Source organism: Monodelphis domestica, chromosome 8, assembly GCF_027887165.1.
Source record: "Monodelphis domestica isolate mMonDom1 chromosome 8, mMonDom1.pri, whole genome shotgun sequence".
NCBI classification, from domain to species: domain Eukaryota; kingdom Metazoa; phylum Chordata; class Mammalia; order Didelphimorphia; family Didelphidae; genus Monodelphis; species Monodelphis domestica.
In genome coordinates this window covers 1,117,475-1,187,772 of record NC_077234.1, presented here as the reverse complement: position 1 = coordinate 1,187,772, position 70,298 = coordinate 1,117,475, and the positions used below count along the sequence as shown (strand labels likewise).

Genomic DNA, 70,298 nt, shown 5'->3' with positions numbered 1-70,298 from the left:
TTTAAGAACTACACAATGTGGACTAAGGGATGCATTACAATATGCTCCTGTTGTAAAAATTGAAAACTAATATGTGACTGGAGATAATTACTCTCCTGAGTTATGAGAGTAAGCTCAAAATGAAGAAGTGTGCAAAGGTAGTGCACATCTTGTACATTTGACCATTCCAAAACCATTTTAGAATAAAAGTGATTTTACCAGCAATAGATGGGCTAGATTGGATAAATCATGGCTTAAATGAAAGCAGTTGCAGAAAGGGCTCAAAGGAATTGATAAGCCGCAAAATTAAAAAAACAGTAAGGATACATGTGCAGTCACTTTCTAACTGAATAAGACCCAATAAATCTTTCATTTGGGGTCGAGATTTTCTTTCTATTTTCTCAGATACCAGAAATCCATGGAGGAAAAACAAAGGCACCCAACAGAAAGAAAGTCAGCCCAGAAAGAGGACAATGCAGATGTCTGTCTGGCACCAACCACAGCGCAGCGCAGAGGCCAGACACCAGAAAAACAGCAGAAAAACAAACTAGGCAAAACCACTGCCTTTAGAAACTGGTCTCTTGTACTCTCTACACAAATATACTTTTACAGAGAGAGACAATGTACCTACAGAGGAATATCATTAATTTGCTTACAGATCTTCTATCCTAACAATATATGGGGATGTGTTGTAAAATCAAGGTTTATCACGTACCTAAAAATTTCAAATGGTATTTGTACAATCTGTAACTTGCAATTATTTTATTGGAATGGTTACATTTTACCCAAATTTGATCAAATAACAAATTGCGCAATTAGCAATTCATCACAATACATTGGGTACTGTGCAATTGCTGCAGAAATTGTTTCTATCATCCAAAATGTATGTATGATAATTGTCTTATATGGTCCATTTTATATTGGCAAGAAGAAAGTATGTCTTTATTAGAATCAGATTTATTTAAAAGTCAATTTTGTTGGCAATGGCATTTAAGCTTTTAAAAGAAAAAAGGGATGTAATGGTACTACTAACCACCCATCTCTTCTACATCCCAGAAGGGATATAGGCTAATGCTATGCAATAACACTTTGAATGTAATGATAAAGATTACATTGTATGATATACCTGGATTGGGTTGAATATGACCAGGAAATTAAGACTATGAGGGACCCAACAGGATGATAACTTTGGGTCGAGGATTTGTTTGTATTTTAACAGATAGTGGAAACATCTAGTCACCACAAAGGACATCATGCCATGGGACATGAGACCAGGAACAGAAGCAGATGAACGACACTGAGGACATCAGTTAGCTGCACACCAGCCACACTCCAGACATGCTGGACGAAACCATCACTGGTGACTACACACACACCAAAGACTCACATGACACTGCTCTTAATGACATTTACTATTATTCTACTGATGGACACTTGTCATGCTGACATCTACTGGTCTATTGTACCTAAACCAATATCAACAATGTTAACGTGTATGCACTAAACCCCACTTGTGTATGTTAATGACACCAGATAGATCCCACACTCCAAAGACTTGACCATGGGATCAAAAGGGAATAGCTACATTTGTTCATACACTACTGTATGCCTTTCATTTTATATGTCGATGCTCTGTACTGTCAAAAGGAATTTATTTTGTATTCATTGTAAAATTCCAACTTGTTTTTTAAGAAATGCTGCTGATAACAATTGTATAGACATTGGTATGACTCTCATAAGAGAAGGAGATAGAATTTTTCATCCACAGCATAGACCTAGTAACCCTGACAACAAAAAATGATGTTTAAAGCAGGAGATGATGCATAGGGATTTATAATGGACAGATGGTCCTGATCTAACTCTTAAAAAAGGATGAGATGTCAGGCAGAATGTACTTTGAAATTTTTAATTAGGAACCTAAGTTATTGAAAATGGTCATCTACATCTATGTATAGATGATGTTCCTGATGATACCTAGATAGATAGTATGTGCCAACTGCCATTGGTGTGGTTACATGTTAATACTATTAATGATCATTACTCCTAAAAAACCCCATCTTTTTTGGGTGATATCTTGATGGGAACTCTTTCATACTCTCTCCCACTGGCCCCAGAGGTCAGGCAGGCTGCTGGATTTGGGGTCTATCAGCTTCCCCTTCTAATACTGGAAGATGTTCTGGTCTGTGGGAAGTCTATCCTCAGTGGTAAACTGAGTGCTCAAGGTTGGACAACCTCTGTGGATACACAGTTGTTGACCCACCGCTGTGGAATTATTCTACACCTCCATGGGACAGAGGCAAAGTATACATCAAGTTTCCCCTTTGGAGTATATATTTAAACATTTTTAAAAATTGGCACTAATACGTTTGTCAAAAAAGCACATTGGATGTTTTACATTTACAAGGAATTAAGAAGTTACATCAAATTCTAGGTGAGCAAGAAGCTGTAGCAATTGCTTCTACGTGAAAAGCAACTTAAGCTTCTATTAACCCAAACATTGGTATGGTAAAGTGAAAATTTCAAACATTGGCAATGTCATATTCTTGGTTATTATATTGATTAGTTTATTTATATAAAAATAGAGGTTTAAATGAGGCTTATGTAAGAGATGTGCAGCTAGAAGTCGCCAGGTCACTTCATTATCATCATTCTTGTTATTTGAATAACAAATCAGAATGTAATGTTTATGGGAATATTGGTACTTGTTAGGAATTTGCACTAATTGTTGTATTTATATTTTTGTCAAGCTTTTCATGATGAAAAATTTTGTACATGTACAATGTGGATCTTGGTCAACATAGATTAGAGAAATAGAAATCATTTTTGAATGTAAATTTTGACATTATACATTGGCTCAGCTACAACTATGCCACATGAGATGTGAGCCATGAGTATAAAATTTTGTATTAATTTTATGGTCATTTTCCCCAATCATTTTTTCATATTGTTTTTCCCATATATTTTCTTTTCAGTACTAGAAGTACATCGTAAGCAGTATTGATGCTCTGATCCTGAACTATGAATTAACTACAAAACTGAACTTTTTATTTTTGTATGTACCCCAAAGCCTGAGACTGTAGGAACATGACAGCATTTGTTAAAATTCAGGTGACTATACTGAGAGATTGTGTCTGATTACATAAAAAGGGATTGCAATGGATTCCTCACACTTGACCAGACAGCCTAAGCCACAGACAGATATGTATTCCATGTGAGATGGCATAAGGTTGGAGGAACAAGGACACAGTGTTTTGACACCCTCATTCACAGGTCGGCCTGGTACCAACCTTGCAACCATATAAGGTCTTTTATTGCCTTGATGGCTGAACTGATTTTCAGCTCCCTCTATGACCAGAAAAGATAGTCCACTTATCTGACTGCAAATTCAAATAATATAAAGTTTAATAATCCAGTTGGAATTGGAGTTTTTCTTAGTTTAAGAGTATAGGGCCAGGCCCTAGAGACTGGCGGAGAGTTTTCCCACGTCCGTCTCCACTATGTCAGTCCAGTTTTGTATACTTCAGAATCTTAGCAGTAGATACAAAGCAAACAAGAACAAGTCTAACCTTTAGAAGCGACTGGGCCTGAATCTTCCAGCTGAACCAAGAAGAGCATGCCACTCCAGACTGGGCTGAACAAACTCCTCTCTCCTCCAACACCCGGAAGCCAGTCCCACCCCACAGGAAGGAAGTGCTAGTCACCAGACCCCACTGCCAATCCCGGCAGGAAGGAAGTGCTAGTCACAAGACCCAACTGCCAGTCCCAATTGGCCCCTTTCCCCACAAACTGACAGTCTAATTTCCTTTCCACACCAGGAATTTAATTTCTAAATCCCAAAATGAATTACTAAAGCAAATTGTAATTTACTGGTAGTTTATTTTTAAAACATAGAGAAGATATTAAGGAAGAGAGAAAAGGGAAGAGAGACAGAAAGCTCTGGCTTCCTCTGAGCCAGGTAGAAATTCTAAGCCCAGCCAGGGGAAATAGTCTCAAGACAATGGGCCTTTCTTGGACCACACCTCCAGAAAGGACATGGAAACTAAGTCAGCCTTTCACTCACCAAGGTGACTGTCTAAAAGGAAAGCAGTCTGAGGTCTCCTGCAGGAGCTCCTCCAGGGGTCCAGTTCCACAGCCAAGTGTCTTCTCTCCAAGTCTGTGTGTCTATCTTCCAGTCTCTCCTCACGTGTCAGTCTCCCAGTCAGACTCTGAGTGACTCTCCTTCATTCTTGATTCCGATTCCAATCCTTGTGTGCCTCTGTTTCCTCTATTTAAAAACCATTTTCTCTCGTGTCACCTCCCCTAAATTTTTACATCTACCAATCACAGCAGACACTCCTCTCCAGGACTGCCCACTCAATGTATGAAATGGGTGTTCACACTTTATTTAGTTAGTTATACCTTTTGTGGTTAGTTAACATCTTTTTTTTTGTTACTTCACCTTTTTTATTTAGTTAACACCTTTTTGTAGTTAAAATGGGTAGATCTACTTTAAATACTGAGTTAACACTTTGGGGATTAAAATCTAAAAATAGACCGGGGATTACAATTTTATCTTCACTATTGAGGAAGAGCTAAGTACCTTCATTGTTACAATCAGGAGACAGCCAAATCCATCCCTCACAAGCTGAAGTAGAGCGCAATGGCATTGTTGTATTTTCCCATCTCTGCATTTATTTGAAATGTAATGGATGACATATCGGCAGTGATTTTCACTTTTTAGTCCTCAACTCTGTTATAAATAAAAGAGTGGTTGCCATAAACTGTAACTGTGAAAATATGGTTTCAAGACAGTGTCTTGAGTTAAATAAAAAATAAAGTGGTTGCCAAGGGAAAATTCCCAAATATTAAATATACCCAAGTCAGCTGGGTTTTGTGGAGATTTTAATTAATACAAATAAAGAATTAAGGAAAGGGAAAGAAAGAGTAAGAGGAAATAATGAGAAAAGGGCTAGGCCAGCCTAGGCCTAAGCCTTAAGAGAGAGATCAGTCAGTCTTTTATCAACTCACCACAAGATCCTTTCAAGCAAAACTCTAGTGTTCAGAGAGACCCTCCAGTATAGCTCAGGAAGCTGAACTAAGTTCAGCCACCAGGAGAGAGAGCAGCCTCCAATTCAGCTCCATAGCTGCATTACTTCAGAGGCCTTTCTGACCTCCTTTTAAAGAGAATTTTCTCCTATGTCACCTCCCCTAAATTTTCAACATCTACCAATCACAGTAGACGTTTTCACAGGAATGACCATTCTTAATTCACACCTTGTTATCACCTTCTCTGAGTAGACTAAAATCTCACACCTCTTGCTAAGCTTGCTTGACCTTTTAGTGATTAATTTGACCTTCATAGGTACTTGTGACAAGTGTCCATGAGTTAATAGTTTGTTCCATTTTTACATGTGACACAGCAAATCATGTGAAATATGAAAGTGGGTTTGTTTGCTATTGTAATTAATTGGGCTATTGTAAATTTGGGGGACTTTTGATATTTCTTGAATGTGCATTACCTGCTGTACTACTTTTCTTTATAAAAACTGTTAGTTTGTGAAAATCATTTGCACTCACACCGTGGACCATGGCCAAGTTAAAAAAGGAAACAGATCTCATTGTTTTGGGAGGAACATTTGTAATCTACCTTTCCTTGGTTGACACAGTGTGTCACTGATTGTAAGCTATATATTTGTTTATTTAAAATGTTTCATTATTATCCTTGCATGTGCAATATAGTATTTGAGTTTTATTTTTCTCTTCTTTTGTATTTGAAGCACGTCACCAGTATTGAGAAGATTTTTCTTTAACTTTTTTTGATTTTGCAATAATATAAGTTCAAAATACATTTGCCCAAATACTGATGTGTCCCCCCCAAGCTTTAGATTATAAAAATGATATCATTGATTGTTTAAAAAATTATAGGATTTTGCTTAATGATTCTGTCTGATTCCAGAACAAGGGAATACAAAAAGAGCCACTTCACAGTGCCAAAGAAGCACAAAACTATCTGCATAGTACATTGAGCACAAGTTCAAAGAGACCAAATCACAGCAGGATTGATGACATTTTGAGTCAAGATAAGAAGACTTGAATTTGTTTGGGGTTCAAGGTTGCGACTATTTTGACAAGTCAAAGGCATGTCTTCCTTGTTCCACATTCTACCAAGTATCTAAAATTTGGCTCCTACCTGGCTCCCATAATCTAGTCCCCTTTTATACCTTTCATAGTGTGTGAAACTTTCTGTAGTCTTGGCTACTGATTGGGTAAATGCATAATTACATAAATCACTTTAATTAGGCACTTATTCAAGGATCTGTTATAGATTTATTTTCCTTTACTTAGAATTTTTACACATAAGACTTTAATATTCTATATTTTATCCAAAAGTTATTTTTTCTCTTTTATTTAGATTTTTTTGAAGTTTTTGATTTCTCTTGCTAATTGATTTATATACCTCATAACTTAGCCATGCATCCCTAAGTGATTCCTGTATTTTAGAATATCCTCCTCAGGGGAGAATGTATTATTATTCTAAAATGCAACATTTAAATTCTTTTTTTGTGTGTGTTTAAAGGATTTTAAACATTATGTTATTTGGTCATTTTCAAACATTATTCATTAGAAACAAAGATCACCTTTTTTCCCTCCCCCTACCCCCACCATTGGTGATGCGTGATTCCCCTGGGTATCACATGCGTCCTCAACTCGAGTCCATTTCCATCCTATTGGTTTCCATATTTGGGTGTTCATTCGGAGTCTCTCCTCAATCATATCCCCTCAAACCCTGTAGTCAAGCTGTTGTCCTTCCTCGGTGTTTTTACTCCGTTTGTCCTCTGCTTGTGGATTGTGTTTTTTTCTCCTTGATTTCTGCAGGTTGTTCAGGGACATTGCATTGACACTAATAGAGAAGTCCATTACTTTCTATTGTACCACAGTGTATCAGTCTCTGTGTACAATGTTCTCCTGGCTATGCTCCTCTCATTCTGCATCACTTCCTAGAGGTTGTTCCAGTCTCCATGGAATTCCTCTACTTTATTATCCCTTTGAACACAATAGTATTCCATCACCAACATATACCACAATTTGTTCAGCCATTCCCCAATTGAAGGGCAGACCCTCATTTTTGACTTTTTTGCCACCACAAAGAGTTCCGCTATGAATGTTCTTGTACAAGTCTTTTTCCTTATTATCTCTTTGGGGTACAAACCCAGAAGTGCTTTGGCTGGATCAAAGGGCAGACAGTCTTTTAGCGTGTAACAGTCCACACCTGTGTATGCACGAGGGAAATAATTAATCTGTAAGGATTGTCTTAGGAAAGAGCATGCTCAGTCCTGCGCATGGCAAGAAAGGCAATGACCTTTGATCCCGGCATTCCTAAGGTTTGGGCGCAAACTCAGGTTTCTTTGTGCTCAGCTGGCTGAGAAAATCCATGCCTCTGCCTTGTTGTAATATACACCTGAACCAATTGCAATCCACTGTGTCTTAATTAATATGTATTATGTACCTTTGCATCTCAATGTCAATAAATACAAGCAGCTCAGAGAGAGCAGGCGTTTTCTGCCCTTTTCCCTTTTATCTCTCTCACCTGTCTCTATCCTTCCTGGAACAAGCCAATAGAAGCTTTTCTAATGAAAGACCTTTCCTTCTTAATCTCCTACCCTCAAGCTGGACTGATCTGTGCTTAGGGCGATAGCTCTAAGTGATCATTGGCCACTTTCTCAGCTGTTCCCTATACTCATTCTAACTCCGTGTTGTTGTTTTAAGGTTACCTAACTGTCTCATGTCCTTGTGAAGTTGGGTAGTTGGGGTTCGTTCTGTAGTTTGCTGATTACAAATATAGCATGGGTGTCTGCCTACATTCTTATCCATCCCCTCGGCTTCAGCCCGTCCCCCAAAGGGTCAACTTTCTATCTTTCCTTTCTTATAAGGGCTTTTGGACAGCCCCTTACATAGCTTCTTTGAGCAAAGTTCCAAATTGCCCTCCAGAATCGTTGGATCAATTCACATCTCCACCAGCGATGAATTAATGTCCCAACTTTGCCATATCCTCTCCAGCATTCACTACTTTCCTTCACTGTCATATTAGCCAATCTGCTAGGTGTGAGGTGATACCTCAGAGTTCTTTTGATTTGCATCTCTCTGATTATCAGAGATTTAGAACACTTTTTCATGAGCTTATTAATAGTTTTGATTTCTTTGGCTGAAAAGTGCCTATTCATGTCCTTTGCCCATTTATCAATTGAAAATTGGTTTCATTTTTTTGTACAATTAGTTTAGCTCTTTAAAAATTTGAGTAATTAGACCTTTGTCACAGGTTTTTGTTATGAATATTGTTTCCCAATTTGTTGCTTCCCTTCTAATTTTGGTTACATTGGTTTTGTTTATACAAAAACTTTTTAATTTAATGTAGTTGAAATTATTTATTTTACATTTTGTGACTCTTTCTATGTCTTGCTTGGTTTTAAAGTCTTTCCCTTTCCAAAGGTCTGACATGTATACTATTCTGTGGTCACCTAATTTACTTATACTTTCCTTCATTATATTCAAGTCATTCAACCATTCGGAGTTTATCTTGGTGAGAGGTGTTGATCCAGACCTAATCTCTCCCACACTGGATTCCAGTTTTCCCAGCAGTTTTTGTCAAATACTGGATTTTTGTCCCAAAAGCTGTGGTCTTTGGGCTTGTCAAAAACTGTGTTGCTGAGGTCACTTGCCCCCAGTCTATTCCACTGATCCTCCTTTCTGTCTCTTAGCCAGTACGAAATTGTTTTCATGACTGCTGCTTTATAGTATAGTTTGAGATCTGGGACTAGATCTAGAACTAAGCCCAAAGGGCGCTAAAAGAGTGTCTGCCCTTTGTTCCAGCCATAGCACTGCTGGGTTTGTGCCCCAAAGAGATCATAAGGAAAAAGGCATGTACAAGAACATTCAGAGCTGCGCTCTTTGTGGTGGGAAAAACTGGAAAATGAGGGGCTGCCCTTCCATTGGGGAATGGCTGAGCACATTGTGGTGTCTGTTGGGGACAGACGGGTATAAACCTGAGGCTCCCCCAAGCCCGCTTCACGGGTCATTCTTGGGGCTGTGGCTGCTTTTCGGAGTTTCCTGCCCCCAGAGGCTTCCCTTCCATCTGCCCAATTGGAATTCGAATGGCCGAGGCACGGAGCAGCCTCCTCTCTGCCTCCCCACCCAGTTCTGAGCTGTTCTGGCTGCCCTGTGGGCCCTCTGCGGGCAGCTCCATCTGACGCCTGCGGGGGTGGTTGGGTGGCCTTGCAGTCATCCTCTCCCCGGGTGGCTGCCAGAGGCACGAGGCCATGTTCCATGTCCTGCAGATGTGCCACTGGCCGGGGGAGTCTGCAAGCCTGGCCTCCAGCCTGATTGATGGGTTAGAGCGGAGAGGAAGAGAGAGGAGCCAAGAGGGAGGAAGTGATTGGCACCCGGGGAAGGGAGGGGATCTGGTGGCACAGCAAGGGCCCATCTGAGGCCGGATGTCGGGAGTCTTCCAGCCTGGGCTGGGTCAGAGAGTGAGTGAGCCCGGAGGAAGACATTCCCAGCAGCTTGTCCTCAGGCTCCAGGGCGAAGAAGCATAAGTGCAGACAGCCCCAAAGCCTGGACCAAGCAGGTAGTCCCCTCCCCTCTCCCCCCATTGGAGCCCAGAAATGGGGCCCCGCCCAGCAGGAGCGCCGCCCTCCCCCCACCACTGGGCCAGGGCTGCAGGGGGCGGGCTCCCTCCTCTCTCCCACCTTCCTCAGTGACTTCCTCACCTTTACCTGCCTGAAGGGGTGGCAGGCAGCGCCTAGGGGATGCCGCCACCTTCCCCTCCCCCTGACAGCTGGCTAAGACCTCGGAAGGCTTCTCGGAGGCCGGGATCCATTCAGAGGACCCATTCCCCAGCCTCGGCTACCCGATCACGTGGGCGGGAGAACTATTCTGGAATCGCTGATGACCCCCAGCGGGGGGGAGGGGGGCGCGTGACTTTCTCCTTCTGGTTCTCCCTGTAGATCTTTTCTCGTTCCCGACCGGCTTTGGGGCTCTCAGAGAGCCTGGCCTCGCCCGGATTCTTTGTTTCCCCTCATTTTCCGCGGGAAGGCCGGAGTGGGGGGACAGCACACTGTTTAAGGCCAAAACACAGCTTGGATCTGAGGAGCCAGGAGTCCTCGGCGCCCCTTTTCTTTCCTCTCAACACCGGAGCCCCCCAAGGAGGGGAAGGCAGCGACTGCAGGGTCTGGCATCCAGGTTCCGGGGAAGGAGGGGGCGGGGCTGGAGACGGCGAGGGCGGAGCGTTCAGCCCCACAGAGGGCGGGGCGGCCCACACGCAACGAGGAGGGGCGGGAGCGGCGCAGAGGCCTCTGGGAAATAGGAAGTCAGGAGCTCCTCTTGGCCACACCTCCGGCTCTCCCTGAGAGCTCTGAGCCGCTTCGCTCTCCCGCCCCTGCCCAGAGTCCTGCTGCCAGCCAAGGGGTAATGGGTTTGGGGAATGGTGGGAAGGGGCGGCAGACCCGGAGGCCCGGAGTGGGAGGGGCTCCGAGAGCGGAATGGAATGGGAGCCGGAGAGGAGGGAGAGAGGGAGGTGCTGGAGCGGCCACCCGGTTCCCGTGGGGGCCGGGGCGGGGCCTCCTGTGCTAGCCTTTTGGGGGAGGGACCGACTCCTGCCCCAAAGTCAGTGGCTGGCGGGTCCTGTGATACAGTGTGTGCATTTCACCCCCCCTCCCGCCCCCCGCCCCCGGGAGGCTCCGAGAGTCCTGCCTCCCTGCCCGAGGATGCGCGGCCACCCAGAGCCCGGCTCCTCTGCTCTCCCTGCTTCCCGAGCCCTCAGACTCCTCCGGGCTCTGAGCCTCCGCCAGCCCTCCCCGGCTGGAACACGTTTGCTGCCACAGCCTTGGGGCTCCGCAAATCTTAGACTCTCTCCCAGCTGGGGAAAGGGGGAGCCTGAGTGCACTCCCAGCCCGCAGGGGGACCTCAGTGGCAATCCCTCCGCCGTCTTTAAAGCCCGCCTTGCTCCTTTGGGCTTTGGGTTTGCCGAAGGAAGCTCGGCGCAGGATCAATAGGAAGTCCTGAAGGGAGAGCCGGCACCAGAATTAAGGGGAAGTCGGGAGGGCTTCTTGGAGGAGGCGACCTTTGGGTTTGGCCTTTTTGATTATACAGATATTTTTATTTGACCAGTTACATGGAATACATTTCCCCCAAAGTCCCCCGAAGTTCTGTGGCCCACGTAGTCTCCCTCCCCCTTCCTGGAGCCGGCCAGCCATTGGGTCTGCGCCTTGTCATGCAAAGCATGACTACTGCGTGGTGTTCACTGTTGGAAGAGAAGAATCACGTAAAAGGGAAAACCCGAGTAAACTCAAGGGGAAATCCTGTGCTTGCACCCACATCCCAACCTCCAGCACTTCTGGCTCTGAGCATGCTTTGTCGTTGGCCCTTCAGAACTGTCTAGTCATGGTACTGCTGAAGAGCTTAGTGTCTCTCACTTGATCGTGCAGCAGTTCTGCTGTTCCTGTGTCCAGTGTTCTCCCGGTTCTGCTGATTCCACTCCACATCAGTTCACGGAAGTCTTCCCAGCTCTCAGAGGAATCATTGCTTGTCCTTCCTCATGGAGCACCCTTCGTTCAGCCGTCCCCAACTGATGGATGTCCCCTCCATCTCCCATTCTTTGGCGCCACAAAGCGTCTCCTTTTATTTCCCCTCTCTGGGGTAGACTAGTGGTGATAGGAAGAGGGTCCACCTTCTTTGGTAACCCTTTGGGCATAGTTCCAAGTGGCCAGGTTGTTCCGGTCAGTTCTGGGTCCCCTTCACCATCTGTCACCTTCCCTTACTGTGCTAATGGACCATCTGATAGGTTGGAGTGAGAACTCCGTTGCCTTCCTTTGCACTTCTCTAATCACCAGGGATTTTGAACGTGGTTCTCTGGGATCATCGATGCCTTTCATGTCTTCATCTGAAAATGGCCTCTTCGTGTCCTTTGACCATTTGTCGGTGGGGGGTGGCTTGTCATAGAAATTGGACTTCCTTCTCTGTATGTGTGAGAAATTAAACCTTAATCAGAGAATTGGGCTGTGAGTTTGTTGTTTCCCCTCTAATCTTGTTTGCATTGGCTTTGTGGGCACAAAACCCGTTTTTCTTTAATATCGTCAGAATTCTTCATTGTACGGGGTGTGATGTCCTCGGTCTCTTGTTTGGTCTTCCCTTCTGCATAGATCTGACAGGTAGAGTCTCCTAAATCACTTAGAATATCATCCTTTACCCTTCAATCCTATGCCCATTCTGACCTTGTCTTGGTGCAGGCGGTGAGATCTTGGTCTCACCTCATACCTGGCTGGCTTCTGCCATCCTGTTTTCCAGTCAGATCATGAGTTCTTCCCCCACCAGCTGGGAGGCTGCATTGCTGTGGTCATTTCTCCTAATCGAGTCCATTGATCCACTCTTCTAATGTCTGCTTGGTAGTAAGATCTGCCACTGCGAGGACACCGTCCTTCACGCTTTTGGTTTCCTTAGTTCCCTTCATATTCTCGATCTTTGCTCTTTCAGATGAATTTTGTTATTCTATAAAATCGTTTGGGGCCGTTTTATTGATATGTTGCTAAATAAGGAATTTAATTTAGCAAGGTGAAGCCATTAATATTTTCACAAATGTTTAGATTTCCGTTTATTTGTGTGAAAAGTGTTTTGGAACTGTGTTCATATGTGTTTGTCTTGGCAAACAGATCACCAAGTATTTTATATTGTCTAGAGTACTTTAAAGTGCAAATTCTCTTTCTATCTCTTGTTGCTGGACTTTGTTGATGATACAGAGAAATACGATGATTTATGTGCATCTGTTTTGTGTCCTGCAACTTTGCTAAATTTATTAATTCTTTCAACTGTTTTTTTAGTTGATTCTCTAAGCATACCATCATATCATCTGCAAAGGGTGATAGTTTAGGGGGCAGCTGGGTGGTTCAGTGAATGGAAAGCCAGGCCTGGAGATGGGAGGTCCTAGGTTCAAATCTGGCCTCAGACACTTCCCAGCTGTGTGACCCTGGGCAAGTCACTTGACCCCCATTGCCTCACCACTCTTCTGCCTTGGAGTCAATATTGACTCTAAGACGGAAGGTAAGGGTTTAAAAAAACAATCAGTTTGCTTCCATACTATGTATGTTCTTTCCCCCTTGTTTTCTAGAATTATGTTGTTTAATTTCTATTTATTTTTAATTTGGCTGTCTATGAATCCTTATTGATTACCATTTTTATTATGTTGTGACCTGAAAAGGATCCATTTATTATTTCTGCTTTTCTGCATTTGGTTGTGATGCTTTTATGCCCCAGTACATGGTCAATTTTTGTACCTTTTGCTGATGAAAAGAAGGTGTGTTGCTTTATATCCCCATTCAATTTTCTCCATTGATGTATTAAATCTCACTTTTCTAAAATTTCATTCTCTTCCTTCTTGATTATTTTTTGGTTAGATGTATCTAGTTCTGAAAAGGGAAGGTTGAGGTTCCCCATATTGTGTAATTTCTAACTACAGGAAAGCAATTAAGAGAAACTGAGTCTCCAAGCCATAAAGAAATAGGTTTATTTGGATAGGACCAGTCTCCCAATAAAGCTGGACTTCTGGTTAAGACCAAGAGACCCCAAGCACTGTGAGAGACTTTCCTATATACCACCAAAGAACATCACAACTTAGATACCAAGTTAAAGATAATCCAAGGCCATTGAAAAATAGAGCAGGTTGATAGAAGAAGTCACTTAATGAACATGGGAGGAGCAGGGGAGCCTGGACTAGTGAGGCAAAGATAAGAGTGCGTGGTGTTGGGTGGTACCAGGCTTCCAACCCTGGGTCATGCCTAGTGATGTATAGTAGATCACAAGTTCAAGACCATCATTCTTGCTGAGGGTGCATGATATAGCCACTTTGAAGGTGTAATAGTTAAAATAGTTGTTTGGCTTAAACTGTAATAATTAAAATGGTTGATGTTGTAAACTGTAGTGAGTTAAAATGGTGGAAGATATAAATTGTGATAGATATAAGAGAGGGTGAGTAAATTTGACCACAGAAAATATGTTTCACTACAGTGTCTTGGTTTTTAAATCAAATATAAGGTGGTCGCCAGAGAATATATTCCCAATTATGAATATACCCAAGTCAATTGGGTTTTATAGAGATTTTAATTAACAATACAATGAGTGATCAAAGAAAGAGAGAGAGAGAGAAAAGGTATAAGTATGAAGGGCCTTAAGCCAACATGGCCTAGACCTGAGTCTTAAGAGAGAGAGAGAATCAGTCAGTTTTTTTTTTTTATCACTCACCACAAGATTTGTCTTAAGCAAGGATATCTGAGGAACAGAGTCTCCCCAGAGGGAGTTCCAGCCAGAGTCAGCCTCCCAAGGGACTTCTTCTCAAGAGATCTTCAAAGGGCCTCCTCCAAAAGGATCTATCTCCAAGCATCTCCCAAAAGGAACTATCTTCAAGCTCCTCTCCAAGGATTCTCTCTCCAAGATCTCTTGCTCAAGAGATACCTTTTCATATATAGGGTTTTTTTTCCTATGTCACCTGCCCTAAGTTCTTCCATCTACCAATCACCGTAGATGTTTCCTAAAGGACAGCCCATCTGAATTCCAGCTAAGTCGACTAATCTCCTCAGTAGGTCTGAACCAGAGAAAATGCTGCTGTGTTGACTAATCCCCTCAGTAAGTCTGAACCAGAGAAAACACAGCTGAGTCGACTAATCTCATTAAGAGAAAACCTGCCTGACCTTTTTAGGTACCTAGCATCCCATTGTATCAATTCTAAAAACAGGCATGGCTCAAAGAACTCCTTGCCTTTATAAGTATGGTTTTTTAAGTACTTTCATTGTTTAGCAAGGAGTTTTCTCCCCTAAAGCAGTCTTAAGTGCGGGTGGAGTAGAGGTCCTCCCATTTCTGATCCTGGCGAGTTCTCACATCAAAATGGGGAATGTTTCCAGTAGGGAATTTGTTCCAATGGAGGATTCCTCAATGTGGAAATTTTTAACATTCACAAGTCTGAGAAATTTCAAGATTTACAAAGGGTGGGGCTGACACTCAGGCCTGTGCTAAAGTAGTGATTTACTTAATTCAAAAGCTTAATACTTAAAATAATCACAAAAGATTACTAAAATCATGACTTATGCTGACTATCTCAGAATTACAATTATGATTATCTCCAGACTACTGATAACATTAAAATCTAATCCTCATAGAAGGGGTAGGGGATTTTTAACTCACCCGTTCATGCAGTTTTAGTATTTCCTCCTTAAACTCTCTTAGCTTCTTTCTTTCAAAATTTGGAGTCTATAACATTTGGTGCATATGTGTTAAGTATTGATATTACTTCATTGTCCACAGTGCCTTTTATCAAGATGTCATTTCCTTCCTTATCTCTTTTAATTGCGTTAGTTTTGTCTGAGATCATGATCGCTATTCCTGGCTTTTTTTTTTTTTATCTTAGTTGAAGCCCAATAGATTCTGCTCCATCCCCTTACCTTTACTCTGTATGTGTCTACATGTCCCTCAGGTCTGTTTCTTCTAAATTACATATCATAGGGATTCTGGCTTTTAGTCCACTCTACAATCAGTTTCTGTTTTATGGATGGGTTCATCACTTGCATCACTATGCATTATGATTACCATCTGTGAATTTCCCCTCCATCTTGTTTTCCCCTTTTGATCCTACACTTTCTCCTTTAATTCTGTCCCTTTACACAAGTCTTTTGCTTTTAACCACCCCCTCCAATTTCCCTTCACTTACATTATTCTTCTCCCCACCACCACCCTTCTAATTCACCTCCTACTTCTTTATGCAATAAAATAGGATTCTGTATCCCAGTGAGTCAGATTATTCCCTTTCTGAGCCAGTTTCAATAAGAGTAAAGTGTAAGCATTGCCCATCACCACACTCATTCTCCATTCTACTGTATTAGTTGGGGGCGGGGGGTGGGGGGAAGGCTGTGCCTGTTTAGGTGATAAAATGTGCCTCATTTTGTTTCATTCTTCCCTTTTCTCTCATTGCAATCCTCTTTCTCATCCCTTGATTTTTTTCATGTCATCCTAAACAGTTACTACCATAGCCTCTGTCAATGTATGCTGCTTCCAACTACTATGGTGATTATAAAAAGTTTAAGTTACACATGTCCATGTAGGAATATAAATAATTTAAACTTATTCAGCCCCTTACATCTTCTCTTTCTTATTTGCCTTTATATGGTTCTCTTGAATCTTTTATTTAGACATCAGATTTTCTATTTAGGTCCATTCTTTTCATCAGCACTGCTTGGAAATCTTTCATTTTAGTAAATGGAAAATTTTCCCCTTGAATGAACATAGTTGGTTTTGATGTGCAGTTGATTCTTTATTGTAAACCTACTTCCTTTGTCTTTGGGAATATCATATTCCAAGTCCTTTAATATAGAAGCATCTAAATTCTGTGTAAACCTGACTATAGCTTCATGGTATCTTAATTATTTCTTTCTGGCTGCTTCTATTTTCTCCTTGGCATGGGAATGCTGGAATTCGAACATAATATTCCTGGGAATTGTCATTTGGGGATTTATTACAGGAAGTGATCTATGGATGCTTTCACTTTCTATTTTCTCTTCAAGAATATTAGGGAAGTTTTCTTTGATAATTTCTTTTAATATGCTGTCTAGCCTTTTTCTAATCACAACTTTCAGATATTTCAATAGTTTTTAGATGATCTCTCCTGCATCTATTTTCCAGGTCAATTGTTTTTACTATGAGATACTTCATATATTATTCTGTTTTTTCATTCTTGAATTTTGTTTGATTCTTTATTGGTGCCTTATGAAATCATTAGTTTCTATTTGAAGAAATCTAATTTTTAAAGAATGATTTTGTCCTGTGCCATTTTCAACATCTTTCCCCATTTGGTCAGTTCTACTTTTCATAGAACTCTTTTCTTTTTTTTTAATTGGATTTTTGTGTCTCTCAATTTGAGAAATCCTGCTTTTAAAGCTGTTTTTTGCTTTTTGTATTTCTTTCATTTCTCTTTGCCATTTTCCCCACCTCTCTTATTTGATTTTTAAAATTCCTTTTTGAGTTCTTCCATTGCCTTGGACCAATTCTCATTTTCCTTTGAAGTTTTCCATGTGGCTGTTTGATCTCACTGTCCCCTCCTAAGTCTGTGTCTTGCTCTTCTTTGTCTCAAATGATTTCCCTGGTTAGGTGTTTCTTTTGCTGTTTACTCATTTCCCAGCCTTTTAAAAATGTCTACTTTTACGGGTTTTTCCCCTAAGCTCTTCTTTTGAGTTTCTGAACATTCAGTTCTTCCACAGTACTGTGTTGGCCCGTGGGCTGAGAGCTCTGGAAGCTACTGATTCAATCTCCTCTCAGAACTTCTGGTGGCTGAAGGATTCAGTCCTGCAAGCTACTTTGCCCTAGGAATAGGGGCTTCTCTGTAGGCTTGTGTCAGGGTTTAAAACCTCAAAGGGTAGGCCTGGAATGCTCTGCTGTTGTCTCATGCGGGGTCCAAGGGTCTCAGATTTGGTCTGTGCCCTGGTTTGGAACCTGGCACAGTAGGTGGAGGTTGGGCAACCTTCACTCCTCTGTGATGTTTTACTTCCATTTCCCCTCTTCACTTCATGAAACAGACCCTCTCTGCCTACCTTTCATGTTGTTTTCTGCGGGAAAGTTACTTCAATTTGTCCCATTTTGGTTCTGGGGCTCCAGTACTCTTTCTGGGGCTCTATTTGATGGTTGGTTTGAGGATTCTCAGAGTGGTTCCAGCTTGCTGTGCTACTTGCCACCATCTTGGCTCTGCATCTAGTGGGGCATTTAAAGAAGCCGGAGGGGGCTCTGTCTGCAGCTTGATCTGGGGAGATCCCAGCCCTGGGAGAGAATTCCTTGGAATTCCCACTGATCTCCAGAATACAGGGGTTACAGAGCTTTGGAGGCGGGGAGGGCTACCATCTGAGTGAATTCACTGAAGCTCCAGGCAAGGGTAGATGGGAATGACTGAGATACAATAGCAGGAGCTCACGTGGCCAAAGAGGTGCTTCAGGGTTAAGTGTCTTCCTGGGCTCCATCCTGGGGAAGAAGGGAAACCCAGGGCAGAATTCCTTCCATTCTCTCTGTAGCTGGAGCTGGGATGGCTGGGCAGAGATCTCTGCTCCTTCCCCTTAGATTGTCCTCCTTCCAGTTCAGGCCTCCAGGTTCTGAGAAAAGACAAGACCAGATCCTGCTCACCTCGGGGTGCTCTAAGTCCTTGGTTTGACCTCTGGGAGATGCAGGCAGAGGACCGACTCAGATGGCCCAAGGAAATGGCAAAGACCTCTAGTCTCTGCTCAGAAAACCCCAATGGAGGGAAAGAAGAGTTACCAAAGGGAGAACAGATGGGTTCATTGTGGGTGGGTGTTCCAGGAGGGCAGAGCTCTGCCTCAGGAGCCCTGGAGCCTCTGCCTGGGCCCATCTCGTTTGGGATCCCCAGGCCCTGCTGCCTTTTAGAGGCCTGGGAGGATGGGAGAAGAGAGGGGATTAGAAGAGGAGTAAGAGAGAGAGGGGACTCATGTTCCCCTTCAGACCCTCTTCTTTTCCCAAGCTGCCCCTCCCTCCCTCTCTCCCTCTGTTGGCTCTCCCCTGAAGGCAGGCCTGGCCCTTGGTAACTGCTGTGGCTCCTCACCCTATGTAGATCCCTGTGGGACAGCCTCAGGCCTGGGAAGAGAAGGAAAAACCTCTGCCCCTCTTGGTACCTTCTCCCTCCCCAGCTCAGGGTGCAGACCAATTGGCCCATAGAGTGGGCCAAAAGGCAGTGAGGAAGATGGGCTTTTCTACCCTGGGGAAAGAGGGAAGGGAGTGCCCCTGGGACTCCAGGCCAGCTCCTGTTGTTCAGCAGGGCAGAGAAGTCAGGCATTCCCTGGGCCAAGGGAGGCCTCTTAGGAAGATCTTTGGCTGGAGCTCCATTTAGGGGTTCATAATGTCATAGGAAGGGGGAAGCAGGACTCTGGGTGGGGGAGACAAGGCTGGGAAAAGATGGAGGAACGTTACCAAATGGACTCACTGGGGCTACTTTGCTGCCTCTACAGGGATCCTGGAGTCCCAGGGAATGGCCTTTGAGAGGAACAGACTCCCAGCTCAGGTAAGTATATTCCAGCCCCAGGTCTGAGCCCTATCAGCCAGTGAGGTCCTTCCATGGGTATGACACAAGATGGTGTAGGGAGCTGCTCCCTCCTTCCTGCTGGGTCATTTCTTTTTTTGTTCCTTTTAATTGAGTAATTAATTAAATTAAGTTAGACTATTTTTCTATGATTACATGATTTATGTTCTTTACCTCGCCTCCTCCCTCCCCTCTCCCGTAGCTAAGGAGCAATTCCACTGGGTTTTACATGTATCATTTGTAAGGGTTAAAATGGATTTGACAAATATAAGTATTTTAAAAATTGTGGTCACTGTTTATAAAAATTAATTCTTAAGACACAATGCTTTATTACAGCAAAGTAGAGATTGTAAAAGAAGGAAATGTAGTTAGGAGATAGAAAATATCTTCTAGCTAATACCCTAAGATCCTAGTGCCTCCAGACCACAAATGTATTTTCTTTCTTCTGGGTGTTGGAGAGTTCCTTTTCCTAAAATTTCCCCAATAAATTTTTAACCTTGTATTTTAGAATAATAATACAATGCCCCAACACCAGGATCACCCCAGGATACATGTATGAGTATATGAATCAATTGCATGAAGAAAATAAAAAACATAAAAAACCCAAAAAGAAGAGAAAAAAATTTAAATGGGGGGGGTGGTATCAAAATCTTATGTATATAAAATTATGAATAAACAAGAATAAACCCTTAACCAGTCCTTGAATCATTAGCAAGGCTCAATTTAAAGTGATGTATGTCTCTTCAGCCTATAGGACAATTGCAGCAATTTTGTACTTATCCGACATTAGCCAGGGCTTCAGAAAGTTGTAATACTATAAAAGAGAAAAGGGACTAGATTCTGAAGTAAAAGGGAAGTATGATTCCCTGATCTGATTTTTTCTTCAATTTCAGGGATAGGGGAGCCCAAAAGGCAGCCAAACTAAGGGCCTTGTCAGAACGTGGCCTGAGGGAGGCCAATATCTGACCTTGTCAAACAGCCACTTCCTTGAGTCTCAAAGAATTCCTCTGTCTTTGCACAGATTCTCATCAATCCCAAAGGGATTGATTGTCTCCTTCACCTCGTGCTTCTTGGCACCGTACAGTGGTGCTTGTGTGATCCCTTCTTCTGAAATCAGATTTAATTATTAATAAAAGTTTCATAATATTTAACAATCAATGGCAGGTTTCCATAGTCTAAATCTTTTTGTTATTGATAGGTATTAGGACTAATGGATATTGTAGACTTACCCTTCAAAATCAAAAACAGTAATACTGATTACATGTACTTTAAATACAAAACATAAGAAGAAAATTCAAATATCCTATTGCAAATAAAAAGAAAAACAATAAAAAATTCAAAAATTCAGTGTGTCAGCCAAAATAATGTTCAGCTTGTCTTTGGGCTTTTATAATGCTATTATCTCCAGTCCAGTCGTAGGAGGAGGTTACAGATGAAGACAATTGCATGTGACAGGATATACTTAATCAGTGTCAATAGAAGTTACCCATTTTACATGTCAGTAATGAATCCATGACTCCTTTTCTCCAATTTCGATAGCTGTTAGAGTGGTTAACAGCACTTGAAATGGACCTTGTATTTAAATTGCATTACAGAGACTTCTTCACTATTGGGAGGGGAAGCAACTGAAGCAGTTAACATCAGTAAGGCAATGGAGTCTGAAAAGGCTTAAAATTCACCTCCAGACACTTTGAGGTTCCTTCCCCTCCTGAGTACCATCATTCATCTAGATTTGTCTGAGCTCCCTTATGCTGAGGGGGATGTCCACCGTTAGTATAATGTGGATGAACCCCATTTTGGCATTTTGGTGTGTGAGTCATGATTTGCCTCATAAGAATTATTATTTCTTTAAGAGTTTCTATTATTGTTATTATTTCTAAAATTTATGTTTCTATATATCTAATTCCAGTTCCTACAGTTTATCATTATGTGACCCCTTTTTCAGCAAAAGTAACACATTAGTGGTTGATTTGTGGATTCCTGCAAAAGGGCTGTGGCCACTCTTTGATTTGCTTTACTTTGTCAATTTTTTTCAGTTAATACTTTTATTTCCTTCCTTAATACTTCCACTAAGTCACTGTTGTCTTCACCTTTCTTTTCATATCCATCAAAAATGAGGGCAGCTGGGTGGCTCAGTGGATTGAGAGTCAGGCCTAGGGAAGGGAGGTCCTAGGTTCAAATCTGGCCTCAGACACTTCCCAGCTGAGTGACCCTGGAGAAGTCACTTAACCCCCCTTGTCTAGCCCTTACCTTTAGGCCTCATTAATAAGAGAGAGAACCTTATGTCTTTCTCCTTCCATTAGAAAGGCGTGGAGCAAACATTTCATGTGGGATCATAGGTGTAGTTAATACTTTCCAGCTTTTTTTATGACTACAATGGGCTCATCTTTAAAGGAAGGGGTATTTACCTTGAAAATCTCAATATTTTGTGGAGTGAATGGAAAAAGTTGTTTCATGGTCACTATACTCCCTCGTTTATTATAGGTGGGTAATTCACTCGTGGGGAATAGGCCTTTAATTGAATTATCTTCGATTACTGCTGCTTGGCTTTTTGTTTGGGTTGCAATGGAGTGAGTAAGGGGATGGAGGGAGAGATGGGTCGGGTAGGGGGATAGGTAGTTTCGGTAGAGTGAGAGGTAGTTTCGGTAGAGCGAGATAGTTTGAACAGCATGAGGGATGTATCGAGCAGGCCAAGAGTTCGTTTGAGAGGTGGGTCGAACAAGATGAGAAATAGATCCGGCAGGGCGAAGCAGAGACTGAGTAGGCTTAGATAGTGAGGCCATAAGGGGTGATGAATTTCCCTTCTGAGTCTTAAGATCACTCAAGCTATCTTTCAGTTGTTTTTTCTTGGGGAGGAATGGGTAAACTGCAAGGTATCCCATGAATACAATTATACCCAGAAACAGTAATAAACGAAGAAAATGTAAAATTGTGAGCTGTGCAAGCTTGATAATGCTCTCCGGGAGCTGGAACTGTTTGAATTAGGCAGGAAACTGCTCTCTAACAATATGAGCCATACTTTTCAGTACCATACTCAGTCACCTATTTATTTTTTTAATCTAATTATTAGATTGCCTGCAATTCCACTTCCTGGGCTTAGGAGGCACTGCCCTAGTGTGGACTAGCTGGGGGATAGAGTCTCAGGAGGCTAGAAGGCTAGAGAGAAGAGTGTTTTAAAGACTTTAACTGAAAAAATGGTGTAGATACAGACATGCCCTAATTTGCTTTTGTATGGAGGGCCTAGAAAACTTAGCTTGAGGCTAAATTTGGGAGGGAAAGCAAGAAAAAGAAAAAGCTTTCTATTTTAGGCAAAACAAAACACTTTCTTGTAGGTGGAACCCTCAGGGTAAAGCCTGAATTTAGAGAAGAGGATGTGAGAAGTTTTTTCTCTTCCCCTGCCCCCAGGAGTAAAAACACCGGTTGCCATGTGCTTCCTCAGCCTGGGAGAGCAAAAGGCTTGGGTGGAGAGCACAGGCTGTGGGCTGCTGGGAGATTTCCTTAGTAGGGTCTGCAGGCTTTTCTGGGTTAAGGGAGAAGTTTTAGATATCTTTACTGCTGCTCTCCCTAGTGTTCCACACCCCCCACTCCACTCAGGCTAATGCTAGAGGCACATGGGGGCTCAGGAAGAGCAGCCTCCCAGGAGCAAGATAAAGCTAAACTTGTTAATTTAGTCCAATAATTAACACCTTCTGACAATAAAAAACAAATCTCGACTGAACTTATTAACTTCCTGCAGTACTCTTGAATTCTGGGTTTCCGGGTACTAGCTTGTGGGGGCAGGGTAGCCTCCCCAGGAGGCAAGGAGTGGGGAGGGGGTGGAAGCATACCACCAGGAGAAGCCCTGAGGGAATTGACTATTGCTAAAATAACACCCAGCTTACCAGTGTCAAAATAAAATTAATCTACAATAATTTCAAATATTATATATTTTAAGATTTATTAATGATCACTAGAAGTTACAAAATAAAAAGGTAACAAAATAAAACCTCGTGCCCATGGCTAATCCACTGTTCAAACAGCCTGCTCCACCAATGTCCTGACCCAGCAAGGGAAGAGAGCTAGGCACAGAAGATCACCATATTTATCCCCTATCTATGTAAGCACATAATGATGGGAAGTCAGTGGGATCCTGGGAAATGTAGTTCAGAGGCACAAGATTTGCAAGCATTCCGCCATCCTCAGTTAAAGAAGTGGGGAGGGGGTAGGACTTTCCTATCCACGAAGGAAACAGACCAACACAGCTATAACTTCTGGCTAATCTGCCCTTTTGTGTATCTTGCTCTACCAACTTAGAGCAGAGTAATAATTCTGAACTGTAGAACTTAGCCATTAATGAACTGACTTGAGGATAGTTTTAGAGAGAGTAAAAAGTGAAGAAAATTGAAGAAGATTGAGGGTATTCGTCAAACCTTTGTCGTCTGCCAATAATGCAAAGATTAAAATGTGTTTGACAAATATAAGAATTTTAAAAATTGTTGTGGTTGTCATTTATAAAAATTCACTCTTAAGTCATGAGGCTGTTAGCAGGTTTTAGTAGCTTTAGTCTAGCAAAGTAGAGATAGTAAGAGAGGGAAATGTAGAAAATATTGTCTATCTAAAATACCCTCAGTCCAGATCCTCATACCTCCAGACTGCAAATACAGATCCGAATGCGAATCTCACCAGGCAATGAGAGTGTCTCCAAAGCCAAAGAGTCTGAGCTACAGCACCAAAGACCTCGATGATCTTGAGTGCACAAAAGGCAAAAGACCTTCATGCTCAACAGAGGGTCCCGCCTGCCCCGAGAGAGAGCCCTGAGTGCTCTTGAGGTCCCTCTTATATGCAATTTTCTTCACCCATCAGCTCTCTTTGTCACATCTCAGGAATGAATAAAAACCTCCCAATTTGCCTGACACTGCCTGAGAGGGGCAGTGCTTATGGTCTTTGGGGGTGTGAACTTTTTCTAATAAAAGGTTCTTACTAAGTGTGAAAGGAAAGACACTCCAATTTCTGGGTTAAGTTAAAATAGACAAAGAGTTTAAATTCTCCTTCACACCTTGATCCAGACCTATTTCCACATTATTACTATTTGCAACAGAGTGATCATTTAGAGTCTACATCCCCAATCCTATCCCCATCAAACCATGTGATCAAGCAGTTGTTTTCCTTCCATGTTTCTGCTCCCACAGTTCTTTCAGAATTGTCCTGGGGCATTGCATTACTGCTAGTAGAGAAGTCAGTTACATTCAATTGTGCTACAGTGTATCCGTCTCTGTGTACAATGTTCTTCTGCTCCTCTCACTCTGCATCACTTCCTGGAGGTCGTCCCAGTTCACATGGAATCCCTCCAGTTCATCACTCCTTTGAGCACAATAGTATTCCATCCCCAACAGACACCACAATGTGTTCGGCCATTCCCCAATTAAAAGAAGACCATTGACTCCTTCATCTTTGCTCTCTAGGGATCCTGTCTTTGCTGTCTCTACTTGCCTAAGCAACAGACACATATATGCACCCCCTCTTCCTGTTTCTTTTGGCCAAGCTGTTCCCTCTTGAGACTTGTCTGGAGCAGAGCCTGAGGGTGTCCCCTGGTCTGTGGTCCTCCAAGACTTCCTAGGCCTCTCCGACTCTGTTCTCTTTACCGCTTCCTAAGCTGAGTCAGCGAATCAAACACTCTTGTCCATGCCCACACAAAGAAAGGGAGAAACACTGGCCACGCTCCTGGCCCCCAAGGTCTGGCCAAGGAGACCCATCAACAGTTGTGTCCAAACAAGTATGATGGAGGGAGGCATTCTGGGAGGGGAAGGCTCTCAGGGTTCTGGGGACCACAGAAATCATTGGTTCCCAAGGGGAGGATTTAGCCCAGACATGAAGGAAGCTCAGGGGCCAGAGGGAGGAGGGAGAGCATTCCCTGCAGGGATACAGACAGCCCCGGGAAAGGCCTAAAATCAGACAATAGAAGGTGTCAGCCATTGTCCCTGGGTCAGAGGAAGAGGAAGCTGTGAAGAGATAGAAAGGGGCTTGAAGGTCATTATATGCCATTGGATCCTGCTGTAGGAATGGTCAGGGTCCTTGCTAGTGGCAGCCAGAATCGGGCAGCTGGGGATGCACCCAGAGCACTCCTGTGGCTTTTGTATCCACTCCAGAGTGTGGCCCCATCACTACCCTTTTGCTACTGAGCTCCCTAACCCAAAGTCTGAGGAGTTTGGGGTGAGATCAGGAAGGGCCCTTATATAGAAATGGACAAAAATGGGGCCTTTTTCTCAAAAGAGTAGCTTCAAGTATTCTTCAGCATAGCTATTTGTACCAGACCCAGGAGCTGGGTGCATTGCTTCTCTATTCAGTAGAATTCCTTACTGGTCCAGTCCTTCCCCTGTTGGACAGGCCGAAGAGAAGGGGATGCATTCCGGAAGTTTTCTTTTCAAATACAGTTAGGGAGGTCCTGAAGGAGATTTACTGGACGTGTCAGAATGGAATCCAGCTCAACTTCAAAAGATGGGGATACAGACAAACTGGAGAGCTTAATGTTCTCCTAAAAATCTGCTTTCAACAGTCTACATAATAACCCTCTGAGGTCAATGTTCTTAAATTTATTATTTCACAGTTGCAGAAACTGAGGCAAACAGATTAAGTGACTTTTCAGTCATGTAGCATGTAAGAGTATGAGGCAGGATTAGAAATCAGATTCTCATGAATTTCCACGATTTTATAACTCTACTATTAACAACATTTGTGCGCCTACCTTCCCACAACTCCCTCCAACACCTATGGTTTCCCAGTTGTTGTTTTTTTCCTTTTTTGGCAATTTGTAGAGTATATGAGTTGAAGCCTCAGCCCTCTTTTAGTTCACATTTCTATTCATGAGTGACTTAGACCATTTTCCATATGGTATTTCTTTTGAAAATTCTTTATTCAGATCCTTTGACTGTCTAGTGGAGAATGGCTCTTGGTCCTGGGTTTTCAAATTCTCCTGGATATAAGACCCTTTTCAGAGAAATTGGATCCCAAAGTTTTTCTCATTCACCCAATCGCTTATCTTGGATGCATGGATGCTGTCTGTGCAGGAGTCTTTCTGTTTTAAGTAATCAAACTTCTCCATTTTTTGGATAATTGCCTCTATTTTGAATTCAGCTAAGAGTTTGTGTCCCAGAACTGCAGTTTTTAAATTAAAGAGCTAAAATGTATTTCTTATTATTCGTAACTAAATAACTTCAAAGCAATGCGTTTATAGTATGGTATAATTTTGTGTCCAGCAAAGATTCTTAACTTTTTTTGTGAGATTACAAGATGCCTTTTATAGTCTCATAGTCTTAAGTATCCCTTCTTAGAACAATTTTGTTTTTAAATGCATACAATTCATAGGATTGCAAAGGAAACCAAATATAGTTATCCACAAAAATATTTTAATAAACTCATGATGCCCAGGTTAACAATCCTGGATCTAAATCAGCCTCAAGATATGCTATTTGAGGTTTTTTGAGGGTACATTTGACAACTCCTACATCCCCGTGAGATGAGGTACCTTCTCGTGCCTGTCAAATTGGCCAATGTACCAGAAAAAGAAAATGATCAGTTTGGAGATGTATGAAATCTGGGCCACTCATGCCCTATTGGTGGAGTTGTAAATTGATTGACCATTTGGGGGAGCTATTTGGGACTCTGCCCAAAAGGCTTTCAAACTGTGCTTACACTTTGACCTGGTTATATAACCCCAAGAGGGGAAATGAACTTATTTATACAAAGATATTTATATAGCAGATTGTTTTGTGGTAGCAAAGATTTGGAAATAGAGGGATATTTGTTCATTGTAGAATGGCTGATCAAGTTCTGGTATATGATTATAATGTAACCCTTTTGGGCTATGAGAAATAACAGTCAGGATTATTTCAGAGAAACCTAGGAAGACTTCCATGAACTAATGCAAAGTATGAGCAGAAGCAGGAGAACATTTTCTACATAACTCTGAAGATAGGATTAACTCTCCCCTTGTCTATTTTTAGCTAATCAAACCAAGAACTTAAAGTACCCCTACTTACCATTAAGTGTGAGAATTTACAAGTCACTTACTAGAGTAAGCTCATACCTCCAAAGGTCACTACCCCCCTCCATCCCCTCCCCCAATGATAAGCAAATTGAGAGACTGCCATTGGTTTTTCTGAGGAAAAGGGAAGGACAGCATGTGGGGAGAAAAAAGCATAAAAGAAGCAAGCAACATGATCTAGCATTCATTCCCTTCCTGGCGTTTGGAGAAATTGGTTCTGGAGATTCCTTTCCTGGCTTGAAGGAGACTTTTTCCCTGGATCCTGTGTTGGCCTGCTAGGTGAGTGGCTGAGATTCCTACCTTTGGAGGAGGCTGTGTAGGTGGAACCCTGGCTGAAGACATCACCTTCTGGATGAGGATTACCGGGAAATCTACATGGAGACAGAATCCCCTATTGGGCCTGAGCCAAATTTCACTGGAGAAAGGCTGGTAGACTTGTTAGGAATCTTTCTCTTTATCTCCATTTACACTTTCACTCTTCCCTCCTCCTCTTTGTAAATAAAAGCTACTAAAAGTCATTTAGACTTAAGCTATAATAGTTTAAAATCAGCCACCACAATATTGCTTTATAACTCATATTTAGTATAAAACCTAAATTTAAACCTTAGAACAGCAACACTCTATGGTCAGTACCTCTCAACAACTCGGCTATTCTCAGCAATAATACAGTGTTCTAAGACAATCTCAAAGGACTTATGACGAGGAAAGCATCTGCTTGCACAGAAAGAACTGATGGACTTTGCATTCAGACCAAAATATATTTCCTTTTTTTAAATTTGAGATTTCTTCCACAAAATGATTAATATGGAAAAATATTTTACCTGATTGTATGTATAAAGAAAGTCTAGATCAGATTGCCTGAGATGGGGGAAGAGAGGGAGAGATTGAATTTTGTAAAAATTAAAATCTCAATACTTAAAAAATACTATATTTTAAGAGATTTATTAATGATCATTAGAAATAAAGGAATAAAAAGGTAAGAAAATAAAAACCACATGCCCATGGCTAATCAACCTGTTGAAAACCCTTGCTTACCACCACAGTCTCGACCCAGGAATCAAAGAGAGACCAGGAACCCCACCCAATATATCGCCTGTCTACAGGAAGTGCATTAAGGACAGGAAGTCAGTGGGCTCCTGTGAATGTAGTTTGTAGGGTAACAGGTTTCTAATTATTCAATTTAGAACTCAATTCTTAAAAAAAAGAATTTTTTTTTACATTTCATTGAGGAGAAAATAAAGTATTACACTAAGTACTTATCCCTGTACCTGTGAGATATATATGAGCTGTTTCTCTTCTAATTTCTTATAGTATGATCTTTAATAATGTCCTTATAGAATATGTAGTAGAGTGTGGTGTAGGCTTACGGTCTAAGCCTCATTTCCTTCCAGAGGCCATTCCAGTTTTCTTAGCATTTTTTTCCAAATAAGGAATTTCCCCCCAAATAGCTTGTTTGCCACTTTCTCAGACATGGAATTATTTATTGCTGACTCTCCTTTTTTCTTTTGTTGAGATTTTATTCAGCCCTGTCACATATCCCCTTCATCATGTCATGAGAGAGTGAATTACATTTTTCTTTCTGGATTTAATGCTTGTATTTTCTACTCTTGAGAATTCTGTTCAACCTGAAACCTCTTCTCTGTGGTTTGACTGGAGAAGCTTATGTGGACTAACGTTTGGAACTCCCCCTCTCTGAGGAGAGATGCCGAGGCTGACATTGCCACTGTTTCAAGGAAAACTCTATTCCCAGTATTCTTCTGAAGCATTTCTTGTAGGGTGTGTGAAGAAGCTGGGACAACCTGACCTTGTGCCATCTACTAAACTGATTCCCTCTTGTGAAGGAAGGGATGCGTTTAGGGCAGCAAGGGGGGAATTGTGAAAACACTCTCCATCTTGTGACTCAGTGCTGGAACTGGCTCGGTTCCCTTTCTGTTCAGTTGTGTGCCGCCTCCTCCACATTCTGTCTCAGGAGGAAGGTTTATTCAATCTGGAGTATTGGGAGAAAGCCAAATTACATTATTTGAACCTGCCTGTCTGGGAAACTGCTGTTTAGAGACCCCCACCTTAGGCTTGAGGTTAGGTTGACCAGAAACACAGTCAGATCCTGAAGCTTGATGGAAGGAGTTTTCTCCTCATTCTACGTCTCAGGCATTTGATGTATCTAATCTGCAATATGGGCCCACATTGATCACTCCATTATTGTTTCCATGTTCCTTTGATTGTTTACACATATTGGGAAGGAGTGGGGCCCCTTTTCATGGAACTTCATCTGCTCTTCTCCCCCCTCCCAACTTGGCGAGTCCCTAATCCTTTTTGCAATTGGAAAGCAGATGACCCAGTATTGAATTGTTTCCTCTTCATTCATCTCTTTTAAGGTAGATAGATGGAAAAGGCCCCTCTTCTTCCCTCACTTACCTTTTATTTTGCCCAGCTCCTCCCTCTGTGGCAATGTTGCACTGGCTCGGGCTCTTTGATGCTAGAGACACTCACAGTGAAACCGGCTGCACTGGGACACAGGGACAGGGTGTCAGACACGTGGCTCTGTGACACCTGTGTCCCACCGCTGGGTTCAAAGCTGGAATGGAAGTCCCCTAGATATTTTGTTTCACACAATAGTTAGAGCCTCCACAGAGGCATTCCAGAGAATCCTGGAGCCGCTCTTCTCAACCTTCCATTGGGTTCTTACAGACTCAGCTTCAAGTGCTGACCCTGACACTGACAAAGGGTGACACCTTTGGGCCCCTCCCTTCTCTGTATGTCAGTTTCCTCCTGTAACTGACCATCCTGGGCTCTTAAAGACTCAGCTTCTAGTGCTGACTCTGACACTGACAATGGGTGGGACTATGGGCCCCTGCCTTCTTTGGGTGTCAGTTTCCTCCTGTAACTGACCAGAGGTGGGCTCTTCATTGTGATGTGACTTTCAGCCTTCTGTGCTCTGACTTGGGCTGCTCTAGGAGATGGTGACGTTCCAGGATGTGGCTGTGGACTTCACACGGGAGGAGTGGTGCCTCTTGTCCCCTCCCCAGAAGGAGCTGTACAAGGAGGTGATGCTGGAGAATGCCTGGAACCTGCTCTCTGTGGGTAAGGAGCCTCTCCCTGCTGCTGCCATCCAAGGGAATGTCGCCCTCAGAAGTAGGCAGGGTTGGGAGCAGTTTTCAGGCATAAGGAAAGGACAAGGGCTGGTGTGGCGAGTCCCAGAGCCAGGGCCCTCCTCTGCCTGCTTCTCCTGTAAAAGGGCTTTGCATTATGTAATGGGGCCTTGCGGGCTGCCTTTGGTGCTCCTGAAGTTCAAGATCAAATCCGTGTGGAATAATCTCAGAGGTGGAAGTAATCTCAGCGCTGATTCCATCTTCTCTCTCCCTGGCCCGGAATTGTGTCTCCCAAACCCATCTGGGAAAACTGTTTGGGTGGATTTTCCTCCCAAGCTCTTCCCTAGAGTGGATCCACTATTTTGGGTATTTTTTCTCTAGCTCACAGCTCCTAGGTCCCCAGCAGAGCGGGGTTGTCCTTAGTCTTCCCTCCTGTTGGCCTAAGCCTCCAGCAGAGCCTATGAGAAAGGGAGGGAAGGGAAGAAGCGTTGTTTATAACAACTTGCTCTTGGACAGGGGCCCTGCCGAAGGTTTTCTCTGTAATAGTATGGCACTGCTTCTTCCACAAGTTCATCTTCCAAATTTAGTGACACAATTATCCCCATTGTATAGTTGAGGAAATAGCCGATTAAGTGGCTTGTGCTGAGGCACACATATAGAAGGTGTTTGGGACCAGATTTAAGTGGAGTCATTCCTGCTTCTCAGTTCAGGTCCCTGTCTCCTCCTCTTCTAACTGCCTCTCCTTTCCAGATATTAGAAAAAACTATGGACTGAGTTCACCCTTCTCTGCAGAAAATGCCTCAGAACCAATTGTTCTGGTTCCAGATTGGTTCCCTGCCCTCCCCACCTCCTTTCCTCACACTAAATGCTTTGGAGACTCCTCCAGGAATTCCCATAAGCCTCCCATAGACCCTGCTTGCACTCCTCTGTCATTGTCAGGGTAAATTGACTGGCTGAAAGACAGCCTTGGCCCGATGAGGATTGTTGAGCTCCCCAGGAGAGGACACAGAGACTGCCCAAGAGAACAGTCCACAAGCCTCAGAGAGGTGTCAGGGAGTGAGGAACAGGCAGGGTGTCAGGACAAAAGCAGATCCCTCGAGGTCCCTGGGGGGGGGGGGGTTCAGGCTGATCCAGAACAATGACTCTTAGACCCAGTTTGGAGATTTAGGGGTTTCTGCCAGAATGGACTGTTGGGAGGGGGGCTGTTGCTCATTCCAGGTCCTCCAGCAAGGTAACCGGCACATCTTACCCTGGGTTCCGACATTACAGACACTGAGGGGTGAGGGCAGACTCCATGGAGAGAGTCTCTGAGTGGATTCACTGGACTCCTCAGCCTTTCCCTAAAGAGAACGCAATGACAAGCTTCTCTCCATCCTTCTCCCTGATTCCCTTTGCTCAGGGCTTCCAGCTCTCCCAGAAGATGTGATCTCTTATTTGGAGCAGAGGGAAGCCCCATGGATGCTGGAGCGAGAAGGTCCGAGGAGCTGCTGCCCAGGTGAGTGAGGGGGGAAGAGGTGTGAGAGCTGGAGTGAGCAGATGCTTCTGTGTGTCCTAGTGAAGCCAAGGCTAGATTTGGGCGCAGGAGGACCCAACTTGTAATCCTTTTTCCGATGTTTTAGCAGGGGCTTCCTGGACAAGTCACTGAACCCACGAGCCTCAGTTTACCCATATGTAAGATGAAGCTGTTAGAGTCCATTTCCTGTCAGTTCCCTTCAGAGGATCAGTCTTTGACCCTCTATGAAGTAATTTTGGGGGATTGAAGGGCCTGGAAGTCTCCTGCAGGTGCCCAAATGGGTTGCTTATCCACGCTGAGCTCTTCATCATCCAGAAACATGTGTGAGTGCTTCTTCTGTGCTGGGTCTTGGATTACGTTACAGGAGACATATAGGGACGCAGTGAACATCCCCTGCTCTCGTGGAGCTTGCTAGCTGCTAGAGTAGCCAGTGTGCTGACAATCCTATAGAAGCCCTTTAGATGCTGAATCCAGTGCAGTGAATCCAGAGAGGGAAGGCTCTAAAGAGAAGAAACTGATGGAAGATGGGCCTTAGCTGGGGCTACTAAGCCAAAAGCGTAGCCGAGAAGCCAGGGGAAAGCATTGGCCCAACTAGCTGCAAATGCCACCTCTAGCAGTTCATCTCTGATCCCGAGGACAAATATTGGAGGGCATCTCATGGAGACAAAGACATCAAGGAAGAGTGTTTGAGGGTTAGAGAGAAATGGTTTGATTGGTTCTCAGAAGGAAGGGCTCATTGGTGTTGAAAAGACTGGAAATGAAAGAACAAGGGGGGCATTGGAGGAAGGAATAGACTGGGCTCCGATGAAGGAGTGGAGTAGGATTCTTGGCCCATGGAAAGGGAGTCTCTGTAACTGGGGCAAGAATGACTTTTTCTCTGATCCTGAGGCCAAAAAGGAAAAGCAGGCAGCTGAGTGGGGTGAGATGTGGAGGATAAGAGAGCTCTGCAGAGGTCCAGCTTTGTTCAGGGAAACAGGAGGCCAAGTTCTCAGCTCAGAAGGTGTGGGCAGGGGATGGGAGGAAGCCATAAGGGAGAGCTGGAGACCAGGGAAATATTTGGAAGGCTGCTGTGGGGGGTGGTAAAGGGAATCCCTTAGGGAGATGTCATAGGATTGCCTTGCCATGGTGAGGACCCAGCTGAGATCAGGGAGCCTCAGTGTAGAGTGGAGCCAGGCAGCTGGTTTCCTCATTTTCCTTCTCTCCATTGACCTGCAGCCCATGAATAGGTGCTGCCTTATTTAGAAGCAATCCAAGGCTAAGCTTTCCCAAAATCATCAGCTCAGGCCCTGCTCTCTGGGGCTCAGTCTTTGTCCTGTTCTTGTCCTAGCCCTAACCCTGTTCTTGGACAATCAGGTGACCACCCCACCTCGCTTTAGGGAAATGAGAGCCTAGAAAGAAGCCTCAGATCTTCCTGATTGGGTCTGCTCTGGTTCCAACAGAGTTACTTCTGACTCCTGAGAAATAAGGACCAGAAAGAGACAGAATCCTAGCTGAGGCATGCATTTGCCTTCTAGGAGAAAGATAAGGATGCACAGATCCTGGTAGTGCTTGGGCCTGACATAAGCCCTGGGCCCAGCCATTAAACATGAAAAAATATAAAATACATAAATACATAAGCAGTAAAAAATATAAAATAGGTTCTAGGAAGTATGCTAAGCCCTGAGGATACAAAGGAAGAACAACACCAGTCTGGACTTTCCTATAGTTCACAATGCAGAATTCCAACGTGGAGATGGTTTTAAAAGAAACAAGAGATCCTGAATCTCACTCTGAGATGATCCAGGGCAAAAAGAGTATTGGGGAATAGAAATGTTTTTAATTCAACAGGCAAATAAGGAAATACAGGAAAGAATACCTTCAAGAAGAAAAGCTATCAAAGGAAAAATCAAAATTATAATGAGAAACAAAAGCAATCATTTGCACATGGCTCCTACTGTGTGTCACACGCTTTATTAACATGTTCTCATTTGATCCTCATAGGAACAGATGAGTTATTTGATATTATAATGTCCATCTTTAGACAGAGCTCCTGTGAATTGCCCAGGGTTAAACGTGCTAGCAAGTTTATTAGGTAGGATTAACATGCACCACCACCTGGTTTGTAATTTTTAAGAAGAATGTCATGAAAATGCCAACATCTATATGAGGTAGAAAATAAGAAGAGAGTTATACAAACCTTCTTGCTGAGGGGTGAAAATTCTTTTTTGGTTTTAGCTCTCTAATCAGCCACCAAAAAGAATTGCTATCGACCAAGTGAAAACTCGATTTTTCCATTGACTTATGACAAATAGGGTATTAAATGATAAATGTACGTGGACATTAGTGGAATATATCACTTTTTAACAAAGTTTATCTGCAAAACTACCTTTTTAAATTTCAGAATATTTTTCCGTGGTTACATGCTTTATTTTCTCTCCATCTCCTCTTCCCTCCCCCCTCTCAGAGCTGACAAGCAATTCCACTGGATTATACATGTGTTATCACTTGATATACCTATTTCCATATTATTCATTTCTATAATAATCTTTTAAACCGAAACCCCAAATCATATACCCATAGCAGCAAGTGATAACTCATATCCTTCGTAAGGATGGAATTTCATTTATTCTATCACTGGCAAATTAGTTATAGTCTTACTAAAACTACCACATGACTAACCTGTGTTGTCAACCAATACCTTTACAAAGCTCCCAGCCAGAAGAACAAGGTCTTAAGTGGAGAATAAATTCAAATGAGAAAACAATCATAACGTTGCAATGAGTGACCCTTTAAGGGCTGTTTTTGTCAAAAGGTTTTGGTCAATGAGGGTTTCATAAGGGCCTTTACCCTGCCCATCTAGTGTGAAACTTGAAATTTCTCAGGCTTGTGAATGTTAAAAAATTCCCCATTGGGGAATTCTCCATTGGGACAATTCCCTACTGGGACCAATCTCCATTTGGACAGTGAGAACTCTACTTAGATCAGAAATGGGAAGACCTCTACTCCACCTGTACTTAAGCCTGATTTAGGGGAGAAAACTCCTTGATGAACAATGAAAAGTACTTAAACTCATACTTAAGCCATGCCTATTTTTAGAATTAATACAAAGGGGTGCTAAGTACCTATGAAGGTCAGGCAACTTGTGACCTTACAAGGAGCAAAGAGGAAAGAAACTTACTCAGAGATTCTAGCCTACTCAGGTGTGGATTACTAAAAGGATTAATCTACTCAGGTGTGAATTCAGAATGGGCTGTCCTTTGGAAAACGTCTACTGTGATTGGTAGATGGAAGAACTTAGGGGAGGTGACATAGGAGAAAAACCCCTATATAAGAAAAGGACAGGATGTCTCTAGGAGACGGTCTCTTGAGACACAATCTCTAAGGAGGTTGTTGAGAGAAGGACAGTCTCTAAGGAGGTCTCTCAAGGGAGGCAGACTCTGGCTGGAACTCCCTCTGGGGAGACTTTGTCCCCCTGAATCCTCGCTTGAACAGATGTTATGGTGAGTGATTAAGGACTGAGTGATCTTTTCTCTTTAGGCTTAGGCCTGGGTTGGCCAGGGCTGCCTGGGCCGTCCTATTCTTTTCTCATTTATTTCCTTTTTCTCTCTCTTTCTTTGATTCCTCATTGTATTATTAATTAAAGTCTCTATAAAACCCAGTTCACTTGGGTATATTTATAATTGGGAATATTTCTCTGGTGACCACCTTATATTTGATTTAAAACAAGACACTGTGGTGAAAACATATTTCCTGTGGTCACAATTTACTCACCCACTCTTATATCTACTACAATTTATATCTTCCACTATTTTACTCACTACAGTTTACAACCTCAACCATTTTAACTATTTCAGTTTATAGCTCCCACTCTTTTAAATGCCACAATAGTGAACCAGGTTTTCAAAGGCTCTGCTCTCTCTGCTGCAAGAATGCAAATCCAAGTAGCATCTCAATTGTGTGGTGCAATTACAGGGTAACCCCGGAATGGGACAGCTATTTACATATGGGGCAGCCAAATAGTGTCTGTGAGCATGAATGGCCAACCTTGCTGGAAGCTTGGAAATAATTTCATGTCAAGTTGAGAAATGAAAAGAATATGTTACACTTAGAAGCAGAGTTTGATGTCATCATTGAATGCACCCCAAAAGCATCATATTCCTGGTTATGATCACTTGGAATCACGGTGGGGGAGGGGGGAGGGACATCTTTGAAATACTTGTTATCCAAGGGGAAAAGAAGTTACAACAAAATTGGGCCATTATTTACTGCTTAAGGTGACAGTAACAAATTTTGAGCTCAGGTCCCCTCAAATCTCCAAGGGCTGTCCACTAAATGGGACAAGCTCAAAAAGACTAATAATGAAGCAGGCAGTCGATTTCCTTATAAAAGGATGATGGACTCAAGTTACTGTATGAAACATTTTTGAACATGGGAAATTCCAAGTCTGTTTAAATTGTATTTAGTAAAAGGACTTTATGGTAGTGAAAAGAGGCATTTAAAGAAAAGTAATGGCTATTCTCAAGAAGTATGGAACAAAAAAAAATATTTTATGCCTTAGGCAAACTTGATTTCAGATATTTCAACCAAAAAAAAAGTTGGAAGCAATCATGAAGGAAATTGCATAACACATACAGATAAGCTAGATCATGAAATAATAGGGATATTTAGTACACATACACACAGTGGTATTATACTTCTGAAGATAGGATCGAATGTGTAGACAATGAAAATGAAAGCAAAAAGGGAAGATTGAAAATAAGTTGTCTAGTACTGTGGACAGAGCATGCCCAGTCACAAGATTTGGTTTCAGGTGCCAGGATTTGGGTCATCATTCTACCATAATTCTGAGGTCATGATCTGAGATAGGAATGTAATGATGGTAACATGGCCAAAATTACAGGTTTGTTATGAAGACACAATGAGATCATGTGGAATATTCATTATTAATTAAATTGTTCTTTCACTTTAAGGTACTGGTATTTTCAAAGGATGGATTGTGTCTATTTATGTTGGAAGCCTTTTCTTACCTCAGGAAATAGAATATAAAGCAGTTTATGTTCTGATAGTGCAGGAAAGGAGATATGGTTATTTGTGTGTATACATGACTATACATGTATGTTTTACTATGTTTCTTTTTGAAGGAGAGATCCTACTGGAAATGAAGGTGACTCGAGAAGATATGAGTCTTTCTGTGGAAGAAATGGACAAACAAAGACTCATGAGTGATGTTCCAGGTAACATAGCTTGGAGAGAATTCTGTGTTGAATCTCAAACTTCATCCCATACTGAATATCAAAGAATGAATTCTGAGGAAAAGTCTAGTGAATGCAAGCAATGTGGAAAGATATTCAGTCTGAGATCCAGTCTTGCTCAGCATCAGAGAATCCATACTGGGGAGAGACCTTATCAATGCAAGGAATGTGGAAAAGCATTCACTCTGAGATCCAGTCTTGCTCAGCATCAGAGAATCCACACTGGGGAGAAACCTTATGAATGCAAGCAATGTGGAAAGACATTCACAGAGTGCTCCACTCTTGCTGTACATCAGAGAATCCACACTGGAGAGAAACCCTATGAATGTAAGCAATGTGGAAAGACATTCAGAGTGAGATCTAGTCTTGCTCAGCATCACAGAATCCACACTGGGGAGAAACCTTATGAATGCAAGAAATGTGGAAAGACATTCAATCTGAGCTCCAAACTTGTTCAGCATCACAGAATCCATACTGGGGAGAAACCCTATGAATGTAAGCAATGTGGAAAGTCATTCAGACTGAGATCCAGTCTTGCTGAACATCACAGAATCCACACTGGGGAGAAACCTTATGAATGTAAGCAATGTGGAAAGACCTTCAGAGTGAGATCCAGTCTTGCTCGACATCAGAGAATCCACACTGGGGAGAAACCTTATGAATGTAAGCAATGTGGAAAGTCATTCAGTCAGAGCTCCCATCTTACTGGACATCAGAGAAATCATAGACTTTCACACTGAACTCTTACATTTCACTAGTATGTCACAAGCTCTACTTAGATTAGGTCCAAGTGGACATGATTTAGACCTAAAGTGTGATGCCATTAGCAAATTAAGGGAGCATAGAATCATTTGCCTTTGAAATCAATTTATTTACAAGGGAAGAATTTGTGACCAAATTAAAAGTACACAACATGAGAGGCATCATGGATTTTTGTTGTCTTAAGTTCAAAACTGTAAAAACAAAGAGTACCAAAAAATTAAAAGGGGAAACAACAAGCTATCATTTGCTTTAAAACAAGATGTTCAACTGTGTGAAGGGAACCCTCTCCCAGGATCGTGCATGGGATCTTACCTGCATCCCAAAGTCCAAGCAACAGTCATCTTGTTTGGGTCATGTGACTGTGTGTGAACCAGACATGATTGAAGGGGACCTTCTGGAAGGGCGAGGGAGGAAAAAAGGTTGAAGACCAGGAAGTAGGGTCTCTTTCTGGAGTTAACTGTGATGGGGAAGGTGGCTAAGGGAACCATGTGGAGAGCACCCAAATGGCTAAAACACTTTTCTCTTTAGTCCTCTACCTCTCCCTATCAAAGTAGACCCTAATAAAATTAATGAAAAATAAAGAGCATAGTCCTAATTTTATATCTTACATTATGGTGATCCCTATGGAGAGGAACCTCACTTCTCCTTTTTAAGCTTTTTAGAGGAGTTTAAAATAGACACTAGGGCAGATGAGTTCAGAGATCCAGCCACCTCCAGCCTTCAGCTTCAACCATAAAAGACTGCAGCTGCCACTGATCACAGGCATTGTCAGATAGTCTTGCTTTTTTAAAGGGGACCATCCTCCTTGAAGCCAATTTTAAGTCCCCATGTGGCCCAAGTCATAGCTTAGGTGGGGGCAGAGTGTTGTAGAGAGTAGCAGGCAAGATTTCCTCACCTGGTCCTGGCATCTCGGTGCAGCCACAGCCAGGGTGCCCATAGCAGGGCTGGTCTAATTGGCTCCCCCACTTCACAGCAGAGAGCCCTGAGGGGCTAGAACCTAATTCAGCCTCTTGCTAAGGTAGATCCTTACAGAGCATCTCAAGTGGCAACTTCCCAGTATGGTCCTTGGTCCCCACCCACACTGTCTACCTCCCTGTGCTGGCAGCTTCCAAACCCTGCACCAGCATGCCAAGCCAACCCACATGACCATAGTTCAGAGGGGCTTCCCTGCTTCCAGCTGTAAGCTGTAAAAGCCCCCAAGAGGGGGAGAACTGGGACCAGAGTTTCACAGAGAAGATTGGGGAAAATAATAGGAGGAAATACAAAGGTTGAAATTAGAAGGACCTCACCTGTAGGTAAGGACAAGGGAAAAGATAAGAATCAAAAAGTAACAGACACAACCTGAGGTCAGAAGGGTTTCACTGTACTGATTGCAGGTGAATACAATTTATTGCAAGTTGGAAACAACTTTTAAAGGTAGAAACCTCAGGAATTAAAAACAATCGCCCATGAGAAAAGTCCATGAGAAAGTAACAAGAATGTAGATAGGGCAGCTGGTAGGATAATGTTGGGGGCAAGATAATAGTTCAAGTAATCATTCAGAGTTCATAGAGCAGTTATGGGAAATTACAAGAAGGTAGAGGCGAGGGCACTGTTCTCAGACAGACCGTGAGATCTCAATCTCTGACAAGGGCTCTCAGATCTTTATCGTAGATGTACACAGTTATCCACCTGTGACGGTAAGGGTGGTGATTGGAGCCCCAGCCCATACTAAGGATCTCCCACGCCTCCTGCTGGACCATAAGACCTCTAGCTTCCCAGCAGGAGGTTAAGGCTCCATGCTCCCAGGTGTGGCTAAAGGCACACATCATATAGTGCCCTCCAGGGCAACACTACCAATACAGGGGTCTGCCCAGCGGCCCCTCTGAGGATCCAAGGTCCCTCTGCCCAGATGTTACGTAACAATCGGAATAAGGAGGTGAGACACACTGTGCATTCAACCCCGCATATGCAGGCATCACACACAGTGCTCTGCCATAGTATCGTGGTTCGTTTATTATAAAGGTTTTTGGGCTACCTGCTTCATTGACCCACAATCTTCTACATATGTGACATCCTACAATTTGATTGGATATCATCAGATCACCTGAACAGCACTCTTGTGATGTTACTACAACAAAGAATTCTGGGATCATTTACTAGGTTTCTACAACACTCTGTGATAGATATGATTAATGTGAATAAAGCCAATTGTAGGTTAGCACCCCATCACCTGCTGAGAGGATCCCTGTGCTTTTGGTCAGCTTTCACTATCCATCACAATTGCTTGGGAGATGAACTACAAGACAGCTTCATATCTAGGTGTGAGGACTTAAAGCAGACCAGTTTTGGGGTTTTCCTCAATTTACAAGTTCTGTTTTTCTTGTGTTGCTTTGAAGTGCCTACCAATGCTGCTTGGCTTCTGTTCCAACAACTTCATTGGAGTGTGGTAACTGTAGGAAAAGATTTATTATAGTACTTAAGGTTTTGGCCGGTGTTTATTGTAGGGCCTTGGAGCGTGTCTTGTGCTTGAGAAAGGAGGGGTCATGGGCAGTAATCTTTGGGCTTTAATTCTTTAAAGCTGCAATCTTTTGGGGGTAATAACCTAGGGGGCTTAAAGTAGGGCATATACTTATTGATCCTATAAGTATTTGCTCTCATATGATTTCTCCTGCATTGGAGAGAGAATAGTAATCATAACAAGTCCATTTGTGTGGAAAATTTAAGGAGAGAAATCACAGAGGGGGATCAGTGAGGTGGCCCTCATTCTGGGGTCTGCTTTGCTGACCTTCCTTCCTCAGACCATGACCTTGTCAATTGGTCGGGGTATGATGGCCTTGGGCAACCAACAGAGCAAAAGTAAATCTACAGGTAATTTTAAAATTATGTGTATATAGTAAAAGTAAAATTCGATATGATTACATAAATTAAATAGAATCAAATGGAATAGAATTAGTTAAATTTATTAGTGAAATTAATGAAATTGAATTAAATAAAAATTAATGAAACATTAATTAATTGGATAGATCACTTCAGTTATCCATTGTTTCAAAAAATAACTATTTTAGAAATATATCATTGCTATTATAAATATGCACATTCATTATTAGTACTCTTGTCTTGTGTTAAAAGGAAAGGTGGAGAGCCCCTGGGATGATTGTTTAAAGGTTGGTCAGAATGTGTTGATGATCTAACCTCCCAAGGGTATTACCTCCCTGTCCAGACAGACAGCTGAAGGCTGCCCTCTGTCCTCGGTCTAATAAGATGAAGATACAGGTAAAGCAGAGGTCTCTACCAGATTTGGGCCCACCACAGGAGTGAAGAATGACAGGTGATTAGGACAGTTTTGTGAAACCTAATCATCCTGGGAGACCCTCTTGTAAAAACCCCTTGCTGGAGGAAGATCAATGATATCTGAACCAGGACTTTGCTTTACCTGGTTTGGGTAGAGATTTTCCTCCTAGACTAAACCTCTACCTACCAACCTTCTTTCTTTCTTCTTTAAAGGTCTTACTGCTACTGAAGAAACAAACACTATTTATTTAGGATAGGAAAATTGATAGGGTTAGGAAAGAGATCAAACAGGAGTTCCCTAAGCTAAAATACAGATTGATGATGGGTCCTATTGGCTGACAGCCTAGAAGTTTTCTCTGTGTTCTTGATTCTCCTATGTGTGAATTTCAAAACTACTCCACCGTATTCAGACCATTCTTTAGAAGATTGGATTTGGCTATTTCCTGATCAATTACAATAGAGATACTTGGAATGACAGAATCAGGTCTTGGAAACTACAATTTCCACCCTACTCAGAGTAACAAGATTAGGAAGGGCTGCAGCAAAACTCAAGATTTAATTATTTTGAGAATATGGCCTTCAACAGACATGTGCAAAAAAGGACAGACCTCTGGGCGGTCCTAGGTCAAGCTAGAGCCACCATTGGCACATGTGAGACGCAGGAAGTAGAGAACAGCCTCTGGAGTTCTCGTGACTTCCTGTGAGGAGGGCTGGAGGGGTTGGAGGCTGGTGTTTGGAGTTGGAGGAGCCCGCAGACTATTTTTCTCCAGATTGGTCACGTGAGTGATAGGGACTGATCTCTTTCCTTGCCTTGGCTATCCAGGGCCTGAAAGCCCGCTTTGGCTCAGCCTGAGCAGAGTGGGTATTTAAAACCTCTTTCCTTCTCTCCCCTTTCCTTCTCTCTCTGTCTCTCTGTCTCTCTCTGTCTTTCTCTCTTTCTGTCTCTCTGTCTCTCTCTCTGTCTTTCTGTCTCTCTCTCTCTCTGTCTCTCTCTCCCTGTCTCTGTCTCTCTCTGTCTCTGTCTCTCTCTGTTTCTCTGTCTCTCTCTCTCTGTCTCTCTCTCTCTGTCTTTCTCTCTCTGTCTCTCTCTCTTTCTCTCCCTCTAATACTTTCTTCCTCCTGTTTGTAATTAAACACCATAAAAAAGTTGGCAGCTGACTTGAGTGTTTCGTTTAGGAATTACATGAGTGAATTCTTTGGCGACCTATAATGTATATCAGTCTTTTAAAGTGATTTCAATATCACATATGTTGACTATCCTAATCTAATGTTAAAGAAACAACAAATGTTTTTAGGTATAGCTGACACAGCGGGAGATATTATTGTCTTCAGGACTGACTCAGCCCAGTCTCCAGGGTAAAACCCACTCAGGCAGCTGAATGTCCAGTCAGTCCACACAGGTCTTGAGATGGCAGAGAAAAGGGATCAATTCACAGTCAATGTGGGCATTGGATACATTTGGGAAATCCTTGGGAAAATGGTGGGATTCAAATCCTGAGATAGGAAACAGAGCTTGTAAAAATTTTTAAAATTAAAAAAATCTTAAAAGATTATATTTTATAATATGTATTAATGATCATTAGAAATAAAGGAATAAAAAGGTTGCCAGGGACATCTATGGAGTCGCAATAGGGGACAGTTTAGAACTGTCGGGGGACAGCTTAAAGCTGTCTGAGAAGTCGCAAGGAAAAAAGCCTGGAACATTATCAAAGAGGGATAATGAACGTTTATTGTAAGCAGAACACCAGATTTAAAGCTCTTCTTGAGAGAGACAATCTATCCTCCCCAGAATGTGAACAGGGGAGTGACCCTCTCCCAGGAGATCTTGGAACTGTTTATGCAGCCTTGAACTGAGATTACTATGTTTTGGCGTACTCAGCAGGACTGGTAGATCACAAATACCTGGGAAAAGGAACTCTATTCCATGAGGCCATGGAAGGTTCACTGCAATTTCCCCTTTTTGTTTATGCCATCTAATTCCCTTTGGTACAGGGTCTGATGAATAGTTTTTTTGCAATACAGCAAAACTAGTCATTAAAGCTTTTAGTAAACAAGGCAAGCATAAGCAGATAAACAAAATCACAAGTGCACCAACTACGAGAAGAGTAACATCATGAACTAAGGAGGACAACAATCCCTTTTTTGTTTCAATCCAATTATACAAAGAATCTGCAATATACTATGGTACAGGGACTTCTGGGTAATCATGGCTGCAATCTAGTTGCCACACGCTTCCTCTCCCCGGCACCTAATGAAATAGACTACATCAAAGGAGCATAAAAATCACCTTTGGAGGAACAGAAGGACACCCCAGTATTCCCCAGTACCCCACAGAGGCGAAGGTACGTGGGGTTTGAACATTTCCACACTATAATAAGAAGGAGGAAAAGCTTGCACAGAAACGTGAACTGAGCCTCCCTCCCCTCCCCTCCCTCCCACCTTCCCCACCAAACCAGAGTGAGCTACCGGAGCACTCACTGGGACAGCGAGTGAGTGGGGAATGTCTCTAGAAATAGAATTCTTAAATAATCCCATATCAGAAAAAGAAATCCAACAGGCCATCAAAGAACTCCCTAAGAAAAAATCCCCAGGGCCTGATGGATTCACTAGTGAATTCTATCAAACATTCAAAGTATTTGGCATAATAAGCAAAGAGGGAGTTCTACAAATTCCTTTTATGACACAAACATGGTACTAATTCCAAAGCCAGGTAGATCAAAAACAGAGAAAGAAAACTACAGACCAATCTCCCTAATGAACATAGATGCAAAAATCTTAAAGAGGATACTAGCAAAAAGACTTCAGCAAGTGATCAGGAGGGTTATTCACTATGATCAAATAGCATTTATACTAGGAATGCAGGGGTCATTCAATATTAGGAAAACTATCCACATAACTGACCATATCAACAAGCAAACCAACAAAAGTCAAATGATTATCTCAATAGGTGCAAAAAAAGCCTTTGATAAAATACAACACTCATTCTTATTGAAAACTAGAAAGCAGAGGAATAGAAGGGTTGTTCCTAAAAATAATAAACAGTATATATCTAAAACCAGACCCCAAATCCAGCAGACTGCCTGAACTCTGGGGCTGGTGGGAGTGAGCAGGAAAGAGTTCCCATAAAGATATCACCCCAAAAGATGGGGATTTTTAGGAGTAATGACCAAAAATGGTATTAACATTTAACCACACCAATGGCGGTTGGCACATAATATCTATATAGGTATTGTCAGGAACATCATCTATACATATATGTAGATGACTGTTTTCAATAACGTAGGTTCCTACTTAAAAATTTCAAAGTACATTCTGCCTGGCATTTCCTCCTTTTTTTTAAGAGTTAGATCAGGACCATCTGTCCATCTTAAATCCCTGTGCAGCGTCTCCTGCTTTAAACATTATTTGTTGTGGTCAGGGTTACTAGGTCTATGCTGTGGATGAAAAATTCTGTCTCCTTCTCTAAGAGAGTCATACCAATGTCTATACCCTTGTATAATAGTAGCTTTTTTTACAATACAAATAGGAATCTTACAATGCATACAAAATAAATTCCTTTTGACAGTATAGAGCATTAACATATAAAATGAAAGGCATACAGTAGTGTCTGAACAATCGTAGCTACTCCCTTTTGATCCCTTGGTCAAGTCTTTGGAGTGTCGGATCTATCTGGTGTCATTACAACCACGAGTGGGGTTTAGTTCATACAAATTAACATACTTGATATTGGTTTAGGTATGATAGGCCAGTAGATGTCAGCATGACAAGTGTCCATCAGTGGAAAAATAGTAAATGCCACTAAAAGCAGTGTCATGCCAGTCTTTGGTGTGTTTGTAGTCACCAGTGATGGTTTCTTCCATCATGTCTGGAGTGTGGCTGGTATGCAATTCAGTGGTGTCATCGGCGTTGCTCATCTGCTTCTGTTCCTGGTCTCATGTCATCTGGCATGATGTGCTTTGTGGGTGACTAGATGTTTCCACGATCTGTAAAAATACAAATAAAACCTTGACCCAAAGTTATCATCCTGATGGGTCCCTTAGAGTCTTACTTTCCTGGTAATATTTAACCCAATCCAGGTATATCATACAATGCAATCTTTATCATTACATTCAAAGTGTAATTGCATAGGCTTAGCCAATATCCCTTCTGGGGTGTAGGAGAGATAGATGGTCAGGAATACCATTACCACCCACCCCCTTTTTTCTTTTAAAAGTTGAAATGCCATTGCTAACAACATGGACTTTTAGATAAGTCCAATTCTAATACAGACATACTACCTTCTTGCAAACATAAAATGAACCCTATAAGACAATTATCATACATACATTTTGTATGATGGAAACAATGTCCGCTGCAATTGAACAGTATCCAGTGTACTGCTATAACATTCCCAATTGCACAATTTGTTATTGGATCAATTTTGGGTAAAATGGAACCATTCCAATAAAATAATTGCAAGTTATATATTGTACAAATGCCCTTTGAAATTTTCAGGTACATGACAAACCTTGATCTTACAATAAATACCCATATATTTGTAGCATACAATATCTGTGAGTAACTTAATGATATTCTTCTGTAGGTAAATTGTTTTTCATAAAAAGTACATTTCTGTGGAGAGCTCATTAGACCTGCCTATAAGGCAGTGGTTTTGCCTCTCCAGCTCATCTGCTGTTTTTTCTGGTGTCTGGCCTCTGTGCCATGTTGTGGACAGTGCCAGACACATCTACATTGTTCTCTTTCTGGGCAGACTGTCTTTCAACTGGATGCCTTCGGCTTTCCTCCATGGACTTCTGGTGTCTGCGATTTGAAGGCTTTGTATACACTTTTAGGGTAGAGGGAGTAGCGAGAAGAATCCCTGGGGTGGGAGAGAGTGAACGGGAAGTCCTGGGGCTGGAGTCCTGAATCCCAGGTGCCAAAAAGGAAGACAAAGCAATCTTAGTCTTTGGTACCCAGATGTTTAACCTATGGTCATGGTGACCGAGGTTAGGTCAGTGAATCCTGAGATGATATATCTTTGTGAAACCTGGGATAACAGTCCGGGCTGCTACATAATGTATTTTCTTAGTGGGTTTGGGCTTGAGAAGAAGAAAAGAGTCAGAGAAAATGGGTGATAAATCAAGAGACACAGAGAAGTTAATTGTAATGGGGAGCGGCGATGGCCCCTGATACTGTTTTCCTTAGAAAATCCTTAAAGGAAAATCTGAGACATAAGAGACCGCTCAGAAGTAAGAATTCCAAGATAGAAAGCATGTGGCCAAGAGTGGCACTAGGACAGATAAAGAGAGACAGCAGGGAGAACTCCAAGGTTGCAGAAAACAAGAGGAAGAGCAGAGTGCCTCCCTCCAGCCTTTATTGTGGATTGAGAGGTGATCAATGAATACGTAACATAGCATGTAGTTCTTAACTTTGGTTGTATAGACAATGACAAGATCAGAGGAGGCAGGGATTGTCCTGACATGAGATTTTCAGAGGAATGAGGTTTGACAAGCTGAGGGCTAGGCCTTTGTGGCTCAGGCCCAGGAATTCTCTTGCCTTTATAACTGCCAATATATTGATCATGAATGGATCTGATCAAGTACTTCATACATCAACCATACTTCCATGCTTGGTAGCTTACATATCCCCCTTTTTGTTTTTTACAAAATTAAAAAAATTAAAGGAATACTAGTGAGCATAGTCAGATAACGAATTATAAATGAATTCCCAATCAAATATCAAAATGAAACATCACTTAGCAATAATGTTGTAAAAATGACAAGAATGATCTTCATTTCCATTTAGCAAACTCAAGCCTAACAATTTTCATCATCAAAGATCACAAGTAATCATAAAAAAATAATAAGAAAATGATCTTCACTCCTTAGTGATCCTGAATTAAGGTGATAGTAATCATAGGACAGGTGCATGGACATATCATATTGCCCATGTATAGCCAGTATTATAAGAAGTTGTCACATCTTCAATAGTTAAAGAAAAAGACTTTATCTCGAGATGAGAGGGAATCCTTGTCTTTCCCTTGTTCTGATTATGCGTAGTCTTTGGGATATATAAGCCAAGATGCCTGCCACATAGACATATGGTTGCAAGGTTGGTACCAGGGCGACCTGTGAATGAGGGTGTCTGTAACCTGGTCGTGGTGGTTACAAAAAGGGATTTTTCCTTTGTGGGCTGGGACTCGAGAAGAAGGAGCAAGGAGTCTGAGAATATGGGTGAAGAATGACAGACAGAGACAAGTCAAAGTAATAGATAGGGCAGGCGGGATCCCCTATGGTATTTTCCTTGGTCAAAGAATTAAAGGAAAATATGAGAAGCTTGCAAACACGTGGAAGTACGGATTCCGAGATAGAAAGCACATGGCCAAGAGAGGCCTTAGTAAAGAGACAGTAAGTGAAGCTTTAAGATTGCTGGAACAAGAGAAGGAATCACGCCTTTACCCCAGGCTTTCTTGGGGATAGCCAGGATCCATGACCAGGTAACAAAGCATAGATGATTCAGATTGGATGGGAAGGTAATGATGACACCTTTTGGGCGTGTTGACCTCTACCGGCTCTTTTACCAAGGAATTCGAGTCTGCACCAAATGTTAATGAGTTTGCATGACTTGGTCAAGAGTCCACCCACAAATGTCATATAAAAATGCTAGAAAAATTGTGACTCAAATTAAAAATATAAAAATCACGTAGCATCATCAAATGATACTTCACGTGAAAAAAAATAGACACCCAAAACATATCGCAAAAACTTTGGATGTAAAAAGTAAGTGTGATTGTCAACAACAATGAAGATTTTACTCTCAACTTATTAATAATTTGATAATGATGAAAATGATCTTCATACTTAGTAATCAAAATCAAAGATAAAAGTCTCATAATAGATTAAAAATAATGATAAAGAAGTAATAAGAAAATAATTTTACTTCAAAATGTATGAAAAGTAAAATAACATAGGTTAATGAAAATATTCAGAGAAAATAAAGTAAAAGAGCATCAAATCCAAATTGCTCAATAGAAATGAGAATGGTATAAAGATATTCTTAAAATACTTTCTCTTTTTTCCCCCCTCCTTTTTTTTGAGTAGCATACCAAATAGATTAGTATCTTTTACATTTTTCAAACATTAGTGCAAACATCAATTCAAGTATCAATATTCCCATAAACATTACATTTTGATTTGTTGTTGTAGTAACAAGAATGAAGCTAATGAAGTGACATGGCAACTTTTGGCTGCATATTTCTTATATAAGCCTTATGGGTATGTACAAAAATAAAATTTCTGATTCATATATCAGGATCAGAGCATTAGTAGTACTTACAATGTACTTCTAGTATTTTAAAGAAAATATATGGGAAAAATAATCTGAGAAAATGATCACGGAAAATGACCATGAAAGGAATGCAAAATTTTATACTAATGGCTCACCTTTCATGTGGCATAGCTGTAGCTGAGCCAATGTGTCATGTCAGAATTGACATTCAAAAATGATTTCTATTTCCCCAATCTATGTTGACCAAGATTGACATTGTAAAACTTTTACACAACTATAAATGCAACAATTAGTGCAAATTCTTAACAAGTACCAATATTCCGATATACATTATATTCTGATTTGTTGTTTACATAACAAGAATGAAGATAATGAAGTGACACGGCAACTTCTGGCTGCATATTTCTTATATCAGCCTTATTTAAATCTCTACTTCTGTATAAAAGAAGAATTGAATATAACCAAGAATATAACATTGCCAATTTTTGAAAAATTCATTCTACCAAAGCAGTGTTTGGGTTAATTAGAAGCTCAAGTTGCCTTTCACATAGAAGGAATTTCTAAAGGTTCCTGCTCACATAGAATTTGATGTAACTTATTAATTCCTTGTAAATGTAAAGCATCCAATGTGCTTTTTCTACATGCTTATCAGTGCCAATTCCCCCCCCCCCCCAATCTTTAAATATATACTCCAAAGCAGAAACTTAGTGTATACTTTGCCTCTATCCCATGGAGGTATAGAATAATTCCACAGAGGTGGGTCAACAACTGTGTGTCCTCAGAGGTTGTCCAACCTTGAGCACTCAGTTTACCACTGAGGCTAGACTTCCCACAGACCAGAATGTCTTCCAGTATTAGAAGGGGAAAATAATAGACCCCAAATCCAGCGGCCTGCCTGAACTCTGGGGCTGGTGGGAGTGAGCAGGAAAGAGTTCCCATCAAGATATGACCCCAAAAGATGGGGTTTTCTAGGAGTAATGACCCAAAATGGTATTAACATGTAACCACATCAATGGCGGTTGGCACATAATATCTATATAGGTATTGTCAGGAACATCATCTATACATAGATGTAGATGACCGTTTTCAGTAACTTAGGTTCCTACTTAAAATGTCAAAGTACATTCTGCCTGACATTTCCTCCTTTTTTAAAGAGTTTGATCAGGACCATCTCTCCATCATAAATCCCTGTGCAAGGTCTCCTGATTTAAACATCATTTTTTTTGTCCGGGTTACTAGGTCTATGCTGTGGATGAAAAATTCTATCTCCTTCTCTAAGAGAGTCATACCAATGTCTATACCCTTGTATAATAGTAGCATTTCTTACAATACAAATAGGATTCTTACAATGCATACAAAATAAATTCCTTTTGACAGTATATAGCATCGACATAAAATGAAAGGCATACAGTAGTCATAATCTCTTGGTGACCGAGAATGACTATTGTCTTTGTGTATTATCTTCTACAGTGTACCCTCATATGGCTTTGGAGTCCAAAGACTGAGGCGCAGAGTTTGTGGCACGTGGGGCCTGGGACGCCAGTTGTTAGTGGAGGTGCGGTTGTGACGTGGAGTCAGCATTCACGTGCAGCAGCAAGACGTCGACGTCGCTTCTCTTCAAAGGTGTGTGATAGTTAAAAGAGTAGAAGACTTAAACTGTAAGAGTTAAAAGAGAGTTGAGGTTGTAAACTGTAGTGATTAAGTAATGGAAGATATAAATTATAATAGATATAAGAGTGGGTGAGTAAATTGTGACCACAGAAAATGTTTTCACTACAGTGTCTTGTTTTAAATCAAATATAAGGTGGTCGCCAGGGAAATATTCCCAATTATGAATATACCCAAGTGAACTGGGTTTTATAGAGAATTTAATTAATAATACAATGAGGAATCAAAGAAAGAGAGAGAGAGGAAATAAATGAGAAAAGAATAGGCCAGCCCAGGCAGCCCTGGCCAACCTAGGCCTAATCCCTAAAAGAAAAGATCAGTCAGTCCTAATCATTCACCACAAGATCTGTCCAAGCTAGGATTCTAGTGACACCAGGCCAGCATCATCTCAGCTGCTTTCACCAGCTCAATCCTCTCCATCTGAATGTTTCAGACTGTGTCCCTTGAGCTCCTATTTAAAGGGCAATTTATCCTATGTCACCTCCCCTAAGTCCTTACATCGACCAATCACAGTAGACGTTTTCCAAAGGACAGCCCATTCTGAATTCACACCTGAGTAGACTAATCCTTTTAGTAATCCACACTTGAGTAGGTTAGAATCTCTGAGTAAGTTTCTCACCTCTTTGTCCCATGTACGTTTGCCTGAACTTTATAGGTACTTAGCATCCCTTTGTATTAAGTCTAAAAATAGGCATGGCTTAAGTATGGGTGTAAGTATTTTTCATTGTTCAGCAAGGAGTTTTCTCCCCTAAAGCAGTCTTAAGAACGGGTGGAGTAGAGGTCTTCACATTTTTTATCTAAGTAGAGTACTCACTGTCCAAATGGGGAGTGGTCCTCATAGGGAATTGTCCCAATGGAGAATTCCCCAATGGAGAATTTTTTTAACATTCACAAGTCTGCGAAATTTCAAGATTCCCAGGCGGTGGTGGCATGGTTAATGTGGGTTCGCCAGCTGCTTCTATCCGAGCCAGTGAGTTCTAGTTGCTTTGGTGTAATGCCAGCCCACTTAAAATTTGACTTTAGCTGATCCTTGTATCTTTTCTTTGGTCGGCCTTGTTTGCTGAGTCTAGCTGACAGTTCACCATAGAATACCTGTCTTGGTATTTGCTGTGGGTCCATGTGGATGATGTGTCCAGACCATCGTAGCTGGGTTTTGAGGCATACAGTAGTGTCTGAACAATCGTAGCTATTCCCTTTTGAGCCCATGGTCGTCTTTGGAGCGTGGGATCTATCTGTTGTCATTAACAACCACGAGTGGGGTTTAGTTCATAGAAGTTAATATGCTTGGTATTGGTTGAGGTATGATAGACCAGTAGATGTCAGCATGACAAGTGTCCACCAGTGGAATAATAGTAAATGTCACTAAAAGCAGTGTCATGTCAGTCTGTGGTGTGTTTGTCGTCACCAGTGATGGTTTCTTCCATCATGTCTGGAGTGTGGCTGGTATGCAATTCACTGGTGTCATCGGCGTTGCTCATCTGCTACTGTTCCTGGTCTTGTGGCATCTGGTATGATGTGCTTTGTGGGTGACTAGATGTTTCCACGATCTGTAAAAATACAAATAAAGCCTCGACCCAAAGTTATCAGCCTGATGGGTCCCTTATAGTCTTCATTTCCTGGTAAGATGGAACCCAATCCAGGTATATCATACAATGCAATCTTTATCATTACATTCAAAGTGTAATCGCATAGGTTTAGCCTAAATCTCTTCTGGGGTGTAGGAGAGATAGATGGTCAGGAATACCTTTACCCCGCACCCTCTTTTTTCCTTTAAAAGTTGAAATGCCATTGCTAACAACATGGACTTTTAGATAAGTCCGATTCTAATCAAGACATACTTCCTTCTTGCAAACATAAAATGAACCCTATCAGACAATTATCATACATCCATTTTGGATGATGGAAACAATTTCCGCTGCAATTGAACAGTATCCAATGTACTGCTATAACATTCCCAATTGCACAATTTGTTATTGGATCAACTTTGGGTAAAATGGAACCATTCCAATAAAATAATTGCAAGTTAAATATCGTACAAATGCCCTTTGAAATTTTCAGGTACATGATAAACTTGATCTTACAACAAATTCCCCATATATTTGTAGCATAGGATATTTGTGAATAACTTAATGATATTCTTCTGTAGGTAAATTGTTTTTCATTAAAAAATACATTTGTGTGGATAGCTCATTAGACCTTTCCCTAAGGTAATGGTTTTGCCTCTCCAGCTCATCTGCTGTTTTTTCTGGTGTCTGGCCTCTGTGCTGTGTTGTGGATGGTGCCAGACACATCTACATTGTTCTCTTTCTGGGCAGACTGTCTTTCAGCTGGATGCCTTTGGCTTTCCTCCATGGACTTCTGGTGTCTGAGAAAATAGACAGAAAATCTCGACCCCAAATGAAAGCCTTTATTGGGTCTTATTAAGTTAGAAAGTGACTGAAAATATATCCTTCCAGTTTTTGAATCTTGGGACTTATCAATTCCTTTGAGCCCTATCTGCACTTGCTTGCATTCAAGCAATGATTTATCCAATTCAGCCCATCTATTGCTGGCAAAGGCACTGTTATTTCAAAATTGTTTTAGAATAGTTAAGTGTGCACAATTATTTAAAAGATCTGTAATCACTTTGCATACTTATACCTCTTTGAGGTGAATGAGTGACATGATCAAATCCACACAATTTTGCACTGGCAAGCAATTTCACTTGTGTGCATTGAATATTGAGGAATAATAGACTTGGCACTCTGATAGGTTAGAGAGTGCAAGTGATCTGCCTGCTAAAAAGCCGTGGCCTCCAGGCCATTGACCTTTGACAACGATTTCACTTTGCCTTTGCAAGGTAGCATACATTGATGTTTAACATACACCTTTTAAACCAATAACCATAAAAACACCATGCAATGCATCATATATGAGTTGACAAGTTTGTGCTATGATCTAAAGCACTTGTCTACCTGCATGCAACTCTGCTTTCTGCAAAAACTTTTACTGTGGCTGCATCAATATTACAGGACTGTCTGCTATAGAACTTCTGCTATTCCCTAAATAGATGCAGTAAAAGTTGGAACAGCATTATCAAGCAGTTGCACTGATGTTTTTATTATTAAACTATCACATCTACATTCATAAAGGAAAATATTTTGATACTGGGAGTAGAATTACTAATTTTATCTATAAATTTTGCAAAATTCCATTGCCAAAACAGATCACATTGTGCAAGTCACATTTGAACGTGTATTCTTATCATTGGTCTCCGAATAATATAATGATCAAAATCAATATATGTAATTTGAGGAAGTAGTAGTACTGACAGTTCTATATCACACATGAATCACTTTACTGGTTACCAAATTCATTCATGGAATGAATGACCAACTACTGGTTACCAGTTTGAATCCATCCAACCCTGTGTTCACTTTGATGTCATGCCATAATGAAAATTGATGTTACATCATTTTGAGAGTGAATAATTACAAATGATTTGCTTTTTGGATAAAGTTGCATTAATATGCCTTATTTAACATTTCTGAACTTCACTCAGGCTTTTTAAACAATATTTGCTCATTTCTATCCTTGCTGACCTCATGCCGTGTTTAAAAAATAATTGATCCTACATATTTAAAATTTGAATGTATTAGAAATTTCTCTAAAGCATATACCAATTCATGCTGGTCATTTAAACACTTGCACTTTTGTCCAATTCCAGTACTTGTGATAAAATCTTATAACCTCAAGTGCAGGAATTCTGCCCTCCACTTGGCAGGATCAACATATCAATGTGCTAGAGTAACTTTCCTTCTAACATCCAAATAGGCAAAGAGACTTAGAAGCAAGTCAAGTGGCTGGAGCAGTCCATGTGGCTTCAACTCTAAAAGCCTTGAAAAATAGTGTTTGCATCTTGGTACTCAACCTACAGTTACACTAGAATTGATATTAAAATTTTATTACAGATAAGATATCACTTGTCCAGATATTCTGTAGTATATGACAAAAGTCAAATAAAGATTTTGACCTGTCCCTATCAAGAAATATAATCAGACATTCCTATATAATTTTGCCATGTCCAATCTAAATTAGAACAATTTAATTTTTTTCATTAAATATGACTTACTTACAGTATCTCTATATTTTAGCAACAGATCTTTTGAAAGCCAGATTTTTCACCCTTTTGTTTGTACACAATAGCTTGCCTGGATTCTCTGGCAGTGCTACAAAGAGCTTCTTGCAGCTCGTCTTTTGATATGCTAACATAGTGATAAACTTTACCAAGAAGAATAAAGCCTGTTGCCCTGGCTATCTGCAGGAGACCAAATATCTGTTCAAACTAGCCTTTTCTGAATTTTAAAGTAACTCAGGATTATTTCATCGACTTACCAATTTTGCTTAGGCCTATGGTCTTAGTAGAAAAAGCTTTTAGAAACTATGTTTGCTGTAAATTGTCCTGATCTTTTGAAGTGTCCAGCTTTGCTGGAGGCAAAGCAAACAGGTATTCTTTATTTCAAATTGAATTGCATTCAGATTCGAAAGTTCAAGGCTTGTTCTGTCTTATTAAGCCTTCAAAATATACCTGTGCCAGCTAACTTCTGATAGATAATGGGCACCTGTATTCCCTCATGATTTTTAGTTTGTTCCTGGCATCACTTTTGAAAGAAGCAGTCTTTAAGTAAAGAAATCCCTTGCAATGAACTTAGAATCAATTGATACTAATGATCTGGCCCTGGAACTTGCTGGCCTTATCTAGCCCAGTATTCTTTAGTTAAAAGAACTTGATTAACATACTGAATCAGCCTGCTTAGAATTTCTTTAGAAGCCAGGATATCAATACCCATAGTCTGAACTAAATTTATGTTTGCACTTTTTGAATCTCTAGTTTTTGTTGGAGAAGCATTTCTACCTGATTTTTTTCTTTTTTACAAATTTAAAATGATTGTAATACTGCATTAAGTATTTGTGGAGGCAGAGGTTGAAATGAATGATTCTGTCTATTTCTGCAGCAAGCAGACAGAGGAATAATAGCATGAATAGATAAGAGTCAGTTAAAGGAAGGGGGTTAAGTATTTTGTTTGTAGCATTAGTGGAAGGAAGGGCAAAAGTCTGAGGGATAAGTCAATGCTTAATGCAGCATATTAATTAGAGTCCATTGGCTCTCAAGTGTAGGTATTGAGATTCTTAATCAGCCCTAGAGTGCTGAGAGCCTCCAAGCATTTTGAATAGTACAGGGCAAGCTAGAAATCCTGCTTCCTTCTTTGTAGGGGCTATCTGCATCCTCACTAACACTCTTTTGACTGGTAGAGTTCTGTGGGGAAAGGAGCAGGATGCATTTGAAAAGAAGTATTAAAAGATGAAGGTGGCTGTAGAGAGCTAAAAGCCTCGAGGAAGTAACATCTTCTTGAATTTGTAAAGCTTTTTCTACCATATCATTGGAATGCTGGAATGGCTTTGTATATAATGCCATTTGCCTAATTTCCCATGTGCTGTTATTGACTTGTGGTATTTTCTGCTTCTCTTTCTTATACTGCCTCAATTTATCTCCATCTAGATCCAATTGTGGCACATTCAGAACTGCCCTTGCTGGAAATTCAGGATATGCTTTCCATACTAGCTTGAGTAATGCTTCAAAGATCTTAATACCTTTCTTTTCAATGAAAGACATTAACAGTCTAATAGAATAGGTATGATATGAGGCAGTTTGACCCATATTTCTAAAACAAAAGTCGTGTTTACCACAGAGGCCACCTGCAGGTTTCGTCTTTTTTTGGCTCCGGGCTCCAATAATGCTTCTCAAGCTGTGCACACTTGAACTGATAAAGCCTGTAAGGGAGGTTTGTTCCTAAGCCGGGGGTGCCCATTATAACAGGCGTCCAGCGGCTGTCATAAAAAAGGATATTTATTTGTGGGTTTGGGCTCGAGAAGGAGCAAGAACTCTGAGAAAATGGGTGAAGAATACGGGACACAGACAAATCAATATTTTTTGGAAGGGAAGGCGTGAATCCCTGAGGACATTTTCTTCGGAAAGAGAATTAAAGGAAAATGTGAGAAGCAACGTGCAGACACGTGGTAGTAATAATTCCGAGATAGAAAGGACTGAGCATGCTCTCTCTTAGAAAGCCTTGACATTTTAATTATTCCTCTTGACCATACATAGGTTTAGACTGCTACAGTGGAGTAGAGAGGATTTCCTTGGGTGGGGGGTGGGGAGTGAACAGGAACTCCTGGGGCTGGGGTCCTGAAACCCAGGTGCCAAAAGGGAAGACACATCAATCTTAGCCTTTGGTACCCATATGTTTCACGTATGGTCATGGTGACCGAGTTTAGGTCAGCGAATCGTGAGATGATATATCTTTGTGAAACCTGGGATAGCAGTCTACCTGCGGCTGCTACATAATGTATTTTCTTAGTAGGTTTGGGCTCGAGAAGGAGAAAGGAGTCGGAGAAAATGGGTGATAAATCAAGAGACACAGAGAAGTGAATTGAAATGGGAGCGGCGATGGCCCCTGATACTATTTTCCTTAGAAAAACCATGAAAGGAAAATCTGAGACATAAGAGACCAAGCGGAGGTAAGAATTCTGAGATAGAAGGACGTGGCCAATAGTGGCGCTAGGACAGATAAAGAGAGACAGCAGGGAGAACTCCTAGGTTGCAGGAAACAAGAGAAAAAGCAGGGGGCCTCACCCCAGCCTTTATTGTGCATTGAGAGGTGATCAATGAATACGTGTCATAGCACGTAGTTCTTAACTTTGGTTGCATAGACAATGAGAAGGTCAGAGGAGGCGGGGATTCTCCTGACATGAGCTTTTCAGAGGAACGAGGTTTGACAAGGTGAGGGCTAAGCCTTTGTGGCTCAGGCTCAGGAATTCTCTTGCCCTTAGAACTGCCCATATATTGATCATGAACGGACAGCCTTTAAATTTTAATTATTCCCCTTGACCATACATAGGTGTGGACTGCTACAGGGGAGTAGAGAGAGGAATTCCTGGGTTGGGGACGAGTGAACAGGAACCCCTGGGGCTGGGGTCCTGAAACCCAGGTGCCAAAAGGGAAGACACATCAATCTTAGCCTTTGGAACCCAGATGTTTAAGCTATGGTCATGGTGACCAAGGTTAGATCAGTGAATCGTGAGATGATCTATCTTTTTGAAACCTGGGATAACATATCCTCGTGAAACCACAAGACTAAGGACATGTCAACCTTAGTTCTTGGGACTAGGGGCCTATTCGGGATTAGTATGGAGGGAAAGTTCCCATGATATTAATCTGTTTCTTCAAAGGTTAAGAAGAGGACCTTGTTTGGATGAGAGGGCATTTCTATGATCTAGGAGGTACACGAAGCTTCCTTTCCTTCCTTCTTTCTTTTCCTCAAATTTTTTGGTCCCCTTCCATCCCCTCCTTCCTTTCTCCATCTCTCCCTCCCATATGTCCTCCTTCCCTCCCTCTCCCCATCCTTCCTTTTCATTTCAGCTCAGTGGAGGACATTTGGCTAAGATGGGGCCTGGAACATCGGTTTGTCTAATCTCCCTCACTCCTCTCTGTCCAATAGAGGGCCCTCTCAGGCTTGCAGGCAGATTCAAGCAATGGGAGATTTTTCAGGGCCAGACTTGGCCCGCCAGGAATGAATGATACCCCTGCTCCATTTCCTTGCATGCTCAGGAGGTTCCCACCTCCTCCCCATGTCCTGGCTAGGTCTTGGAAGTAAGAGAGCCAGGCCAAGAATGCAGAGGAGGTTGCGGGTTTGCTTGCTGCAGGGAGAAAGGCCTGCCTTGAGGCAGAGCTGGATGAAGCATGCAGGGTAAGCAGGCCACTCTAGGCGATGCCATGGTGTGGTCAGGAGAAAGAGCAGCAGCAGTAGCATTAAGGCACATATCTGTTCTGCCATCGAAGCCTTGTTCCTGTCAGCCTAAATGGGGAGGAAGAAGATGGTCTCTGGGTGGGAGGGCATGCATCTTGTAGAGCTAGAAGTAAAGCTAATGCACCTTTCTTTCCTTTTGGTTTCTGCCAAAGGTTTTCTCCCTCCCCTTGCCTTCCTTCCTGCTTTCTTCCCTCCCTGGTGAAATGAAGGTCCCCTCATGAAGGTGCTTCTGGAAGGTAAGTGTAATGAATCCATTTCCGCTCACCCTCCTGGTGGTGGTGGATGCCAGCCTCTGGTCAGCAAGGTGGCAATCCCTCCTTCCCCAGGGGGTCCATACCGGGGTGGGAGGGAGTTGTGTGTCAGCATCAGGAGCAGTAGTAGCAGCTGAATAGCTCCTCTGGGGACCTACCAAAGTCTCCCCTTTGGGGACTACTTTGGCGATTGCGGGCCATGTGATTTGAGGGTTTTTTCTTTGTTTTTGGCGAAGCTTCTTTAGACAGGTCTCCCCCAATCTGAAGGCGAAGGGGAACACTGGGACTCCTTTGGGCATTGTAGGTCAATACCAAAGAGGGTTGTTTTTTTTTTTTGTTTTGCCTCCGCCGAACCTGGGCTTTTTGTAAGGGATAGATGTGAGGCAAGGCCAGTCCCAGGTCGGAGGGGTGTGTGTGTGTGTGTGGGGCTGAGCCTTTTCCCCTGGCTGCTGGTGGTGTATCCCTTAATGTGCTTTTGGAGCCCGAACCAAGCTAGCTGCCAAGCTAGCAGCCATAGGAGGGCCTGAACTACTTTGAACATGAACAACCACTGATGACTTAAATTGATCACTTTCCTATAATGAAAAGGAAGTGGAGAAATGGAAAGGAAAATTCAAAGCAAAACCAATTCATGGAGTGTGGGTGTCATCTGAAGGAAAACCCCTTCAGAGGAGGCGGGGATTCTCCTGACATGAGCTTTTCAGAGGAACCAGGTTTGACAAGGTGAGGGCTAAGCCTTTGCGGCTCAGGCCCAGGAATTCTCTTGCCCTTAGAACTGCCGATACATTGATCATGAATGGATCTGATCAAGTATTTCATACATCAACCATACCCCCATGCCTGGTAGGTTATATATCCACCCCTTTTTTTTTTTTTACAAAAATTAAATAAGAGGGTATCCTGTTACAATGAAATTGTAAACTTAATCAACAAACAGGAATACTAGTGAGCTGTCAGATAAAGAATCAAAAATGAATTCACAATCCAATTTCAAAATGAAGTATAACTTAGCAATACTGCTGTAAAAATGATAAGAATGATCTTCATTTCCATTTAGCAATGTCAAGCGTAACAATTTTCATCATCCAAGATCACAAGTTATCATATCAAATAATAAGAAAATGATGTTCACTCCTTAGTGATCCTGAATTAAGGTGATAAAGTAATCATAGGACAGGTGCATGGACATATCATATTGCCCATGTATAGCCGGGATTATAAGAAGTTGTCACATCTTCAATAGTTAAAGAAAAAGACTTCCTCTCGAGATGAGAGGGAATCCTTGTCTTTCCCTTGTTCTGATTATGCGTAGTCTTTGGGATATATAATCCAAGATGCCTGTCACATAGAGATATGGTTGCAGGGTTGGTACCATGGCCTGTGAATGAGGGTGTCTGTAACCTGGTCGTGGTGGTTACAAAAAGGGATTTTTCCTTTGTGGGCTGGGACTCGAGAAGAAGGAGCAAGGAGTCTGAGAACATGGGTGAAGAATGACAGACAGAGACAAGTCAAAGTCATAGATAGGGCAGGCGTGATCCCCTCTGCTTTTTTCCTTGGTCAAAGAATTAAAGGAAAATATGAGAAGCTTGCAGACACGTGGAAGTAAGGATTCCGAGATAGAAAGCAGGTGGCCAAGAGAGGCCTTAGTAAAGAGACAGTAGTGAAGCTTTAAGATTGCTGGAACAAGAGAGGGAATCATGCCTTGACCCCAGGCTTTCTTGGGGATAGCCAGGATCAATGACCAGATAAGAAAGCATAGATAATTCAGATTGGATGGGAAGGTAATGATGACACCTTTTGGGTGTCTTGACCTCAACCCGCCCTTTTACCAAGGAATTGGAGTCCTCACCAAATGTCAATGCACCAAATGTTAATGAGTTTGCATGGCTAGGTCAAGAGTCCACCCACAAATGTCAGAGTTCCAACCTTGTGTCTGAAGACACAATATCCATATATCAGTTATATTTCTTAGATGTGAATATGCTTGGAATGCTACATATCCCCCCTTTTTGTGTTAAAAAAATAAGATGAAGGGCGAGTGATATAAAAATATGAGAAAAATTTGACTCAAATTAAAAATATAAAAATCAAGTAGCATCATCAAATGATACTTCAAGTGATTCAAAATAGACAACCAAAACTTATTGCAAAAAGTTTGGATGTAAAAAGTAAGTGTGATTGTCAAGAACAATGAAGATTTAACTCTCAACTTATTGATAATTTGATAATGATGAAAATGATCTTCATACATAACATACCAAATCATCTGAGCAAATGATCTTGGGAATATGATTCCAAAATTAAAACAAAATTTTAGACTCTCTTTTCACTGTTTATGTGGCATGTTTGAAGCTGAGCCAATATGTAATATCAGAATTTACATTCCCAATGATTTCTCATTCCTGATCTAAATTGACTAAAACTCTCCTTGTACAGGAGCATAATTTTTCCACCATTAAAAGCTTTGTAAAAACATGAATACAAGAATTATTGTGAAATTTTTAACAAATACCAACATTCCCAAACACATTACATTCTGATCTGTAGTCTAAATACCCAGGATGATGATAATGAAGTGACATTTCAAGTTTTGGCTGCATATTTCGTATATCATCCTCATTTAAATTTCTGCTTTTATCAATAAACCCATCAATATGATAGCCAAGCATATCACATTACCAATATTTGGCAAATTCATTCCACCAAACCAATGTTTGGGTAAATAGAAGCTTAAGTTGTTTTTCATGGAGAAAGAATTTCTACAGTTTCTGGAACTTGTCGAATTTGGTGTAGGTTGTTCTTTCCTGGTTGTTAATGTATAATATTCCATGTGCTTTTTCTACAAGCTTATCCGTGCCTATTGTGTCCTATTTTCAATACCTACTCCAAAAAAGGAAAACTTAGATCATACTTTGCCCTTGCTCCATGTATGTGTGTGATAACTCGTTCCACCTAGGAGAGTCAATAATTGCGCGTCCACAGAAATTGTCCAACCTAGCGCACTCAGATGACCACTGAGGCTTTACTTTCAAATACCAGAACATCTTCCAGTATTTGGATGGGAAGCCAATAGACCCCGAATCCAGTGGCCTGCCTGAATTCTGGGACTATTGGTAGAGAGCAAGAAACCGTTCCCATAAAGATATTACCCCAAAAGACAGGATTTCAGGACTAATGGTTAACAATGGTATTAACACTCAAGTACACCCACGGTGGTTGGCATGTCACGTCCACCTAGTTATTGGCAGGAACATCATCTTTGCATGGTTGTCAATGATCTTTTTCAATAACTTCGGTTCCTGATGACAGGTTTCAGAGTGCATTTTGGCTGATGTCTCATACCTTTTTTCCAGAGTCACATCAGGATCATCTGTCCATTAAACCTGCCTGTGTAGCATTTTCTGCCTGGCACCTCCCTTTTTGTTGTCCGAGGTATCAGATCTATGCTATGAGTGAAAGTTTTCGATCTCCTCCTCTTTGGAGAGTCATACCAATGTCCATACCCTCGGGGATAGCAGCATTTCTTACAATACTAGTAGTAGTTTTACAATGTATCCTTTTGACAGTATCATAGACATACAAAATGAAAGGTATACATTCACGTCTAAACAAGTGTAGCTATTTTGTTTTGATTCCATCAGAAAGACCTCGGAGTGTGGGATTTATCTGATGTCTTAGACAGACACAAGTGTGGTTTAGTCCTTCTGAGTTAGCATCCTTGCTCTTGGTTTGGGTACACTCTATCAATGGATGTCAGCCGGACCAGTGTCCCACAGTAGCCTAATAGCTAATGTCACTGATAGTGTCATGTCAGTCTTCTGGAGTGATCTTCGTCACCGGTGAAGTGTCCTTCCAGCGTGCCTGGATAGTGGCTGGCGTGTAGTTAGCTGATGTCAACAGCGTTGGTCTGCTTCTCTTCCTGGTCTTGTGTTGGCTGGCATGATGTGCTTTGTGGGTGACCAGATGTTTCCACTCTCTGTCAACATACAGACAAGACCTCGACCCAACGTTATCATCCCCTTGGGTCCCTCACAGTCTGAATTTCTTGGTAATATTCAACCCAATTCAGATCTATCCTACAATGTAATCTTTAGCAGGACATTCAAACGGTTATTGCAAAGTTTTAACTGATGTTCGTTTTAGAGTGTGGAAGAGATCGATGGTTAGTGATACCGTTTCCACCCTTCTTTCTTATGAAAGTTGAAATGCCACAGCTGAACAAAATTGACTTTTCGATAAGTCTGATACGAAGAAAGACAGGCTGTTTTTTGCCAAAAGAATGTACCCTTGAAGACAATGATCACATATACATTTTGGACAAATCGTACTGCAATAGGACAGTATTTATGGTACAGTCATAACCTTCCTAATTGTACCACTTGATATTTGATCATATTTGGGTAACGTGGAACAATTCCACAAAAGTAATTTTCAGTTCCTTGTTATGCCAATACCATTTGGAATTTTCAGGTATGTGATAACGTTTGATCTTATAACCAATACCCATCAATCTGTAGTCCAGAATATCTGTCAGGGACTTCACGATATTCTTCTGGAGGCAAATTGTGTTTCATACGATGACATGTGCGTGGATAGTGTGTTAGACCTGCCTATAGGGCAGTGATGATCTTTCCAGCTCATCGGCTGTTTTTTCCATGTGTCCTGTGCCAGACACCTCTGCAGTCTGTCCTTTTTCTGGTGAGATTTTCTTGCCATCGGATAGCTTGCATATAAGCCATGAGCTATCCAATTCAGCCCATTTATTGCTATGAAAAGCACTGCTATCCCAAGATGTTTGGAATAGACAACCGTGCACAATTATTCCTAAGTTCTGTAATGGCTTTGCTCACTTCTTCATTTGAGCTTAATGCCATCAACCAGGAGAGTAAGCATGTCCCATCCTCTTTCACCCTGGGACTCCTTTGGGCATTGTAGGTCAATACCAAATCGGTTTTTGTTTTTTGTTTTCCCTCCACGGAACCCGGGCTTTTTGTAAGGGATAGATGTGAGGCAAGGCCAGTCCCAGGTCGGAGGTGTGGGGGTGGGGACTGAGCCCTTTCCCCTGGTTGCTGGTGGTGTATCCCTTAATGTGTGTTTGGAGCCCGAACCCCAATTGCAGAGTGTGGCAAAAGCAAGGGCTCCAGCTGAAGGGAGGGGTGGAGGAAGGAGGTGTGTGGAAGAGCTGCGCAGGCCCAGAGTAAAAGGCAGGCCAGGAGGCTTGGAGCGCAGGCGCTCAGGGGCAGGCAGGTGGCACGCAGGCGCAGTAGGGGCAGGCAGGTGGCACGTGGCGGAGGGGGAGGGGAGCGGAAAGTTCCCGCCTTTTCTGTCAGAGCCTCCCTGTGTCGCTGTGCCTAGCATTAAGGTCCGCCAAGGCAAAAGACTAGAAGTTGCCTGTGGACTGTGTGAGGTAGGGGAGCAGCACTTGGGCTGAAGTTGGTCACATGAGGCACCTCTGCCAGGGGAGGAGGCTTTGGGGGTGGCTGCCGCCGCGGAGCCCGCCTCCTGCCTCTTCCTCTGGGTTCTTCAGTAGTCCCGCCTGCTGCCTGTACTGGTCAGCTCCATAGGCAGGCCTACCCCTGAAAGCTGCCCCTCCCTCTCAATTGCCCGCCTCCCACACTGCCCCTCCTCTCCCTGGGGGACACCCACCAGAAAGTCCCCTCCTTCAGTAGCCCCACTCCCAGGTCCCCAACTTCCTCAGCTGCTCAGCTCCCCCTCCCCCACCCCCTTCGCCTCTTGGTCTCCCTCTTGAGGCCACATATTGGTATTGCATCCGAGGACGGTTTTTTTTTTTTTTTTAAATGGTTTTGAAATAAGCTTTTAGTGCAAGTCTCCTCTTGGACCCCAAGCCTCGTACACATCCTGACGTCTCAGGCATAAATATGAGTGGACCTTGGCCGTGAGTGGCCCACTTTGCCTTAGAGCAGTCACACACCTGCCTTCCACCCTGTGCTCTCAGTATTCTCCTTCCATAGCGGATGCAGAAATGATTAAGGAAGTTCTTTCTGCTCTCCCGCTGCCTGAAGCCCTCGCTCTAGTTCACTGCTGTGCCCATAGAGGTGGCACTGACCCTGTCTCCAGGGGACATGACTGAGCAGATGCTGCTGCCAAGCTAGCAGCCATAGGAGGGCCTGAACTACTTTGAACAGGAACAACCACTGATGACTTAAATTGATCACTTTCCTATAATGAAAAGGAAGTGGAGAAATGGAAAGGAAAATTCAAAGCAAAACCAATTCATGGAGTGTGGGTGTCATCTGAAGGAAAACCCCTGCTCCCTAGAAGTTTCCATCACCAAATTTACCAATCTGTTCATCCTAATGGCCACTTTGGTACCCCGGGCATGGTGGACTCTGTTAAGAGAGTCTGGCTGGCCCCTGGTATAACTACCAGAGCCCCTAAAGTGTGTTCAGCCTGCTCTTCCTGCCAGTCAGATCACCAACATGCCTTTGGTGGAAAAGCCTTTGGTGGGCGTCCTCTGGCTTACACACCTTGTGAGCGTTCTTTGTAAGGGAAGTGTCTCCTTTGGAGTGGTGTCCACCGAGGATCTGGAGGGATAGAGGAGGCAAAGGCAAGTCCTGTGTGACCCTGGAGGCATGACCCTCCCCTGCAAGCATGCCCATTCCTCCAGCCATGCATCCATCCTCACCTCAAAAGGGGGGAAGTGTCGTTCCTGGCAACATAGGGTGGACCTTGTCCTTGCAGGGATGAGACAGCTGTCCCTTTTACCGGCACGTTCACTATTCTCCTTGGTCCTCACCATGTCCTGGCTAGGTCTGTGAAAGGAGTGAAGCAGGTAGAGAATACACTAGACGCTGCTGGCTGGCTGACTGGCTGGCTGGCTGACTGTGTGCTGGCATCAGTGCCTGCCTAGATAGAGAGATGGCTGGAACCTATAGGGTAGCCTGGTCACTCTTGGGCTCCACTTGTACCTTGTGTTCTTGGCTCTCCCTCAGAATGTGATGCCACAGAGCGGTCAGCTGTAGCATAAAGAGCAGCAGCAGCAGCAGCAGTGGTAAGGCAGCTCTTCTGTTCCGTGTCTAGGACTCCTGCCTTTTGGGTTGAAGGTATAATGTCCGATTCTGGCTCAGAATCCATGGAGGACACATACACACACACACACACACACACACACACACACACACACACACGGTAATGCAACACACAAGAGGTACTTTATTGAGCAAAATATAGCTTGGTGCCGAGGACCTAAAGTGCTGGCCCCGAGGCTGCGATTTGCAGGTGTTTTATACACTTTTAGGGTACAGGGAGTAAAAAGGAATTCCTGGGGTGGGGGGGAGTGAACCGAAACTCCTGGGGCTGGGGTCCTGAAACCCAAGTGCCCAAAGGGAAGACACAGCAATCTTAGTCTTCGGTACCCATATGTTTCACGTATGGTCATGGTGACCGAGGTTAGGTCAGTGAATCGTGAGATGATATATCTTTGTGAAACCTGGGATAAGAGTCCAACCTGCGGCTGCTACATAATGTATGTCCTTAGTGGGTTTGGGCTCGAGAAGGAGAAAGGAGTCGGAGAAAATGGGTGATAAATCAAGAGACACAGAGAAGTGAATTGAAATGGGAGCGGCGATGGCCCCTGATACTATTTTCCTTAGAAAAATCATGAAAGGAAAATCTGAGACATAAGAGACCAAGCGGAGGTAAGAATTCTGAGATAGAAGGACGTGGCCAATAGTGGCGCTAGGACAGATAAAGAGAGACAGCAGGGAGAACTCCTAGGTTGCAGGAAACAAGAGAAAAAGCAGGGGGCCTCACCCCAGCCTTTATTGTGGATTGAGAGGTGATCAATGAATAGGTGACATAGTACCTAGTTCTTAACTTTGGTTGCATAGACAATGACAAGATCAGAGGAGGCGGGGATTCTCCTGACATGAGCTTTTTAGAGGAATGAGGTTTGACAAGGTGAGGGCTAAGCCTTTGTGACTCAGGCCCAGGAATTCTCTTGCCCTTAGAACTGCCGATACATCCATCATGAATGGATCTGATCAAGTATTTCATACATCAACCATACCCCCATGCCTGGTAGGTTATATATCCACCCCTTTTTTTTTTTTTACAAAAATAAAATAAGAGGGTATCCTTGTACAACGAAATTTTAAACTTAATCAACAAACAGGAATACTAGTGAGCTATCAGATAAAGAATCAAAAATGAATTCACAATCCAATTTCAAAATGAAGTATAACTTAGCAATACTGCTGTAAAAATGATAAGAATGATCTTCATTTCCATTTAGCAATGTCAAACGTAACAATTTTCATCCTCCAAGATCACAAGTTATAATATAAAATAATAAGAAAATGATGTTCACTCCTTAGTGATCCTGAATTTAGGTGATAAAGTAATCATAGGACAGGTGCATGGACATATCATATTGCCCATGTATAGCCAGGATTATAAGAAGTTGTCACATCTTCAGTAGTTAAAGAAAAAGACTTCCTCTCGAGATGAGAGGGAATCCTTGTCTTTCCCTTGTTCTGATTATGCGTAGTCTTTGGGATATATAATCCAAGATGCCTGCCACATAGACATATGGTTGCAGGGTTGGTACCATGGCCTGTGAATGAGGGTGTCTGTAACCTGGTCGTGGTGGTTACAAAAAGGGATTTTTCCTTTGTGGGTTGGGACTCGAGAAGAAGGAGCAAGGAGTCTGAGAATATGGGTGAAGAATGACAGACAGAGACAAGTCAAAGTAATAGATAGGGCAGACAGGATCCCCTATGGTATTTTCCTTGGTCAAAGAATTAAAGGAAAATATGAGAAGCTTGCAGACACCTGGAAGTGAGGATTCTGAGATAGAAAGCACGTGGCCAAGAGAGGCCTTAGTAAAGAGACATTAGTGAAGCTTTAAGATCGCTGGAACAAGAGAGGGAATCACGCCTTTACCCCAGGCTTTCTTGGGGATAGCCAGGATCAATGACCAAATAAGAAAGCATAGATAATTCAGATTGGATGGGAAGGTAATGATGACACCTTTTGGGTGTGTTGACCTCAACCGGCCCTTTTACCGAGGAATTCGAGTCCTCAGCAAATGTTAATGAGTTTGCATATGTCAGAGTTCAAACCTTGTGTCTGAAGACACAATATCCATACATCAATTATATTTCTTAGATGTGAATATGCTTGGAATGCTACATATCCCCCCTTTTTGTGTTAAAAAATAAGATGAAGGGCGAGTGATATAAAAATATGAGAAAAATTTGACTCAAATTAAAAATATGAAAATCATGTAGCATCATCAAATGATACTTCCACCCAAAACATATTGCAAAAACTTGGGATGTAAAAAGTAAGTGTGATTGTCAACAACAATGAAGATTTTACTCTCAACTTATGAATAATTTTAGAATGATAAAAATGATCTTCATTGTTAGTAATCAAAATCAAAGATAAAAGTCTAATAATAGCTTAAAAATAATGAGAAAAAGTAATAAGAAAATAATCGTACCTCAAGATGCATGAAAAGAAAAACAACATAGGATACTCAAAATATTCAGAGAAAATAAAGTAAAAGAGCATCAAATCCCAATTGCTCAATTGAAATAAGAATGGATAAAGATACTCTTAAAAATACTTTCTCTCTTTCTCTCCCCACCCTTTTTATTTGAAAAGCATACCAAATAGATTAGCATCTTTTCATTTTTCAAACATTAGTGCAAACATCAATTCAAGTATCAATATTCCCATGAACATTACATTTTGATTTGTTGTTGAAAGAACAAAAATGAAGCTAATGCAGTGACATGGCAACTTTTGGCTGCAGATTTCTTATATAAGGCTTATGGGTATGTCCAAAAATACAATAATCTTTTATTATATTATATTATAATTAATATGCCTCATGAAAAGTTTCTGAACTGCATCCAGGTGGTTGAAATAATCTCAGCCAATTTTTTTATTTTTGCTGCTCTTGTGTCCTGCTTTAGAAATTTTTTAGAATCCCACATATTTAAAATTTGAATGTATTAGAAGCTTCTTTAAAGCATATTCCAGTTTTTGCTGGGCATTTCTTAGTATTAAATTGCCTAATTGGGAGGGAGTTGTCTGTCAAGAGAAGCAGCAACAGCAGCTGAGTAGCTCCTCTGGGGACCTACCAAAGTCTCCCCTTTGGGGACCACTTTGGCGATTGCGGGCCATGTGATTTGCGGGGTTTTTCTTTGTTTTTGGCGAAGCTTCTTTAGACAGGTCTCCCCCAATCTGAAGGCGAAGGGGAACGCTGGGACTCCTTTGGGCATTGTAGGTCAATACCAAAGAGGTTTTTGTTGTTTTTTATTTGCCTCAGGCGAACCTGGGCTTTTTTTAATGGATAGATGTGAGGCAAGGCCAGTCCCTGGTAGGAGGTGTGGGGGGGGCTGAGCCTTTTTCCCTGGCTGCTGGTGGTGTATCCCTTAATGTGCCTTTGGAGCCCGAAGCCCAATTGCAGAGAGTGGCAAAGGCAAGGGGTCCAGCAGAAGGGTGGGGGTGGCGGACGGAGGTCTGTGGACGAGCTACGCAGGCGCAGATTGAAAGGCAGGCCAGGGGGCTTGGAGCGCAGGCGCAGGCGCAGGCAGGCAGAGGGGGAAGGGAGCGGAAAGTTTCCGCCTTTTCTGTCAGAGCCTCCCTGTGTCACTGTGGCTAGCATTCAGCTGGGCAACGGCAAAGGACGGGAAGTTGCCTGTGGACAGTGTGAGGTAGGGGAGCAGCACTGGTCACATCAGGCACCCCTGTGGAGGGGAGGAGGCATTGGGAGTGGCTGCGGCTGCGCTGCCCACCTCCTGCATCTTCCTCTGGGTTCTTCAGTAGTCCCGCCTGCTGCCTGTACTGGTCAGCTCCATAGGCAGGCCTGCCCCTGAAAGCTGCCCCTCCCTCTCAATTGCTCGCCTCCCACACTGCCCCTCCTCTCCCTGGGGGACACCCACCAGAAAGTCCCCTCCTTCAGTAGCCCCACTCCCAGGTCCCCAACTTCCTCAGGTGCTCAGCTCCCCCTCCACCACCCCCTTCGCCTCTCCGTCTCCCTCTTGAGGCCACGTATTGGTACTGCATCCCAGGATGGGTTTTATTTGTAATGGGTTTGAAATAAGCTTTTAGAGCTCTGTGCAAGTCTCCTCTTGGACCCCAAGCCACGTACACATCCTGACGTCTCAGGCATAAATATGAGTGGACCTTGGCCAGGAGTGGCCCACTTTGCCTTAGAGCAGTCACTCACCTGCCTTCCACCCTGTCTTCTCAGTATTCTCCTTCCATAGCGGATGCAGAAATGATTAAGGAAGTTCTTTCTGCTCTCCCGCTGCCTGAAGCCCTGGCTCCAGTTCACTGCTCTGCCCATAGAGGTGGCACTGACCCTGTCTACAGGGGACATGACTGAGCAGATGCTGCTGCCAAGCTAGCAGTCATAGGAGGGCCTGAATTACTTTGAACATTAACAACCACTGATGACTTAAATTGATCACTTTCCTATAATGAAAAGGAAGTGGAGAAATGGAGAGGAAAATTCAAAGCAAAACCAATTCATGGAGTGTGGGTGTCATCTGAAGGAAAACCCCTGCTCCCTAGAAGTTTCTATCACCAAATTTGCCCATCTGTTCATCATAATGGCCACTTTGGTACCCCGGGCATGGAGGATTCTGTTAAGAGAGTATGGCTGGCCCCTGGTATAACTACCGGAACCTCTAAAGTGTGTTCATCCTGCTCTCCTGCCAGGCAGATCACCAACATGTCTGTCATGGAAAAGCCTTTGTTGGGTGTCCTCTGGCTTACACACCTTTTGAGCGTTCTTTGTAAGGGAAGTGTCTCTTTTGGAGTGGTGTCGACCGAGGATCTTGAGGGATAGAGGAGGCAAATGCAAGTCCTGTGTGACCCTGGAGGCATGACCCTCCCTTGCAAGTATGCCCATCCATCCAGCCATGCATCCCTCCTCACCTCAAAAGGTGGGAAGTGTTGTTCCTGGCAACATCAGGCCGACCTTGGCCTTGCAGGGATGAGACAGCTGTCCCTTTTACTGGCATGTTCACTATTCTCCTTGGTCCTCACCATGTCCTGGCTAGGTCTGTGAAAGGAGTGAAGCAGGTACAGAAGGCACGAGATGCTGCTGCCTGGCTGGCTGGCTGACTGTGTGCTGGCATCAGTGCCTGCTTAGATAGAGAGATGGCTGGAACCTGTAGGGTAGCCTGGTCACTCTTGGACTCCACTTGTATCTTGTGTTCTTGGCTCTCCCTTAGAATGGGATGCCACAGAGCGGTCAGCTATAGCAGAAAGAGCAGCAGCAGCAGCAGTAGTGTTATGGCAGCTCTTCTGTTCCATGTCTAGGACTTCTGCCTT

General features: G+C 42.4%; 1 protein-coding gene across 2 annotated transcripts; it reads left to right on the top strand.

The window, feature by feature from the left end:
- The first annotated feature begins 10,289 nt into the window (after positions 1–10,289).
- LOC100619187 (zinc finger protein 829-like) lies at positions 10,290–38,259 on the top strand. Of its 2 annotated transcripts, none has more exons than XM_056807577.1 (5): positions 10,290–10,419; positions 18,993–19,045; positions 30,008–30,164; positions 31,572–31,667; positions 36,806–38,259. In XM_056807577.1, the coding sequence occupies exons 3-5, from the start codon at positions 30,041–30,043 to the stop codon at positions 37,654–37,656; spliced, it is 1,071 nt and encodes a 356-aa protein (XP_056663555.1). In that variant the 5' UTR covers positions 10,290–10,419; positions 18,993–19,045; positions 30,008–30,040; the 3' UTR covers positions 37,657–38,259. The 2 variants fall into 2 exon arrangements, with proteins under 2 accessions (XP_056663555.1, XP_056663554.1); XM_056807576.1 differs by having other exon boundaries at positions 10,291–10,419; positions 30,038–30,164.
- Positions 38,260–70,298: the final 32,039 nt, after the last annotated feature.

Excerpts from the sequence above, each read along its gene's own strand:
- LOC100619187 (XM_056807576.1), top strand. The coding sequence starts at position 19,013 with ATGGCCTTTGAGAGGAACAGACTCCCAGCTCAG. Across the intron at positions 19,046-30,037 it reads GGAACAGACTCCCAGCTCAG|GAGATGGTGACGTTCCAGGA; the intron begins GTAAGTATATTC and ends GGGCTGCTCTAG. Across the intron at positions 30,165-31,571 it reads CTGGAACCTGCTCTCTGTGG|GGCTTCCAGCTCTCCCAGAA; the intron begins GTAAGGAGCCTC and ends CCCTTTGCTCAG.